Consider the following 72,089-nt stretch of genomic DNA (forward strand, 5'->3'; position numbering starts at 1 on the left):
TTTTATAGTAGTCTCAGTATTATAGTATTCTCAGATTTGGCGTTTTTAAATATATTCTCTAGGTCATTACAGTAGTCAAACCTTCATCATGTTCATCTACATGGATATCTGTCCATGACATGATTTGGACATTGGTTGTTTTATTTCGTTGGACACTTAAATTCGTGGATAAAGTCATCCACGAAGACCACGAAAATTGGTACCCCACGAATAAAAGTTCTTTCACAGTATGTGATTATATTTTGACAAAACATTTTTGATTTCACAGTCCACTCCCACTCCACTGAACATAGAAAATAATAGTGTGAGTAAGAGCATCTGTGGACTTTGGACAGATTCTTGTATTTGTTCTGTTAAATATTTGATAGACTTGACATATTGCAAAGACATCTTGTTAAAGTCTATATGCTGCTCTCTAGATGGTTTTATTTGCTGTTCAATTTGTTAAATCACCTTAGTTTGCTGTCTCATATGATGAATCACCACATGTTTTATGCATGCTAAGTAACCTTATTTAAATGGATATTTGAAAATAAACACCAAAAAAGTCAGTATATATATTTATGACATATCAAGGGGGAACAATTAGTGATTAAATTTTGGATATATAGTTTGTAAACAAAGTACTATATAAAATACATATTAATGGAACATCACAATGGGTGCGTCAGAAAGTGTTACAAACAATTGGTCAATTTTTAAAGTATAGTAAACAGAGTTGAAAGCAAATAGCTCCAACCACATTCATAAAGTGAGAAAATATAACATTTATGATAATGGCAGATACCAGATGAAGATAACATATTGCATATATATGTAGTAGTTACTAAGGCTTATAAAATCATCAATTATTTCATCCATGGAACCCAAGCTCCATTATTATTCCTTGGGTTCCCTGCAGGGTCCTGGTGTGTGTTAAGTGGAGGCACCATAGTAGAATTATAATGAGAAATGATATCCATCATTTTTTGTACAATAACAGGATGCTGATCTGCAATATTATGAAATTCACAAGGATCAGAGGGAATGTGATATAAACATGGTTTCCTTTCTGGATCACAGTTCGTGCTGGCATTGGCTGGTACAGGACCACAGTCAATCTTTAATGGAGAAAACATGGAAAATTCCTTTGAATTCTGATTAGACACTGAAAAATATTTTATAACTTCATCAATATTATGCGAATCCATTTTATCATAATGATAAGTTTCACTATCTGTATCCACCTGCCATGGTGGATACCAGCCACCCCAAGTCTTACTTATTTTTCCGTATAAAAGTTTAAAGTCTCCCTCTCTTAGTGCCCCTTTAGGTCCATAAGGGTCAATGTTATGCAACATTCCTGTTCTAATACTTTTTTCATTGTTCGATAACATATCCCAAAGGTCATATCCATCCAGATCTTTCATTTGTTTAGGGTCACCACCAGCAGCTCTATATAATGTTGGTAGCCAATCACAAACGTGAATCATCTGTTCTGCAGTATATCCTTGCTTCTGTAAGATTGGTGAATGCACAAAACCTGTTCCTCTAACTCCACCTTCCCACAATGTGGCCTTCACTCCCCTGAAGTTAAAAAAAACATAAATTTAATGAAGAAGATCCAAATAGGTCTAGGGTTCACTATAAACTCTGTTTCAAGCATTTTACGATGTATAAAATTTTGCATTTTAGGAACTCTATAGATATATGTAGACATCAAATATTGACAAACTTTGTGCAGGAGAATTATTATATTATTCAACTTAATATTATATAGTCGTTTGTATCTTTTTAATATAAATATAAGAATCTACTCATTTCTCTCTTAATTAGAGATCATCTTAAATTGACAGACAGACAGACAGACAGACAGACAGACAAACTCTATAGATATATGTAGACATCAAATATTGACAAACTTTGTGCAGGAGAATTATTATATTATTCAACTTAATATTATATAGTCGTTTGTATCTTTTTAATATAAATATAAGAATCTACTCATTTCTCTCTTAATAAGAGATCATCTTAAATCGAGACAGACAGACAGACAGACAGACAGACAGACAGACAGACAGACAGACAGACAGACAGACAGACAGACAGACAGACAGACAGACATGTTTAGAGCATTGCAAGAGAAAGAGTGTTGTTTGAAAAAGCGGTTGGCTTTCATATAAAAAAAAAGTCTAAAATAAAACATTAGGCCAGGATTTTTTAATTTGTTGGTTTACGTATCCGGCGACCCGATTTTGCCGATTTCCAAAATAAAAAGGCTTTTTTTTATTCTCGCCGACCCTAACAAATGCATTATCCCTGAAAAATAATTAAAATATCCTTTTTTATGAAATGAAATGCATTAATCACTAACAGAAGTGATGACACTTTCTGTTGTGAAAAATGAAACTTTCAGTTTACGTTTCTAAAAATAGACAAATCAATTATTAATGACCTTGAAATGTCGTTTGCGCAAATAATTTTGCGGAACGAAACCTGTGTTTAAAACCAATTACACAATAAGTTCGTTTCCCTTATTTGTCACCAGTCCGTAAGATGCATGTTCTCATATAAATAGACTTGTCCAAATGTGGACAGGTGGAAGTTCAAGACATCAAGTTAAAATACTGAATTTTAACAAATCATTTGATATTTTCTTGTTTTACAGATAATAAAAAAATATCGTCCATTTGGATAAAAAACGGGAATGCATGACAACAGATTATTTAACTGGATATTCTCGAGTCTATTACGTTTTTGACACGTGTGTTGAAACTTATTTTTGTACGACGTTTTTACTTTTTTTTCTTTATCAGTTTTCGAACTTATTATTTTTCACCAAGTTTTGATTAAAAGCCAAGTCAAATAACTGACGTGAATCTGTTTTTCTTGTTTGTGAAATGACGCTTTAATTTTGTCTTTGTCAGTGTACCCTCCTTTTTTTTACGGGAAATTATTAGACAATGTCATGCGATGTTTACAGCTGAGCAATAATATTTCATCAAACTAAAATTTAAGAACGATGAAAAAATAGTATGACAAACATATTATTAGAAAGGTGAAATATATTTTTATTTTGCATATGTTTTCTGTCTTGAAAGATCTTTTTTTTTCTTTTTTTTTCCGACCGACCGACCCGACTTTTTCATGGAGAAAATCCATAAACCAACAAATTAAAAAACCGTGGCCTTATCTTGAATAATGTTGTGTCTGATAGTAAAGTGTCTGGTTTTCTACAGGAATGACGACAGGCCATTAGTTTTCTCAGATAAATTTGTCATGTGTGGTTCCTTCTATATAGCTTGCTATGAGGTATGGATTTTGCTCATTGAAGGCCATACTGTGACCTATAGTTGCTAACTTCCAGGCGCGTAGCTCCCTATACGCTAACACGCAGTTGCGTGCACATCGATTCGGCAAGCAAAAAAAAATGCCTAAATAAAAATTTATAAATTAATTATTGTTAAAGGAAACACATATGTTGTCACTTTTTAATTGATGAACTGTCATTAAATAACGGCATTTCAAAATAAACGTTTTATTGGAGATCATGTAAAAATCGGACAGTATCTTGTATCTTTTACCAGATTTGAATTTATTATACGCAGTCTAAGACGTATAGTTTCGGAGCACATTTTACAGAATACGGCTTATTTGTTTGCGATGCGATGCGATGTACTAATCGACCATTAGATTTATCCAAACCCTTTGATATTATTGAAAATATGCCGAGGCGATGTATTCGACAGACTCCCATAGCCAATCACACTGAAAACACGCCAAAACAGCATTGGAAAGTCTCATTATATTTTGCGTTCACACACGTAGACCATATGATAATGGAATTGGAGAGATGAGGGTGTCTGGTATTATCAGAAAATAGCTTCTTTGTGTCGTATCTGTTTCCTTGTGTTGTAGGAAATATAACCAACGAATAATTCTCAACATTGTCTGAGACATACAAAATGACCTGGCATGTATTTGGCGGACAATTTCAATCGGGAGGTCGCTCGATGGAGAACACGTACGCTCGTTTATAACATCTCGCGAGTGCTACCATGCAGATCTATCAGTGTATTAAGTCTGTTGAAAACAAATGTACGATCAACAATGAACAACGACAAGTTATCATCGCTAGCATTACTGCAAATTGATCGGGATTTCAGTGTGAATGTTGACAAAGTAAAAGAGAAGTTCGTTACTGCTGAGACCCGAAGAGCAGATTTTGATCAATGTTAAGTAAATTCTGTAATTCAAAAATGTGTTGTCTATGTATTAAATTAACCATGATTTACTCTATTCAGAAGATTCAAGTATTAATAGTTTTACGTTCATATTGTTTATAATTCCTATCTACAAGTAGCTCTTCTTTAAACCATCCTATGACCGAAAACCGAAAAAAAAACATTTTTCTGCATTAAAGGGTCCCAAAAATTTTTCGCCTCGCTCCGCTCGGCAGTAGTTGCTTGCACATCGGTTTCTTCTAGCTATGCCCCTGACTTCTACATCATTAGATGATTGTGAGTAGGATCTCTGGTGAAGAGTTGTCTTAATAGCAATCATACACAGTCCTCAATATGTTTATAATAAATGTAAACAAATGCTTCTTACACAATTGACCTATCATTGAGACACATAATATCACAAATGACACCTAAAAAAATATTTGTTTTTTCTTTTTTTAAATGGGAAATCATTTCGGTTAAATGAAAATAAATTTATCCGACCAACCTGAGTGGAAAATTATTTGCTGCATTTCCATCAAATCCATTGGCTGGTCCTCCATTATCTGTTGTAAACAGGATTATAGAATTGTCATAGAGACCTTGTGACTTCAGAGCGTCAACAACAGTCCCTACAGCATCATCCAAGGCAGATACCATTCCTATAGATTATATGAGTCATTCACAAGATAGATAATTATTAGCAGTTAGTAAATTTTCCCTTTGATGGCCTTTAATGTTACTTACCTAATAATTTATCATGGATAGGACTTGATACTAAAAAATATTAAGGCAATGACGCCACACAACAGTGCATCAACTTCATATGTTTATGTCAATTTGCTTCAATTTATAAATAAAATGCATGATTTTATTAATACAACCAAACAACTATCCAAAAGTTTTCTACACATAAAAATTGTTTTAATTTTTATCTTATAATCTCAAACAAAAAATATATTGTTAAAGACATAATTTCCAATAAAAAGAGTAATTTCATTCTATTTTTTTTTATAATGACACCATCAGTTTGAATCTTGCTGATGAAGTCTGTATCAAAAACAAAAATGCATTTAATTCAGATATATCAACCAATAGTTTGCTTTGAAACATCCAACACTTGAATCTTTATATTAGTTGTTGAAATTAATAGTTCTCTGAATTTTTTTAAGAAATTGAAATAGTTCAACTGCAGACCACAATGAGGACCCAAAATTCTAATGCAATTATTTTGTGTCAATAGTTCTGATTGGATGACAGTTAGCGTAAAATTCTCTATCTCCTTGTCTGTAACTAAGGAAGCCGACATTTTGAATTGCTGAATGTATTGACATGTAAGGCCATAATAAATTATAGGTTTGTTTGCCCAAACGCTACCTACCCAGAAAAAAGCTGCCTACTCAAATTCTTTTATTGTCCTGATTTGAAGAAGTTTTTTTTTAATCAAATAGGCATGAAGACTAATAAACATCTGATATTACTTCAATTTCTTTTTTTGAAAAAAAAAAAAGAAAATGCCTACCTACCTACCCACTGTCTCAACCTTTGGGTAGGGTTTGGGCAAATCAAAATTTTTTTTAAGTGTGGCCTAATTTCTACAATAAAAATTTGTAAGGGTTCCGGGGAACCCAGTGTCTCGCCTATTTTTGCTGTAAATCGCAGGCTCAACAACAATGAGGAAAAAAATCAATAAAAATATTCCTCTTGTTACTATTTTATGATTGTAAGAAAATCTAAGTCCATTTAAAAGTAAATTACAGAAAAAACGGAGTAATCTTTTTACAAACTTTACTTCTGGATACAATCTTATGATCATAAATAAGCTTCTGTTCAAGTTTGGTACAAACCCAGGATAGTTTAAGAAAGTTATTAAAATTTTAAAAACTTCAACCACAGAGTGAATGTAATGGTTCCCCGCAGAAAAACTAAGTCCATTTAAAAGTAAAATATGAAAAAAAAGAATTTATTTATTTACAAAATTTACTTCTGGATACTATATTATGATCATAAACAAGCTCCTGTCCAAGTTTGGTACAAACCCAGGATAGTTTAAGAAAGTTATTAAAATTTTAAAAACTTTAACCACAGAGTGAATGTAATGTTTCCCTGCAGAAAAATCTAAGTCCATTTATAAGAAAAATACGGAAAAAATGAAATTTTATTTTTACAAAATTTACTTCTGAATATTATCTTATGATCATAAACAAGCTTCTGTCCAAGTTTGGTACAAACCCAGGATAGTTGGAGAAAGTTATTAAAATTCTAAAAACTTTAACCACAGAGTGAATGTTTTGTTTCCCCGCAGAAAAAACTAAGTCCATTTATAGTAAAATACGGAAAAAATGGAATTTTATTTTTACAAAATTTACTTCTGGATACTATCTTATGATCATAAACAAGCTTCTGTCAAAGTTTGGTAGAAATCCAGTATGGTTTAAGAAAGTTATTAAAATTTCAAAAACTTTAACCACAGAGTGAATATTTGTTGACGCCGCCGACGACGCCGACGGAATGTAGGATCGCTTAGTTTCGCTTTTCGACTAAAGTCGAAGGCTCGACAATAAGCCAAAAAACTCACATGTTGCACCTACAAATCTTCTTTTTATAAAATTCTTTTACATTCTGAAGCAGCACCGAATCCAGAAAAAGCCCAGTGTTTATGTTTGAAGCCTGGAGCATACCTATGACGTCACCTAGTGTAGGGACCAAAAAGGATAACATCTTTTCGCAGAATTTTCTTTAATGAAGATTTTACAATGAAATAATGATTGAAATTTAATTATTAACTTAAGCTTGCTTTGTAATAGAAAAGATATAACTGTATTGTATTTGAAGCTTTGCAGACGTCCATCAGTAGTTTTACTGTCGCAAATACCCGTTTAGCTGTCTCCGCTATGGGTCGCTAGGTAAACTAAATTTGCGACAGTAAAACTACCAATTGACATTCTTAAAGCTTCAAATACAATACAGTTATCTCTTAAATGGACTTATTTGCAAAAAAGAAATATTCACATTACCACTTGGTCAACATTGAAGCAGGATACAGGAGACATTATTTGTAAAAGTAAAAAGAAAAACCTTTTAGTAATCAGATGGCTGATTTCAAATTAAATCCCTTTAAAGTGTAATATGTACTAGAAAACCTGCAGCATTGCAGATTCATGGTTAAATTAAAGTACCTTCGCCTAATTTTAAGCATAGATTTTTAGTATTTGTATTGTCATCTTATAAAATTGTACTGATTATATCAAAAGGTGCATAGTTTTCACTGCTATCAAAATTTCCTTAAAATCTAGATGTTTAGTGTCTTCCTTGATCATGCTGTATGCCCATAGGGATATTACTGTAAATCAAAAGGAGGTGGTGATGCAGTTAGCTGCGGTATCGTAGCTCTTTAGGTCCTTTTGAAATTTTTTGACTATTTGCGGACCATAGAGCTACGGATTTTTCCTTTTTCAAATGTTCGGAATTGCGACCCAGGTTCAGGTCGCACTTATTTTCCTAAAATTTATTCTTTATAATCCATGCAAAGCTTGTCAATATATCTAGTTCGTTTCGTTAGATATTTTTCTAGGATATGACGTACCTATTTATGTTTGAATATTCATTTCCTTAACACTATTATCTAATTATTTCCATTTGTATACATTCTCCGCCTATTTTGTTCGGCCATATTGAATCTCGTGGTGACGTCACGAAAATCAAGAAAAGATAACTCAAATATCCTCGATCTCCTATGTTGGAGGTGAGGAACGCCTTCGAAAAACAAGAACAGATAACTCTTATAGAAAAACATGTGTTGGTTTGTTTACTTATTACTAAGCGAGAATAGAGTGTTTAAAAGACTTTAAAACATTTATTCATACTTAATATTTAAATTCAATGAAAGAATTATTATTTCCGTTAGTATCTAACCTTAATCAAACATACTTTCATTCAAAAAGTCATGAAAATAAAATAAAAGACAACGTAAACAAACTAACACGTGCTTTCCTATAAGAGTTATCTTTTCTTGATTTTCGTGACGTCACCACGAGATTCAATATGGCCGAACAAAATAGGCGGAGAATGTATACAAATGGAAATAATTAGATAATAGTGATAAGGAAATGAATATTCAAACATAAATAGGTACGTCATATCCTAGAAAAATATCTAACGAAACGAACTAGATATATTGACAAGCTTTGCATGGATTATAAAGAATAAATTTTAGGAAAATAAGTGCGACCTGAACCTGGGTCGCAATTCCGAACGTTTTGAAATAGGAAAAATCCGTAGCTCTATGGTCCGCAAATAGTCAAAAAATTTCAAAAGGACCTAAAGAGCTACGATACCGCAGCTAGTGATGCAGTATGCAAGGCCAAATAGTGCTACCAGACTTTCTGGCAGAATAACTACATAAGACATACAGCATTTTACACATGCCAACCCCACCCCCCTTGCCCTAAAGATCTTTTTCTGCAATTTTGATATTCTTGAATAAGTTTTCAATTTTGCAAACTCAGGGGCAAAATTATTGCTCTTATCATACATCCTCCTTTGTTAATTTGTTTTATTAACAGTTCATGCAACATTGAATTTTTTAACACTCAGAAGTGTGAATTCCTATCATACCTGCATATGTCCTCCGTTTTGTGTTCTTGATATGAGGAAACCTTTTGATGTATTTCTGTGGAGCCTGTAATGGGTTTCCATCTGGAAGGTTACCGCTGTGCACTGCTTGGTAAGGTAAATACAAGAACAGAGGCTAGAAAAAATATTCAGTCCTGTTATTCTTAGTTTATATGCTTTATGTTTGGTATCATAATTTATATATTTCTTTGATCTGACAGTCTTGCAATAAAATTATGATTTCATTGCTCTTCAATTTCATATTCAATTTGGCCCTTTAAACTGTTGTGCTTCAAGCACCACAGAAACATGCTTCAACAATAAACAAATTAAAAACCTTGTATCTTTTATGAGGTTTAAAATAATTTAAATAAATAACAACATTACAAAAAGTTTTTATAATTAATATACAGCTGTTTTTTTAATCAAATATTTAAACTCATGATACCTGATAAAAATGCATTTAGGGACAAATTGTGTCTGTGCTTACATAATTAGACTTCTACTTTTAATTATAAAATACAATGTACATGTAATTGTGTATAAAATAACATGTAAGGTGCATCTGATATGACAAAAGGGTGCAAGTGTAGTTGAGGATTTAACCAGCAAAACAAAGCAGGGTTTTCCAGGACTTTTCCCCAGGATTTTTGGATAACGCTGTGGTAAGCACGTAATTTTCAACAATTCTCAGTAACTTTGTCGCGGCGCAGATTGTTTGTAATTGATTTGTCATGTGTTTTTCTTATGATATGCTTATGTTTTATCTTGTAATGATGTCCTCATCTTTCTTGTGGAAGTTACCCCTTTATTTGTTAATGTTATTAAATAAAATTGAGAATGAAAATGGGGAATGTGTCAAAGAGACAGCAACCTGACCATAGTTATTATCTGGATATAGAAGAAGAGTCTTTTTTTTCTCGATTGTAAATTCATATAATCCTCATATTATCTGTGTATAAAACCCAAGGATAATTGTTTTTTCCATAATGGGTCTATACAAGAATGCCTATGTGAAGATTTCTAAGCACTAACACCAACAGGGGATGTTTCAGAACATAAAAGACCAACAATAAAGACATGAAAGACTAAAGTGAAAAATAAGCAAGAAATTTGAAAAAAATTATGAAAAAATATAGCGACACGCTTGCATTGGAAAGTGCTGCGGTCAGTGCAATAGCAGTGTAATTGGGATAGCGCTGATAATCGCAGTGCTAAAAAGGCCTGGGCAGAACACTGCAAAGCATATATGAATTGGCCTGGGAGAACACTGCAAAGCATATATGAATTAATTGGGAAATCAGTCATCTTGCTTGCTACTGTGGATTCGTTATTTCATGGGTACCAATTTTCGTGGATTGAGGAAATCTTGAATGTTCGTGGATATTTAATTTCGTGGTATTGGTTAAGTCTGTATAAATTTCTTTGGGAAGTTTGTAATTCGTTGAATATTTAAATTCGTGGTTTCTCAGTACCCACGAAATCCACAAAAATTGATATCCAACGAATAATAATGAATCCACAGTATTTCACAATGTGATAAATAGTTTTTGTGGTGTATCAACAAATATGTATTTTATTGATCTTAAATACAGTACCTCCGATGGATTATGATTGTTGATTATGTTGACAGCTTCTTTGGTAAATATATCTGTTGAGTATTGTCCTATTGATGTATAATCTATTGTATCATTCCTCCAGAAATCATATCCAAAATAGTCCTACAATTAAACCAGAGTTCAACTTTACATAGTAAAATCAGAATTGCTTACATAGTGTCCAATATGCTTAAAATTTTGTATGTTTAAACAACTGAGAAACATTTCCAACTTATTGGACACCATGATTTCATACATTGCATCGGAGTGTGTACTTGACATTTTTGTCATCAGTAATGGAAATGATAAAATAAAGCTAACCAGGAGTAAAAATTTAAATTTCTATGGGATTGTACATATAAACCACTTACAGAAACAAAAAGACAAAACTTTTGGGGGGTTTTGTTGACATTAGTGTTAAACGTCTGCAATAGATGTAATTCTATTTTTCATGAATTTATTGCAAATATAAAACAGTTGACCATAGCATTGGTCACCCTCAAGTTATACTATGTGTGCTTTAATGCAAATATGGTTTAAAATATCTGCTGGGAAGAGCAGATGTACCATATAAACATTTAAAATCTTTCCTGCCTTCAAGAAAATTAGAATAAAGGAGCAGCATATATTGACTACTGTTATTTTAATGTTATATGGATAGGAGCAAGAAGACGTTAAATGATTGAATATAAGAAAACAGATTAAAGATTAATCACTTATAAAAATTAAACACACGCCAAAAAAAGAAAAGATATAAATAAATGGTCAAAATACTACCTCACGGGTCAATATGCAGTGTTTAGGATGTTGTTTACGTATCATAACAGTATGGTCTATCATTTTCAATAAAATTTCAGAATTCATTAGATTCTAAAATAGTGAAATAAGATAACACTACATCATGAGCAAACACTGTTATAAACATAAGAGCTACACACCTGAAAGACCTGTAATGAGATGAAGTGTAACACTATTTCCTTCCATGTCATTTTATTGAGGATTGTACAATTTACTTACAGGCGTTGCTTCTGAGCTGTGATCATAGTAGTCACCACATCCAAGGTAATATCCATAGTGAGATTCAAATCCTCTATACAACGGAGTATATTCCTTACGGAAAAATCCTAAATGCCACTTTAAAAGTAAAATTTATAGTATTAATGCACAAAAAATTGAGGTTTTGTGAGTAAGAAATGATAGTGTTTGTTTTTTTAAGCATAAATAATTTATACCAAGTATATGTATACTTTTTTATGTTTTTTTCGAAATGATTTTTTTTAAGTCAAAATCAATAAAACTTGCAAGCTTGGAAAGTATTACATACTGTGGAGTCATTAATTTTCATATTGAGGAAAATAGTGTTTTGAACATTTGATAAGAGGTATGTATATTTAAACCAATAAATTAAAAACAAAATGATTTCCCAAAATAATCTAATGAATACACAGCATGTATAGCATATAACAATTTCAGTAACTTAAACAAGACTTTAAAGAATTATTTCTTTCTCTTTTGTTTCAAATATTTTGGAAAATGAAAATTTTAAGCATACATCTTCCTTTATCTATCTAAGCTGAATAAAAGAGTTTGCATAGTGACGTTAAGGTGGTACCTAACACTACAGGGAGATAACTCTGTAAAATCAGCTAAACGTTATAATTTCGTTCTGTTGTTAAGGGAATATTTAGCTTCTCAATGATCAAAATAAGTGTATGTCAAACTGCTATGTAACCAGTGTAATTTTTCTGATAAAACAGTTGGTTAAATTTTTTTTAATTTTTATATTTTTGTCAAAATTTCAAGAAAATTAAACGAGCCAAATTATTTTTAATTAAAGTGTTGGGTACCACCTTAAGTTTTTTATTCTGAAGCTATATTTATTATCTATTCACTAGCTAGAATTGGTTGTTTTTTCTGAACTGATTGTAAACAGTATCATAATATGCAGTATTTGCATTTTGTATAAATAAAAACAAAGGGTTTTCTACTTCCTATTATTATCTGAACATGCAAGACCCTGATAGGTAGACAAGGTCATTAAAAATAAAAGGGTTGTTAAAAAAGAGCACATACTCAAAAAATTAATATATACATTTATATCATATCTATTTTCAATTTCATATCATTTATACTGACAAATTTTACTCAAATTGCCATCACCGGTCTAAAAACAGTTCTACTAGAATGCTATAGAGGAAAAGTAGATTACATTAAAGGTTCTACCTTGCCCACCATATGGGTCCTATAACCAAGTTGTTTTAACCATTGAGGCATAATGGTCAAATTAAGAGGAAGACCATAAGGCTGTGAACCTATAATAACACCAGACTGAAGCCCTATAGAAAGTAAATTATACATGGGGTTAGAGGTTAGAAGTATCAAAATATATAGTTCTAATCAAAGCAAGTTCAAGCCTTAGTTTTAAAACAAGAAACATTCTGTTAAGTAAATAACTGCTACCTCCCCAACAACATAAATCATCAATGATGTTGATATTCATACAAACTCAATTTACCATACTGTGGATTCATTATTATTCGTTGGATACCAATTTTCGTGGATTTCGTGGGAACAGTTGCACCACTAAATTAAATGTTCAACGAATGACAAATTTTCAATAGGCTTGTATGCAGACTTAGGCAAAACCACGAAATCAAATATCCACGAACATGTAAGTTTTCCTCAATCCACGAAAATTGGTACCCATGAAAATAAATGTATCCACAGTAGTTGTATTTTCATAATTCAATACATGTAAATTCTCAAATATTTTTAAACACTGATTAAGGTGGTATATAATACTACAGGGAGATAACTCTGTAAATTTCAGCTGAATGCTTTAATCAAGTTCTACGGTTAAGGAAATATTAAGATTTCCAATGATCAAAGTTAGTTTTTTTGTCAAATTGCTATAGACACCATGAAATTTTACCAAGAAAAAGTGTGGTTCAAGTTTTTTGAAATTCTTATATTTTGTAAAAGGTTCATAGTTAGTGTTTGTGTCAAATTTTATGAAAATTAAAGGGGCACTAGCTACGAGACGTATAAAAAATCAATTTTTTTTTTTGTTGCTCAATCAATAATGAAATGCAAATAGTGAAATAATAATTAGCTTTTAGCAGCCAGTATGGTTCAATTTTGTCAAAATAAGCTTAAAACATTAATTATGATTATTCACTTGCAAGTGAATAATTCAACCTCTGATAATTGAATCCGTATTCATGTGAACTTCAATTTAACCCCTTAGCTTGAGATGGATAACACCTGAATTGTATGTGTAAAGTTATTTAAAGGAAAAGATGTCAACATAGAAAGTGAAACCAAGATAAATCATTTGATTGACTGATTCGATCCACAAAATATCATTCTTATACAGATTATAAAAACGATGATAAACATTTATTTTTCATCTATAATATGAAATCAAATAGACCTAGAATAATCCAACAGCACAAGTTTGCTTAATCTATTTATATCTATATTAATGTTTACATTGCTTATATGGTCATCACATGACTTTAAAGGTCAACTCGATAATTAATTAGATGGCATCTAAACTAAAATACACACAAAACAAAGCTACATATTTTCATGCTCATGCACTGTTTATTATTAATTTCAGACTTTTAATAGTTTGGATAAATGTTTTACATTGTTATAAATAAAATATGAGAACTTGATTAAAATCGTTGAACATGAATTTGACAACTAGTAATTACCCTTTATAAGAGGAAAATTTATTTTAGTCCTGGTGTTTGGTGACACATAAATATGTTTCCCCCTTCGAATATAATAATACTTTCACAATTGTTGCAAAGGTAGCAATTATTTGACAAGAATGTTGATTTGACGGGTTGAAAGTTCATGCTTTAAATGGCTACCTTTCCAACCATGTGTGTCCTATATCCTAGTTTCTGTAACCACTCTGGCATGATAGAAACATTTAATGGCAAACCATAAGGTTCTGACCCCAAAATAACACTATGTTGCAATCCTAAACACAAATAGAAAAGGCAACATCTTTAATTATTCATTAAAAATTTAGCTGCTCCAAATACAAATCATAGCAAACTTTTGATGTAAAATATTCTTCAATAAGAATTAATGATATCAGTAAAAAATATGTTAAAGGTATAAGACTTATCACAGCTGTATAAAACTGTACTGGTATATTATTTACTAATGTTAACGAGGCCTGGATAAGGTACGGGTACTTGATGTTTTTCAACTAACAAATGAACAGATTTCAATTAAATATGATAAATTACAACAAAAAAGACTACTCATTGCAATAACCAGAAAACAAACATGCTATGTTCAGCTTTATAATCAGTTTTATAAATTATAATGTCTATACGCTCAAGTCCTACTAGTTCTCAGGATAGTGGCTTACATTAGAAACTACAGAATCTGAATCAAATATTACAGGATGAGCTTTCATCACTGTTCATTGTTGTAAGATGAAAACCAGAAATGCCTTAAGGGACAGACAGACATACAGACCAGAAAACATAATGCCCATAAATGGGGAATAAAAATTCTTTCTGTTATTAAACTATCTGAAATTATAAAGGGAGGACTTGTTAATGTGAATCCACTAAGCCAAAAATCTCATGACTGTCTGTGTTTCCATTTTGAACAATTAAAGAGGTGTCTAAAAAATCTACATATCTTAAGCCTCGGTCACACCTTACCGGATAGCTCGAACGGACGCCTAACGGATAAAAGAAAAAGTTATCCGTTGACAAAATTTTTATCCGTTGGAAGTCCGTTGGTGTAATAACGGACATGTAACGAATGCCTAACGGACACACAACGGACATTGAACGTACGTGAAACGGATACGTATCGGACAGAACGGACGTAGAACGTACGTCCAACGGACGAGTACCGGATAAAACGGACACTTAACGGAAGCGTAACGGATAAAACGGATGAACAAAATAATCTGAAAGTTAAAGGCAATAAACCATACAAAAATTAAAGGCAATAAACCATGAGAAATTTCAATTGGCATTTGTCCGTTTTACATCCGGTAGGCATCCCTTTTATCCGTTACCCTTCCGTTAATGTCCGTTTCACATCCGTTAGGCGTCCGGTAGACGTCCGTTGGTGAATTGGTCTACCGGATCTCCAACGGATGCATAACGGACACGTAACGGGTACAAAACGGACGAGTACCGGACAAAACGGACGCCTAACGGACGCCTAACGGACGTTCAACGGACATTTTATCCGTTGGACGTCCGTTCAAAGTTTTGAACATGCTCAAAATTTTCCACCAGACAGAACGGACGTCAACGGATAAAACGGACGCTTAACGGACATGCAACGGATATGGACGGACGCCTAACGGATAAGAACGGACGTCTAACGGACATGAAAAAAATGAAAAAAAAGTTATCCGTTAGGCGTCCGTTCGAGCTATCCGGTAAGGTGTGACCGAGGCTTTATACTTTACCTAAGTATGTGGCCTATTCATGGGGGTTACTAACTTCCATATTTTTTGGTAGGGGTATGTTTTTTTTTAATAAAGACCATTAATAATTTGATTCCAAATAATATATGAATATTTGATATGTTAATCATAAACACCCCAAATCAATGTACCATGAATACATTTATCAAACATAAATGCATTGTAATATAAAAGTTATCAAAAGAAGTGTCATTTTTATATAAATTTCGCAAAATTATATATCATATTTTTTTGGCTCATCCCCATACACCTAATAATAGGAAGTAAACCATGTGGGGACCTATCTGACTTACATTATAACCTTTTTGCACACAACATTTATCTATTCAGATAGTTTTTTTCTGGTAATGGGAGATAATCCAATTTAAAAATAATTCTTTGCCCACAAAAAATACAGTATTAGTCTTAAAGGTTTTGTTTATTCAACACAAAAAATCCAGTATTAGTCTTAAATTATGTGGCTTTTCAAGATGTCTCTATTAAAATTTGGACATTGTTGCTTTATCAATGTCCACTTCATAGTGATTGTTAAAAGATATAAGAAGATGTGGCATGAGTGCCAATAAGACATCTCTCTATCCATAGTTTTATATATTTTAGATGTTTTTATTATTGTAGCAATGAAGGCTTCAAATGATTAACTCTTAACAACTCTGGATGAGCAGCCTGTAATATGAAACACAGCAGTATAGTGAATATTTAAATTTATCTCTATACATGTACCTGTATGGATGGGATGTCTGCCTGATATTAAAGCCCCTCTGGTTGGAGTACATATAGGAGATACATAATAGTTCTTTAACAGGACACCTTTATATCTCTTTACATGTACCTGTATGGATGGGGTGTCTGCCTGACATTAAAGCCCCTCTGGTTGGAGTACATATAGGAGATACATAATAGTTCTTTAACAGGACACCTTTATATCTCTTTACATGTACCTGTATGGATGGGGTGTATGCCTGACATTAAAGCCCCTCTGGTTGGAGTAAATATAGGAGATACATAATAGTTCTTTAACAAGACACCTTTATATCTCTATACATGTACCTGTATGGATGGGGTGTCTGCCTGACATCAAAGCCCCTCTGGTTGGAGTACATATAGGAGATACATAATAGTTCTTTAACATGACACCTTCATATCTCTATACATGTACCTGTATGGATGGGGTGTCTGCCTGACATCAAAGCCCCTCTGGTTGGAGTACATATAGGAGATACATAATAGTTCTTTAACATGACACCTTTATATCTCTATACATGTACCTGTATGGATGGGGTGTCTGCCTGACATCAAAGCCCCTCTGGTTGGAGTACATATAGGAGATACATAATAGTTCTTTAACAGGACACCTTTATATGCCAGTTCATCAAGGTGTGGTGTGGATATCTGATCGGATCCATGGAAACTGACATCATTCCATCCCTGTGAAAAAAACTTAAATGTATACTCTAAAGAAGAAAGTTTTAAAAAGAGGGCTTTTAATAGTAACATCAGTGAACATATTACAAGTTTAACAAGCATTTAGTATGGTTCCATATTTAATACTAACACACATTTATATAAATGCTAACAGATTTCTGACTAATACATTTGTACATCCCCATATTTAATACCAACACACGTCTATATGAATGCTAACAGATTTCTGACTAATACATCCGTCTAGAAACTATGCTAAGACATGTATATGCCTAACTTATACATCAGTCTAAATCTATGCTAGCACACGTCTAACTAAAAGTTTTATCTTTGACATTATAATAAGGTAGTTTCAGGCCCTTCTCACCCTCTGTGATCAATCTGGACAAAATGTCTGGGATTACTATCTATAAAATTGTAACCATAAGAACAGGTTCAACAAAATGACTGGAAATGTTAACTGTGAAAACTGTTTTCTGAACAAAATGACTGTCACTAGCTAGGAATCCTACCTATATAACTATAGCAACATAATTGACTTCTAATTTGACATTTCCTAAAATATATACACAAGCATGACAAGAGAAATATCAAATGACTGAAGATTTTTTTTTTTGTAATAATCAGATCGAAATTAAAAGGTCTTTCCACGGAAAGCAGATAAGACCTAACTACAACAGGTTTGACTGAGAGCATTCCATCGTGTGTATAATATTTGTAAGCGACAACATTACCAGATCATCTGCTACAATGACAACAATATTGGGTCTTGAAGCAGCTTCTACCAAAAACACCAGAAATGTGAAGAGGAAAGTATGAATCACTGGTTCAGTCATACTGTTGGAATTATCTTTTGCTGTTTACAGTACATACATTATCTGAAATTAGATTGAAAATACTATTTGATTGGTTCATTTAATACCAGTATCAACTCTCATATTACTCCTCCAAAGTGGGAAAAAAGGCTTCAAGTGTTGTATGTAGATACTGTAAATTCAGCAATTATTGCGATGTTTTTATTAATGCGACAAATGCGACAGGGTTATAATCGCAATAATTTAAACTCCCATTTTGAAATTTTGTATATGAATGATACAGGATTATTCTCAATATCGCAAAAATTAAAAACAAATTTTAGTATTAAATGACAAAATCACAATAATAAATGCACACAATAATTTCTGAATTTTCAGTAGTAAAATACAGATCATCTATATTGTCATGTCACTGTAACCAATCACAACTCTCATGTGCACACATTAGGTCATTTGCATAAAAAGAATCTCAATGTGATGGTTTGTCAAGTTTTAATTTAAGGTTCTTGCAAATTGAGTAATATATTGTATTCAGTAAAGAAAAATTGGAGCCTAATTTAGTGTGAGCAGATTCAAAATAAATGGACTTGCTTAACCAAAAACAATTTTGATCAGCCATTTTACACAAGTTTTAAAAAACAGAAAAGGTAAATTTCACAAGTTGTAAATACAATAAACAAACCATATGTTATATATATATATCATAAGGGAGTTCGCTTCTCAGTTTCAAAATAATAAGCTATTTGAAACACTAGTTTATATCGATAGTGGATTAATAAAGGAATCATAAGAGCAAAAAAAATATATATGCCATGTGCTTGTTTTCAAGATATTAGCATTGAAATTTTGGCGGGGAAATGTTCTCCCTTGACTTTTCATGACTTTATCATTTTAAAACAAGTTTTTAGTTCTCAAAAACTATTAAAAAATAATCAAAATTTTATAAGACTTTCACAGATGGCTTATTATTATTCATGTAAAAGATTTATAAAAAGAAAAATTTGTAAGGGTTCCGCGGAACCCAGTGTCTCGCCTACTTTTGCTGTAAATCGCAGGCTCAACAAAAATGAGGAAAAAATTCAATAAAAATATTCCTCTTGATAATATCTTATGATTGTATGAAGCTTCTGTCAAAGTTTGGTAAAAATCTAGGATAGTTAATGAATCTTAGAAATGTTTTGAAAACTGCAGACTGTATTTGTAATGTTAACTGGAAAAAAATCTGAGTCCATTTAAAAGTAAAATACAGAAAAAATGGAGTTATCTTTTTACAAGATTTTCTTCTAGATACTATCTTATGATCATAAATAAGCTTCTGTCCAAGTTTGGTAAAAACCCAGGATAGTTTAAGAAAGTTATTAAAATTTAAAAAACTTTAACCACAGAGTGAATGTAATGTTTCCCCACAGAGAAAAACAAAGTCCATTTAAAAGTAAAATACGGAAAAAATAGGTTTATTTTTTGACAAAATTTACTACTGGATACTATCTTGTGATCATAAACAAGTTTCTGTCCAAGTTTGGTACAAACCCAGGATAGTTTAAGAAAGTTATTAAAATTCTAAAAACTTTAACCACAGAGTGAATGTTATGTTTCCCTGCAGAAAAAACTAAGTCCATTTAAAAGTAAAATACGGAAAAAATGGAATTTTATTTTTACAAAATTTACTTCTGGATATTATCTTATGATCATAAACAAGCTTCTGTCCAAGTTTGGTAGAAATCCAGTATAGTTTAAGAAAGTTATTAAAATTTCAAAAACTTTAACCACAGAGTGAATATTTGTGGACGCCGCCGCCGCCGCCGACAGAATGTAGGATCGCTTAGTCTTGCTTTTTCGACTAAAGTCGAAGGCTCGACAAAAATGAGGGTCAATAGGCAAATTGTTTTAAGACATTCATATGGGTAAAACCAGAGGATTCCAAAATCTGACAAAAATTCCAAAACATCAAAAGCAAACATCCTTAAGTTCATAATTAAAATTATTTGTACATGTATACAATAAAATATATAACATGTATTTTACGTTGACTTTATATTTGAAAATCTTTTTTTTTTAGAAAATGCAATATGCCTGTATACATATCTATATTGAAATAACTTGATATTAACTTACTTTATGTTTATACGTATACAATGTGTCTAATGTTCTTGAAATATAAACCATAAGTTACTTTGTTTGTGTACATTAAGTGAATGACATGATATTTCTTTCAAGAAAAAAATCTATACCCTGTCACATGAACATAACTATACAGACCATTGTAATCACATGATTAATGACAAGCTTGCAGATGCTACAAGATCGCAATAATCAATAATTGTTTTATCTTATTTTTATTCTTAACTATATCATTTATATCATGTATACACAGATATACATGATATATATGTGTCAGGAATTATTTTTTTTAATTATTTTTTCTATATAATTACCATGATTACATTCAGCATAAGTCAACACATTAAATGAACTAAATATATTCAGGTCAGAATACTAAAATAACTGATATAAACTGATGCTTTATTCATTCCTTTTACTTCTGTGTTGCACATTATTCATTTTCATCTTATTTCCTATGTTGGATGTTAATAACATATGACCAGTCATTAAATAAACATATATAATGTCATTAATCTGGCATATATAATACACTTAAAAAATGTATGCATGTATTCCTGACCAATATGTGATTATATCTACACAGAACATGTACATGAATTTGTTAAAAAAAAGCTACCATATTATACAATTAAGACAGTAGGCTATAGGTCAAAAACACCAACTTGAATTTAAAGAATACAACAGTACAGCTCTGTGTCAGCATGCAACAAGTGTTGCAAGTATAATATAAAACATCATATTTGTATTTGTAACCCCTGTTTCATGGTTACTTTCAATTTAAAGCATCAGGTTAACTGTTTTTGTGTAATCCCTGTTTCATTGTTATTTTCAATTTAAAGCAAAAAAATTGTGTAACCCCTGTTTCATGGTTATTTTAAATTTAAATCTCAATTTTGTTGTAACTCTCACTTTATAAGTTTCTGTGACAATATCATTGAGAATATCAATGGACTTCTACAGGTTAATATCAACTATATCTCAGACAAGTTCTATAGAATATACAATGTATAGTCTGTCATATGTCCATTGTCCTTGACACTTTAATTCATTACAGTTAGGGTTGGCAAAAACCCAGGTTTTATGAGTATTGCCCAGCCCAGTGGGAAATACTGGGAAAACCCGGGTTTTACTGGGTTTTAGTGGGCAATACTGGGCAATACTGGGTAATATAAGATACTAGTCTGAATTTTACAGAGAGTCAATATTTTTCAAAATTAACCGTATTGTGTCAGTCAGAGTCTTATCAAGGATATCAGAAATAGAAACTCGTTTGTCAAATAAAGAATTGTTTTTTTGAACTACATGTATTTTTTGTTATATATTTTCACTGTCACCATTTTAGACCATCAAAACAAATGCAGCTCATTCTTTCTTCACAAGATCATTCATGACATATTTTGTGAAAATATAAGACTCAAACCCAAATACATGTAAAGGTATGAGAAAATGAAAATAATAAAACACATTCATATGTTGTCTATTTCCCTGATAAATCATTTAAAACAAATACATTAAATTTATTTAACTGTCAAGCACTCATTACTATATATCAATTTAAACTGATTAAAATTTCAAATTGACTGTCATGACTGTCATTTGAACAAAATTATTTATTTGACTATGAATCTTTATAATGAACTGGTCTTTTAAAGTTTTTGTATACATAGTACATGTACATAACTTCATTTTTATACTTTTTGTGGTTATGAATAAATTTTTGAAAGTCTTTGGAAGGACATCGTCAAGTTAATTACTTATTACTATTATTTATTACATTGGTTGCAATGAATTACATTGATTTCCCAGTTATATAAAAACCAATAATTTCACATGTGAAATAAACATGGTTATTTCACTCTCTGACGTCATACAATAGGCGTTGTCAAGACGTCGATAACGGCGGATTAAAACAAATTGTGAACACACAGTAATATTAAAAACGATAAAATAGATGAAATTGCACATTATTCCACATAATTTTATCAATTTTCAGATTTTTTTTACCATCAAACGGAAGAGGGTCTGAAAAGCAGGAGATTTTGACTCACGACGGAAGAATCACATGTATGCTTATCTTGTTAATTCGACCTGTTGATACTGTTTATAATGCTTTTTTGTTATTTTTGATTTATATGGATCTTGTCTGTACACCAGCTTTGATTGTTTGTAATATCTTCAATTTTTCACTTATTCTTACTACATTTGTATAAACTTCAAGATTATAATTATTCTTTTTAAAAACTGTTTTTTTTCTAAAGTGAATATTGATATATATTTTCGAAGGGTTAAATATTTCTCAGTGGTGTCCTGCCATGGCTTTGTTTGAATTTGTTTGTTAGCTTTTTGGTCATGAATGTTTGTCTCTGATATTTAATTAACTGCATGTGCATTTGTATTCAGATATCGCAGATCAAATTTATTCGTTCATTGTGTAATCATACGTTTTTTGATTGAGTTAAGTTTGCCAATTGATATTTTATCGTGTGTTTTTCTATGTTGTGATGTTCATGATGTTATGCTATTGTTTCAGAAAAAGAGAGAAGGTTTGGATCCATTAAAACGTTTAATCCCGCTGCAAATGTTTGCACCTGTCCTAAGTCAGGAATCTGATGTACAGTAGTTGTCGTTTGTTTATGTAATATATATATGTGTTTCTCGTTTCTCGTTTTATTTATATAGATTAGACCGTTGTTTTTCACGTTTGAATGGTTTTACACAAGTAATTTTGGGGCCCTTTATAGCTTGTTGTTCGGTGTGAGCCAAGGCTCCTTGTTGAAGGCCGTACTTTAACCTATAATGGTTTACTTTTTAAATTGTTATTTGGATGGAGAGTTGTCTCATTGGCACTCACACCACATCTTCCTATATCTATTATCTTACATGACTATTTATGCCGGCGTCATACATTGATGTATAGACCGGCGTACACGAAACGTACAGAGAAAATTGTCAGTCTGTATACATCAGTTGCACTAGTTGCACACCAGAGGTTCGCAAAGCACTCCTTAAATGCGCGTTGCATAAGTTTGAAGTCCGTTGAAATACAAAGGTATACGCTTGGTGAACACAACAACTCTAGAAATTTTTTTATAAAAATTTAATTTCCATCCAGCTTAAGCGTGTGTCGAGCGTAAACCTGTACACTACACGCACGTAATTCATACGCTACAAGTGCGTTGAAAACGCTGCAGATAAGTTTGAGACATGGTAAGGGCACATTGTATACGCTTAAAGATCATTCGACTTAAACTAAAACGTATGCGGGTTTGTTTATAACAAACACCCCATAATAGAACGTCCAAGACCAGGACACGTCTCAAATACGTTCAAGAGACCTTTTTCCTTCGTACTGCATTCCATCTACGTTAGACAAACGCCAGGCATAAGCCAACATACGTTACTTGAACTCTCGAAAAATGCTTCGCTACGCTTCTCGTACGCCCAATATACGCTTAAAGCTAAATGTTATGCACACGATACAGATATGATTGACAGGTTGCATGCATCAAAAATTACTAGCCAGTGATATTGTTGCCTTTTTTCAATACTACCTCTACCCTTTTTTATTGGGAAAATATACGTAATTTTCAACAAATTGAGAAATTTAGAATAAACCATGAATTTGACTGACACTTCAATGTACAGACCCCTTTTCAAGAGTCAAACCCTGCTTTGAAAGAAGACCCCTTTTTGTCAGTGATGATACATAAATAGACCCTCAAATCTGCACATATAGTCATTTTAGGCATGAAAATGTATAATGAGTGTTTTTCAAATTGTAGCCTAATCATGCACAATTACTACTGAGACTGCACTGTTTGGAAAAAAAGTTGTCTTTTTTGGAATAAGTTTAAGCCATTTTATTCTTAAATTTTTATTCTTCATCAGGGGGAAAAGCCTTTATTCTCCACTAATTTAAGGCAAACAATATCACTGCTACATGTGCTAACTTATCAGCAGCGTACATGATTTTTTACCACGCCTGGTGTACGTCGTAGCTATAAGCTGATGTGTGTGGTATTAATGGTATATCTGTTTATCTATTTGTTCCACAGGTACTTGTGGACAGGATACTCTTTGGGTGCCCTTAGTGGGAATAAACCCTGAATGACCCCCCATGTAGTATAATTTTGATTTATTTTTTATTTAACATTTATTTAAATTGTTTTCACTGGGAATATATGTCGAAGTTACTGACAAACAGCATTTGATATTTAACATATCAGTTGACTGGCAAAAATCTCAAATGCTATTTGTCAGTAACTTCGACGTATATTCCCAGTGAAAACAATTTAAATAAACGTTTAATAAAAAATATATCAAAATTAAACTACATGTGGGGTCATTCTGGATATTCCCACTCATGGGCACCAAAGGGTATCCTGTCCACAAGTACCTGTGGTTTGTTCTACCAGAGACATATACTACAATTGTATTATATGTCTCTGGTTCTACATTGTTCAGTTGTACATGTTGTAATTTATACTAGTCATAATTTTAAAATATAATACCTACTACCTAAACATATTCATCTAAATATTTAAAATGTCCCTATCTAGTGCAAATACAGTTTTATCAGGGAATTGACGTTCACTAAAAATAACAACTTTTGTTTTTTAAGTTGACAGTTTCAGTGACAATTTATAAAGGGGAACGGAGCGACCGTATAAGGTGTGAATATCCATATCTGTATCAGTCCTCTATCAAAGGAGCACTCTAAATATATGATAACAGATCAGAAGTTATATTATGATAGCCATTCTATATATAGTATGTTACGAAAATGTAGAAGTATAGGATTATCTATTGTTTTGCCATTATAAATGTAGAAGTGAGAGGTTCGGCTAGCTATAAAAACAGATTTAATCCACCTTTTCTATATCTGATTTGCCTGTACAGTTAGTCAGGAATACTAAAGTTCTTCTCCTTCTTCTTCCTTTCTAGTACAGGCCTCCCCGGGGAGTATTATCGTACTGTTTTGTGTACATGTTCGATGTGAGAACAACCGAAATGTGCGGTAAGTGCGGATTATCTAATGAGTGAAATGCTTTATGACAGTTGTTATCCATTCCGACGGTTTGATGTGTTTCAGCTTTTGCTTTTGTAATTTGCTTATATTAGAGACTTTCTGTTGAGACCATTTATCGAAACTCGTACTTTTGTTATCATAGTTTACTTTTTAATAATTACATTAGATGTAAGTTTCATTACAATACGTTATTCTGATTGGCTAACATGTTATTCCGTAAACAATTGCATCAGACAATAACATTTATCATGCATGATGACACGAGGTCCCACAAAAAAGTGCACAGGTGAATTAAATAAAACTGGATAAAAATCGTGTTTTCATGATCCTAGCTAAAAAAATGTAATTATAAGTATTGAATGCTTCTTTTTGAAACTTTATAGGGTTGTAAAAGCGTTGACCGTGCGTACATTTTTAGAATGAAGCGCTTCCGCGCTTCATACAAAATGTACTTCGGTCAACGCTTTTACCACCCAATAAATTTACAAAAAGAAGCATTCAATTCTTAAATAAAGGATGGGTAGTAGCTGCTGCACTAATTTTCTAACCTCGTGATATCGAATGAGTTTATAAGATGCAGGTTATACATGTATATGCAGGCAAAGTTGGAATGTTGCTTCAAAGCCGGGTAAGGGGAAACTGATAATTTCAACAGTAAATTATCTCGTCACAAGTTGTCATAGATTCTGGTTCTGGAATTACCGCTTGTGTAAAATTCGAGGTAATAGTCTAAAAAGTGGCTGACCATACAGTGTCTGTTGTTTCTTTAATTTGAGTTTGGATTGCTATTGGAAAGAACGACACATGAAGTAGCTGAATTATTTAATAATTTTTTTATAAATGTTGCCAAAGATATCGGCTCAAAAGATACTGTAATAGATGAACATCATCCAAGTATTAAAATTATTAAAGAAAATAAACCAGAAAAAGAAGAACTAAATTTTAGCCCAGTAGATCCAGAGTTTGTTAAAAAACAAATCAATAAAATTAACATAAAAAAGGCAACAGGAAAAGATGGAATATCTTCAAAAATACTAAAATTATCCGAATCTGAAATATCCAATCCAATTTCTAAAATAATAAATAAATCATTTGAATCAGCTGTTTTCCCAGATAAATTAAAAGAAGCACAAGTAATACCCCTGCATAAAAAATCAAACACTCTTGATAAAGGAAACTATAGACCTGTAAGTATATTGCCCATGATTTCAAAAATTTTTGAGAGGTCTATAGAAAATCAACTTGTTGAATATTTTAATTCATTTTTCCACATTTTTCTGTCAGCTTTTCGAAAAGGATATGGATGCCAAACCGCTTTATTAAAAATAATTGAAGATTGGAAAAAGGCTTTAGATCAGAATAAATATGTAGCAGCTATATTAATGGACTTGTCCAAGGCTTTTGACTGCCTACCCCATGACCTCCTCCTACTAAAATTAAAATCTTATGGTGTGTCCGCCTCATCTCTTAAACTTTTGGAAAGCTATTTAACTAATAGAAAACAGTGTGTTAAAGTAGGTACTAATTCAAGCTATTGGCAAACAATGTTTAAAGGGGTGCCACAAGGGTCAATATTAGGGCCAACATTATTTAATATTTTTTTAAATGACATTTTCTATTTTATTCATAAAAGTGAACTCTATAATTATGCAGATGACAACACCCTTTCATACGCAGATAACGATTTAGATAAATTAATTAAAACTTTAGAAGAAGAAAGTAAAATTTTGATAAACTGGTTCTCAATAAATAAAATGAAAGCAAATCCAGAAAAATTTCAGGCAATAGCTGTAGGTAAAAAAACTAAAGACAAAAACCTAAAATTTAAATTAGAAGGTAATGAAATAGAGTGTGAAGATAACGTTAAACTGCTAGGTGTAACAATAGATTTTAAACTAAATTTCAATGAACATGTCTCTATAATATGTAAAAAAGCATCCAAACAATTAAATGTATTAAAAAGAATAGGTAAACACCTGACTAAACTCGGAAAATTAACAATTTATTATTCTTTCATAATGTCCAACTTTAATTACTGCCCACTAGTTTGGCACTTTTGTGGGGAGGTAAATACAAAAAAGATAGAGAAAATTCAAGAGAGAGCACTAAGGTTTATCTACGAAGACCATTCAGCAAGTTATGAAGATCTACTCTGCAAATCAAAATTACCATCTTTAAAAGTAAGAAGAATGCGATCTTTGGCGATTGAAGTTTTCAAAATTATAAATAAAGATTGTCCTGTTTATCTTCATGATTTGATTCACTTAAAAGAAAAAACTTACTCTTTCAGATACCAGAATACAGCAGATCTACCACATGTAAGAACAACTGCATATGGCCTTCAATCTTTCAGGTATGCAGGTGCAAGGCTTTGGAATGAGCTGCCAGATGAGCTTCGTAAGCAATCATCTTTAAATCAATTCAAGAACTTGATAAATTCTTGGTCTGGCAGCTCATGCCAATGCTTTGCCTGCAAAACCAGTTAATCTCTGCTTATTATTTTTTGTTTTGTTGCTTTATTTTCAGCATGGCAAATTTATTCCCACTTTTTTACTATAGTGCTTCTGCTGCTTTTGTGCTAATTTTAGAAACTTAATGTGCTTTTATGCTTTTTATGTGCAAACCATTTCATTTGTGCTTTTGTGTTTTTATCTCATAATTGCATGTACCAGTATGTATTAAACTTGTAAGATGCTTAAAGAACTTTTGTGCTGCATGTTTATATACTGATTGAACTCTTGCTTTATATGTTTAATGTTGTGTACATGACTCGATATGTATGTTTTGTTTTATTTGTTGTTATGTCGGTTTTAAAAGCTCTTCAGAGCTTATGTTTGTAATTGCTTGCTTATACCGAATCTAAATAAAGCTTTATGTCTTATGTCTTATGTCTTATTTATGTGACGTATAAAATTTTCTGACGTCAGACACTGAAATCAATCAATGTGTTCGTAGATAGTAGATGCTTTTGTGTTCTGTTAAATTGTTCCTTTTAAAATTGTTATACGATGATGACTGATGTACCCATATTTTGACTATTTTATTTATTGTGTCTATTTATTTAAAGCATCAATTTAAATATAACAGAATTTGATGAGACTGTCATTAAAGTGAGAGGGTTAGCGCTATAGAACCAGGTTTAATCCACCATTTTCTACATTTGAAAATGCCTGTACCAAGTCAGGGAAATGAGAGTTCTTGTCCATTCGTTTTTGATGCGTTTTGATATTTGATTTTGCCATGTGATTATGGACTTTTCGAAATGACTTTTCCTCTAAGTTCAGTAATTTTGTGATTTTACTTTTTTTTTCAACAATTCAGTAACACCTGAATCTGAAAAAAAATATCATAGTTTAATTTTGTTAAAAAAAAATTGGGTTATCTCGCTTGAAAATGTCCAATAATCTTGATTTGAACATGTATCTTACTAGTACTGCAACCAGGGTTCATTTTTTAAAACTTTAATGGTCCGGAAGAACACACACCTAAATTATATATCGATGGAAAGAGGAAAACGTGTACAATAAGAAAAGTTGGGTCGTAAAAATCCAGAGTGGTCACAATTTTGTGAAATTGAGGTCAAAGGTCAGACCTAAAAATATCAATATTTCAACCACAGAGACAAAAAGGAGAAATATTCTGATATTTATTCAATAGAATGCTACAAAAACGATTAAATTATAAGCATATGATATAAACAATGTTGAAACGACAAATTTGACTACAGACTAACTTATAAGAAGAGCTGCCATAACAAAATAGCGTTGATTTGGAACCTTCTGATTTTTTTTCCATTTAAGACATAGCAAAAGAAGAAGTGGCCTTGACCTTTTCACATCCATAAACTTTCATATTGTGTATAGTGTTTCACTATAGTATATTACAGAATTATTTTCTAAACTATAAAACACCAGTTTATCAAATTATTTCATTTTTTTTTCTATCTTTGAAAAAAACAAAATTCAAGCGCTGAAACAGTGTTTTTTAATTTGCATCGTAAAGTTTGTGTATTTTGTGAAAATTAGTATCTAGTTAAAGATAAATACACATTGTGTTTTTGCAAAGCCTGGACAGAGCAGTTATAACACAAAATATACTATAGTCACCCGAGGCGAATACGAGGTTAAAAAAAATGAGTGTAAAACAAAGTCAGTTAAGTGCATGAACACTTTTTTAGTGGGATAATCCTGGTAAAAAAGTTAACTCAATATTTTTTTAAGGGGAGGATGAAAAATTATACAATGCAATGCCAATTTTCTAATGTTGTAATTCAAAATCCGAGTCATGATCCTTATATAACTTTTAAAAGCGACACACAGTAGCTCAAGTATTCATTAAATAGGGACGCGTATTAACATTACAAGATACTTCCCTTTTTTATAAGAACAATTCGGCGCAGGACAGAGTTTGTTCAAAGCAAACACAGCAAACACAGTTTTTGAGTACAAATGCTATCTGGAGTGTAATTACCGTCATGATTCGGTCAAACTCGTCATATAGATATACATTCTTACCTTTACATAGGAAACACAAAAGCGATGTGAGTACAAAGTTTCGATCAATGTTCGTGACACATATTCCCATATGCATATGTATGATATAGCTGCACTGCCAATCCCAAATGTAATGGGGAGAATGTTGCTACAGAAACGATTGATTTTGTAATAGCCATACATTTACGAATGTTTGGTTATCTTTAGGGACAGTATACGGTTCAGAAGCGCCTTTGTGTTATTTTTTCATCAATTAACTAACAAATGAACTTTTGAGTCTAGGCTCTGTGTTGAAGACCGGACCGTGATCTATAATGCTTTACTTTTATAAATTGTGACTTGAATGGTGTGTTGTATAATTGGCACTCATACCACATCCATCTTCCTATATATATAAAGAAGCTATGCGGGCATCATTTCCATTAAAATACCAAAACGAGGACATAGCTCATAAGAACACTGGTGGCCGGGTGAAGTAATTGTTCTCCTTTTAATGTATCCTTGTTTTTTTCAGACACACCTTGGCGTAATTCTGAAAATGGCATCCCCTATATTGAATTCAGAGCTAAACTCTGTATTTTCAGTTTGGTAAGCATCAGAGACAATCTTGGGTAAAAGTGATCGGTATATGTAGAGTGTGTGCTACATGAGAAAGGCTTTTTCTAATGGGAGAACAAATCACATCACTAACAATCTTTATTATTGAACTGACAGCAAGTTCAAATTCTAACTTTTCAGTAACTATTTTACTTAATTGCACAGGTGTTGACTTCAATAAGTACTTGGTTATGCATGGATAAATGATTACTCACATTAATAAGCACAACTTAAAAGACTGTCAACACGTTTAGAGGACTCAGTTTTGTGTAGTTTTCTGTTTTTTTGTAAAAGTTTTTCTTCTACACAAAAACCCTGTTTTCATATCCAAACTACAAGGAAGAAACTGAGCGCGAGCTCGTATAAAAGTGTCAGGATGTGAAGATGCATGTCGATCAGCTTGATCACATATATGGATTTCTGTTGTTTCTAATTTAAAGTTCCCCATGGGTGACTGGGGAAACGAAATCTGGTCACTTGGTCTTCTCCAGACAGGCAGTAAAAAGACGTGTGGCGTCCATTTTGCTGTGCGGGATGTATCAAGTTCGCAGTCACGTCCGGTCACAATGGGGACGTTAAATCCGATGCTTCGTGTAAAGGGAGGGCCACGTTCTTTGCACGTTTAAAACCCTTGCAACAATTCTTTGAGGGGTCGAAAGGTGGTCTGTTGTAATGGAAAAATTTTGTCCCAATCCTATATACCATCATTTTCCAGTGGCAGTCTAAATATTCCCGACCATCAACCCGAATGGCCTCTATTATGACAAAACCTAACTATTGTTTTTATTGTTAACTTGTTCTCGTCCTGAAAATGCATGAAATATTTGCCACTGGACGTTAACAACCAACAATCAATCAATCAATCTAATTTAAGGACGCACCAATTGTGTCTTCTGGTGCAAGTCTAATAGCATCACCAGAGACATATAATACAAGAGATTGGCAACTCGTAGTAGAGTCTATATAACGGCCAATGAAATCACTTGGCCACCGGAAGTGCTTGGGATTATGATGTGACCTGGGATGAAGGAGGATCGCGATGAGAAAATTTCGCCATTGTTGTAAAGAGGGACGATACGCTTACAGATTTGTTTTCTCGTTTATGTCAATTGCTTTCACAGCTAAAGCATGTAAGTATATTCAAAAGATACATCTAACTAGTTCCACCGATTTGTTTATACTATAATGTCCTGAGATGATAATAATCCAATGCAGACCTATTTAAATTCGGTCCATTCAGCTTCCCCTGTTTCAATGCTGTAGAACCGGTGTGGCCCACCATTTTATTTTCATAAAACTTAGAAATTTACGATAATATATGCAATTTTATAGTGTTATTCTACTCCCGATTGTTACCCGTTAAAATGATACTATTTTTGTTTATTTTGATCAAATAGTGTTTTCATAAAATACCTTCAAAGGTGATTTATTTATTTTTCACATTAATACTCAAATCCAGCTATGCGAGATTTACCTTTTTTTCATAAAACTTAGAAATTTACGATTATACATGCAATTCCATAGTGTTACTCTATTCCCGATTGTTATCTTGTTAAAATGATACTATTTTCGTATACTTTGATTCTCAGATCTGCAGTGACATCACAACATGTAACTGACCAATCAATGATTAGCATTTTTGTTATGTAAACAATGTTGATAGGTGATGCGGATAAGATTCCTCTAGATTTTCCATAGACTTATTGCAAATTAATTTAATTGATATATATCATAACCAGTTGAATATAGTAATTTTACTCTTTTAATACTGTTAAAGACACTATATACTATCTCCATTTTGATTTTTAACATTCTATAACCTCTGGTTAAAAAATAATCGGCAATATAAATAATCAGTTATCCCCTTCAAATAAATGAAAAATCTAGAGGATTCCGGATTTCATCACCTCCTGACAAATGTAAATGCCAGGATGTCCGGATCTGAGAATTAAATAGTGTTTTTATAAAATACCATCAAAGGTGATTTATTTTGTTCACATTGATACTCAAACCCAGCTATGCGGGACTTACCTTTTTTCATAAAACTTAGAAATTATAGAATAAATATGCATTTTAATGAGCCTGTATTTATCCCAAATGTTTTCTTGTTAAAATAAGATCAGCGGGGCATATATTTGTATTACCATGGACATGTAGACATTCCCAATTTATTTCTCTTTTCTTTGTAAATTTTCCCCATCATTCTCTATTCTTTATTTATTTTAGCACCCCATCATTCTCCAATCTTGATATTTTGATAAGATGTTTCCTCTTGTCCTTACTTCTCTGATTTCAAATATGCAGTTATTCCGATACTCTTTTGTATGAATGAAGGACAGTGCCAGAAAGCAAAAGGACAAAATGTCACAATTATTTTTTTTTTATTATTTTCCTTGAACAAAAAACACTTATTTCTATTCTTGAACTATTGTATACAAACCAACTTTGTATACAAAAATTATCACAAGATATCAAAAATGATCAAATAATTGTTACCAAAAACAAAATGTCAAACTGGTTTGGCACTTAAATGGCTTCATGGTGCCAATAAGTCTTTCTTTTGTATCATTTTTCAAATATAATAACACATTTCGTAACTTTAATATGAATATATGTTTTAAAGATATTTCTCTTATATATACAAACAATTATCAAGATTATTTGGGATTTTTTTGTCTTGTGACTTTTTGTTCTACTAAATTTGTGACTTTATGTCCTGCAACTTTCAGTCCGTTATGCTTTTGTAAACCCCTTCTAGACCCTCATGAGACCTACAAAATATGTAGAAGCAGACTTAATAAAGTTGACGTTGATGTCAGCAACTTACATTGTATGTTCACGGTACCACGTTTAACAATTGACAAACATGATCAAAATGTATACCTATAGCAAGCTTGAAAGGTCTATACATGACAAAATGAAATTTAAAATAGATTTAGCCAGAGACATATAATACAATATATGTCTCTGATTTAGCATAATAAAAACCGGCAGAATGTTGTATGACATACATGTAGGAAGTAATGTTTACAAGTAAGACAAATAGTCTATTCAACTCTATCTTTTTTTTTTAATTTAGAATGCCAAAGAGGAAAAGATGTAGAAATTAACAAATGGAGTTAAAAAGAGAGTAATCCTCGACCATGAACAGCTGTTGGTACCAGTATGGAGGAGACATCTGTTCCAGTTGCAATCCACACTGAAGATGGAAAGAGAATGAAAAAATATGAACGCTTAAATTTGATTGTCATGCTGTTTCTTTTTCTAGCACCAGTGAAAGGCACAGAGCAACTGATTGCATAAGAAATTGAGATATTTGCAGTGAATGAGACACACAATAAAGATGAAGAATCTTGCCATTTCCCTTTCACTGTATGCAATTTATTACAAGTTACCATCACTGATACATGTATATATCCTTAGCTGTACAGATACCGAAATTTGCATAGTTGAACTGTACCAGATCAGTTGCAGGGAAATGATCATAAAACTCTCAGTTATCATTGACAGTAACATTATGAATAAATGTTTGATAATAAAAATATTATTTATACCTGGAATAGTTTTTGTTCTCTCACATTTTGGTTTAGTTATTGAAAAAAGGATGGAATAATGTGTAGTGATATTCTAGATATATTGTATACATAAATACATGTACATGTTCTGATTCTCAGTCTGACTGGTCCTTTTCATTTCAGAATACTGGGATGTATGTAGGTGTTTTTTTTATACAGATGTAATTTGGTTTATTCAAACACCACACCACATTAATTGGTTTATAGGTTTTATTAATATGATTACTGTGGGGAAAAACAACAAACAAGAACATAAAATTGTACGGCTTGTGATTATGGTTAATAATAATTGTATTATATGTCTCTGTCATAAGTGATAACCATGCAAGAAATTGTGGATGAACTTCCAATTCAAAAATCTGTAGATATTTTCAATTTAGATGACGATGACCTTCTTGAAGTTACTATTAGGAGCTATGACCTAATGTCCTTCATGAAGTACTATACGGAGACTATTCCAGAACCATAGTATAGAACAGGCTCAACTACCGACCTATATAGTTTCGTAAACACATCATAAGTCATTCCACCACACGAAATAAATTTAGCATATAAGGCTGAAAGTGCTCTGCTTGCTGATTTAGTAATTTCTCGTACTGTATGTTTATAATCCAGAAATTCATTCAAATGTAGTCCCAAATATCTGTAGGATGAAATATAAGTAACTAAAATATCTCCGCATTTAAATTCAACGGCAGATCTAGCAATGTTTTTATTACGGTAATGAATAACTTTCGTTTTTTCTGTATTTAGAGTCATTCTCCATTTCCTACACCAGGTGTTTAAACAGTCCAACATCTTTTGTAAATTCTGCTCATTTGGAGCTATCAACGCAACATCGTCAGCGTAAAGAAGAATAGATACATTTAAGTCACCAATATCTACACCAGCATTAAGCGAGCGAATATCCTCCGCAAGATCGTTAACATATATAGAATATTTTGTTCATAAATAAGACAGTGAGTTTTCTTGTTTGATGTGTTAAACCTTTTTCTTAAATAGACCTTGTATAGTTGACAGTGCAATATGAATTTTATGCATTGCTTAGAGCCTTTTGGTCACCTTAAAATGTTGATGTCTGTATCATTTGGTTTCTTGTGGAGAGTCAGGCATTATATTGCATATACTGTACAGAAAAAAATGAATGTCATACACTCGCACATCAATATGTAAAAAAGAATATGAAATAGTTGCCACTGGACGTTAAGCAACCATCAATTAAATCAACCTGATCAACAACAAAAATGAAATATTTGCAACTGGACTGTATTATATGTCTCTGGCATCACTAATGATTCGCCAAAGGAAAGCAGAATATCAAGAGAAGTTGGTTTTAGCATTACCTTGTCACACACCAACTCTCTGCGAAACTTAAAGTACTTTTCCCCCGACCACTTGCATGCATATTAATTGCTCTGAGGTTAAACATTAACATACAATGTATTTTCACACAATATCGACTAGTCATTATCCGGAAAAACCTCATTTCCGAAGGATTTGAATAAGTTTTATCAAAAGTCAAAATTTTATTAACAAAAATATAACTTATTTTCAGAAAATACACGAAAGAACTACTATATATATTCTAATCACACAAAAATGAATTAACTTCTCCTACAAAATCTACATAATCACATCGAAACTATCAACTTGATTGTGAAGGAAAAAATAAATGCTGGAGTTGATTGACGGATAGGAAATTTCCGTAATTAAAAAAGGTACAAATGATGTTTTTATTTTTGAGTTTTTGACCAAATTGTTTGGATTTTGCCCAACAAAAGTTGCTTCCAGTATCTCAATAATATGTTTTGTCCTCTCAAATGTCAAATACTGTTTTTGAATCATACGTTTTCTCGTTTTCAAAGAAAAAAGCGTTAAATTTCTATCTAAAAAAACATCCAACTTTAAGTTTGAAAGTTTTACTTGGAGATGGTATTATATTTATGTCTTCATCATTCCGATGATCCTTGATGATATGTGCATAGAAAATATTTACGAAAATAGAAGGAAATTTAACCAAAAAATATATTTTTGGATTTTAAGGTAACTACCCAAAACCGTAAATTGAGGGGCACCCCCATTTAAGAAATAAAATACAAAAATGTGACCATAGAAACTTTTTACGACCCGACGGAAATTAAAATATAGATATTATTCTATCATTTAAAACAATTTGCAGCCGTGTGTTATTCCGGACCATTAAACTCGTTAGCTATAAGTGTCTTTTTCGATGTCAGTTGCAGTACTATACAGTCATGCAAGATTCATCAGCGCTTAGAAATAAGATATGGCACTCATAAATACCACTCAAAGAAAAGCTCTATGGTTAGTGGATTCCCTACAGAAATCACCAGATTTGTTAAGGCCTAGAAGACTGGTATTCCATGTAAAGGCGAACGATAAGAAGACAAATTCATCGCATACACGTCTTTATTAGTTAATTACCGACCCCTCACGAATACATAGGTGGTCACTACGTGACTTAGGGAACCCAATCACAACGTCATAATTTATCAGAGGTGCGATAACCAAAGTTTTTGGGCAAAATATCAGTTTTTTAGCTCACCTTCTCCGAAGGGCCAAGTGAGCTTTTCTCATCACTTTGCGTCCGTCCTCTGTCGTCGTTGTCGTTAACTTTTACAGAAATCTTCTCCTCTGAAACTACTGGGTTAAATTAAACCAGACTTTGCCACAATCATCATTGGGGTATCTAGTTTAGAATGCGTGTCCGGTGACCCGGCTAACCAACCAAGATGGCCACCATGGCTAAAATTAGAACATAGGGGTAAAATAAAGATTTTGGCTTATATCTCTGAAACCAAAGCATTTAGAGCAAATCTGAGAAGGATTGAAAATGTTTATCAGGATAAGATCTATCTACCTTAAATTTTTAGATGAATCCGACAGCCCGTTGTTGGCTTGCTGCCCCTAAATTGGTAATTTTAAGGAAATTTTGCCGTTTCTGGTTATTATCTAGTATATTATTATAGATAGAGCTAAACTGTAAACAGCAATAATGTTCAGCAAAGTAAGATCTACAAATAAGTCAACTTGATAAAATGAATAATTGACCCCTTAAGGAGTTATTGCTCTTTGTAGTCAATTTTTAACATTTTTTCTTACATTTTTGTTATCTTTTGCAAAAATCTTCTCCTCTGAAACTACTAAGGTAAATTTAACCAAACTTGTCCACACTCATCATAAGAGTATCTAGTTTAAACAAATGTGTCCGATGACCCTGCATGTGAACCAAGATGGCAGATATTGCTAAAATATTACATAGGGTAAAATGCAGTTTTTGGTTTATATCTCTGAAACTGGAAAATTTAGAGCAAATCTGACTGGTGGCAAAAATTTCATCAGATTTAGATATATCTGCCCTGATTTTTTCAGACAAATCCGACAACCAGTTAATTGGTCGCTGCCCCTGAGTTATTGATTTTATTGAAATTTGCAGTTTTTTGCTACTATCTTAGATATTATTGTAATATCTAATGATATCTTATACAATAAATTATGATTTTAACCTTATTTTACATGATTTCCAAAGCAACAGTAAATACAGGTGAGCGGCACAGGCTCTTTAGACCCTCTAGTTTTTATGGTATTCCCTTGTATTAAAAGAATCACTGTCACACTTCAAAATAAATAAATGTCCTTATGGAACATTATTTTCCATTGATTTCTGTCAAATATTGGAAGTTCCGGTATAATAATGATATGCCCGGCGCTGTTATAAACAATGATACAACTGTAAAGTATAATATATATACACATATTATAGTCTTTACTAGCACAACTACACGTAAGGAAGGTTTTCTGATTTAAACCGAATTGTTTACTCAAAAATACATGAATGTTAAAAACTATCGCATAATTAACAACGCAAAGGGACAGGAATCCACAAAATACAGAACTCAAACCAGAAACCTAACCCATCATCTAACCAAACCCACTAAAATTATAAAAGTTGGATATATAAATCACACGTCGTAAAGCAATGCAAATTCATATTCGGAAATAGGTCACGTTCGGTACTTAATACTTAATGGTTGTTAAACCACTGGTAAAAAATGTCGTATAGCTATAATAATAGACAAAGACACATCGTATAGATCAAACAAATCGTGATGGTGTCTTTAAATGGAGTAGGTCCGGTAAGGACCGATTTTGGCCTCAAATTTCAGTTTCATCTGACGAAAGATTTTGACCACTTTTTAAACACTTAAGTGTCCATTTCATTTGATTAAATTATTGTTTTGTGAAAGATTTTAACTCATTTATAGTCATTAAAAACGATCCGATTCAATCTTAAATATAAAAATCTACCAAATATGCGAAAAAAATGTCACTTTTCAGATGGTTTTTGTCAAAAATGAAAGTGGCCGCATCCGTGTTCATCCTCAATCTTTATACTAGTATATGTTTTGAATTATCATCAAATACAACTTCCATTTCAATATTTTGGGTGAACACGAATGCGGCCACTTTCGTTTTACACGGAAACCGTCTAAAATTTAACTAAAATGCTGGAATTGTGAATATTTCAGTAATTTAGCATGACTAAATGGTGCTAGTACTCAATATATGTGCATTGTATTGTCAAAAACAGCCATTATTTATGTAGCCGAACCATTCTACTATCCAATAAATAACTAAAAGTTTACATTTTAACAATTTTGTAAAACTGCCAATATTAATTGGTAACTGTTGATTGTTATTATCAGTTTGTGGAATAAAGGTGGCTCCTACATAGAGCAGATCGTCGTTACATTGGTCACAGTGATATTCTAGTTGTTGATAGGAGTTGATGTGGTCCTCTGTTAGGCCAACACATTTGTAGTGGAACCAGTTATTGCAAGAATCACAAGCGATCCCTTCTGTCTGGACAGTTTGTTCACAGTTTGGGCATATTTCACCATCCTCGCTTTCAGCTAGTTGTAGTCCGCTGGTATTCAGGTCTACTGTTGAGAGTTGATCTTCTGTTGTTTTTAATGCTTCCATCTGGTTTCTCTTTAGGTCCTTCTGTATGAAGTTGGATAAAGAGTCTTTAATGATACTTAATTGAGAGTGTATGGTTTTGTTGCAGATGTTCAATTCTGTATAGTGATTCTGAATCTCTGCACATATTTTGTCAAAAATGTCGTTGATGAAAATATCAACCCTGCCGCCATTAACGGTCATCTTGTTTGTAGTATGATAAAGATTCATGGTAAATTTGAGAAGATTGCCTGGTTGATTGTTTGCTTTGCGATTGAAAATTTTGTAGCAGGAGTCAATGTTCAGGTTAGAGAGTTCAACGCCGTGCTGTTCTACTACTACAAAACTAAGGTTGAACTCTGGAAATTTAATTAATTGCAGAATTTTTTCTTTAATAAGCTCATAGGCCCCAGTGCTGAAGTCAATAACAAAATTTTTTCCAGCTTTCATTTCATAGTGTAAATGTTCCTGTTTACATTTTAAAGTTTTTGTTTCTAAGGCCTTTGGTCTGTTTAACGTGTAGTTTCTATTGTTGCCACGTATAGTTAAAATTTCTTTAGAGAGTAGGTTTCCTGTAGACTGAGATTTCTTAGACGTTCGATCTGGTTTCCATCTTTCGCAACATACTGTCGTGACTCTCCAATGTGATCGTGCAACCAAACCAGAAAAAAGGATTTCAGCTGAGGAGGTGAGATGAAATATGAATGTCCACCAGGTCGGTCTAGCGCGGAAAAACCACACTTACCAATCCTAGATGGATGGAACTTGAAACCCCTGTTTCGGTATAGCGCGGGAAAACCACACTGACCAAGACAGAGGTTTATACTTAAATAAAAACGGTTAGGTATAGCGCGGAAAAACCACACTGACCCAATTAAACTGTAAGCGAGTTTGAGGATAGATTACACAACCACACTGGAAAGCGGACAGCTGCTGAAAAAAACCAACGAAAAGCAAAAAGATAAGAACAAAACAAAATAACAAGAACCTACTTGTAAATGGTCTATCTTGTAAAAAACAGTTAACCCGTCAGATTATAAAACTATAGAATATATAGTCGCACAATTAAAAGTAAAAAAAAAAAAGGTATGACAGTCACAAAAATTAATCTATAGAACTTTTTGAATTATTTCTGGTTTATGGAATGAAAGTAAGGATAGTAATATGGAAGTGTCAAAGATCACCCCTTTATTTTAAACCATGAAACAAAAGAGCCTGGTAAGCTTTGTGTAACTAGATAAATCTAAATAAGAATTATAAGATGTAGTGGATATAAAATAAAATAAATATTATTAAAAAAAAAAAAAAGGAATTTAAAAGGAGAATTTATCAATAAAAAATGCGTCTCGACCTACTCTAAAAATAAAATGAGGGTTATATAATTTCTAAGAAAATACAGCAAAAAATGAAACACAAAATGCCAATGACATATAGACAATAAATATTAGTACCATTTAGATCACCCCAGACAACTACTTGGTGAGTTGATTGATATTTCTCTATAACTGAGTGAATTATATCCAGACAGACTCCATACTCATACTGTGAATCGGTTTCCCTTGTTGGCATGTAAGTGTTAATTAAGCAGATATTCCAGTTTGAGGTAAATAAAATAGCGACAATTCTTTCGTTTCCATCTGGGAGTTTTTTAATCTGATTGTTCCAAGATTTTGGCCAGAGGATGGAAACTCCTGCTTGACCTCTAGGAAGTTTGAAACCATCTAGTGGTTCGTTAGAGTCATGACATCTGGTATGGTTTTTCCAGTCAGGTAAGAGCTTATTGAGGAAGTTCGACTGACACTCCCAGAGGAAGTGTTCTTGAAGACATATGATATGGGAATTGTCGAGAAGAGAGTGCAGAAAGGATGTGTTTGATTTTATCCCTTCAATATTACATGTAGTTAGTCTGATGTTCTCGGTTCTACTAGAGATTCCAGATTTTCCTTTTGTTCTGGAGGTTTCTCCTGGAGGCAGTTGTGTCGAAAAGGGGAATTTGACTTGATGATTCCTGTTCTATTTGGGGATTGAATATTGTCTGTGGCAGAGATTTGGTAAGATGTTTGATGGCTAGCCACTTGAGTTTTTTTGTGAGTGTTCTATTGGCTGCTGATGAGTTTCAGCTGTGGTAATGACTTGGTTGCTATGAGAAGGATCCAAAAGGATGTCAGCCTGTTCTTTGTGCATTTCTAGATCTAAGTAGTTGACTATTTCTGAGTCAATTGGAGGTGAAGAGAAGCTAGTAGTGATAGTCTCATTTTGTGGCTTTGACATTCTTCCTATGTTTGTGTTTGCGGAAGGTTGAGAAGGTAGCTGGTTCTTTTGTTGGTATCTCCTGTTTGTCCAGCCTCTTTGACCAGTTTCCATTGTTACCGACTGTGGTGTGATTTTAGCCATTCTTGCTTGAAGGTTCGAGTTATGAGCAGGTCTCGTTGAGTTCTGGTTGAAAGCCTTGTAGTTGAGGTTGTACCGACCTGAGCTTTGTTGAAGATGAGGAGCCGTATGTTGAAAACCTAGATCAGTTCTAAATGCATTATTGTGGTATATATGTGGCTGAGGAGTAAAAGGTGTTGGTATGTGAGGTGCCCTGTTCCCGTGAAAGTCCGGTACTTGCTGGGATGAGTAGGCATAAGTTGGTGCCAAATTTTGTTGAGAGATACCTGGGTATCCAGTTGCTAGATGAGCGTTGGTTTGAAATTGAGGTTGAGGTTGATGTTGCATAGAGCCTGGATGGTTGGTGAACTGAGTTTGGCTGTAAGCTGGATGCAAGTTCCACTGAGGTATGAAAGGTACTGGTTGCTGAGGAGGATAATGCGATTGGAGCAGATTGTGCTGACAAGGAGGATGGTAGTGGCTCATAGGTCTGTTCTGAAGAGATAGCTGAGTAATTAGAGCAGTGTTGATGCTCATATTTTGAGCTGTTTGATTCTCCAAAATGCGTAGTCTGTTTTCCATTAGCTCTTGCTTGTAATAGGTATCTAGGTGCTGATGTGACAATGGAGAATTTGTATCATTCCTATGCCTCGGGTTGATATGAGGATTAGCATCAGTCCTATAACTGTGGTGGGAGTTTTGACGTGAGGGATCAATTTCAGCCGGATCACTTTGGTGTTTAATGTGATCTTTAAATGTCTGAAGAACGGTGCGAAGTTGATTTACTTCGTTTTCTAAATCAAGAATTCTTGTTCTCTGTGTTATCAGTGTTTGGTCATGCTCTAAAACAGAAGACTTAACCTTTGGTTTTCGTTGATAGGTTGATGACCTAGAAGTAGGTGAGTTGTTTCTCTTTGCTGGTTTGCCCCTATCTGTAATGGGGTTTCTAGTTGAAGAAGTTGAGTCGCTAGAAGTACTAGTCAGGACAGACTTTACCATGGTGTCATCTTTTTCCAAGTTGTTTGCTGTCTGATTGTGGCAGCTAGTGATACAGGGATTTAAGTAAGTGTCTGTGGGGAATTCCAGAGATGATTTCTGAGCTGGTGAGTCCATATGTGTGTCCGTAGTATGATCCTGTGTTTCGTGAGAGCTTATAGTAGGTTCAGAACTGGAGGTATTAATTGGTAATCCCTCTCATTAAGTCCATCAGGTTCAAGAGTACGTAGCTGATGCATCCAGAACCTTTCTCTCTTTTTTCTCATTTCGGAGTCCCAATTTTGGTTTACCTCAATTATTTGAAAGGTGATATTTTCAAAAGTATGTCCTGTTCTTAAGAGGTGTCTCGTAATTGGACAGTTTCTTCCTTTTGTATAAAACGACCGATGATTGTTTAGTCTGATGTTGAATGTGGTTTCTGTTTCACCAACATACTGCAGCTTGCAAGTTCCACAAGTAAGAATGTAAATACTATTTTCCGTTTTGCAATTAGATGTAACATAGATGTTGTATCGCTGCTTTGTTACTGTGCTGCTGAAAGAGTGGTCAGTGTTGGCGGCTTTACAGCACTTACAGTTGCGTCTACCGCATTGTTTGTAACACCCAAATTTTGAAGTTTCGTGTTTCTTTACTTTAGATGTCACAAGTATGTCTTTGAGATTCTTGGGTCTGCGATAGGCAATAAGAGGAGGTGATGGAAAAATTTCTTTTAAGGAAGAGTCATTTTCGATTAGACGCCAGTGCTTTCGGATAGAAGATGAAATATTTGTCAAATCGGGATGGAAGGTTACAACAAACGGAATTCTATCTGCACGGGTCGCCTTATTTTTGTATTCCATGAGGCTAGCTCGATCTTTTTCTTTGGCTTTATCAAAAGCGTCTGTGATATTTTTGGTTTTATATCCTCTTGATTTCAGCTGTGTTTTTAGTTGTTCCAAACGATAGATAAGTTTGGATTCAGAGGAGCAAATTCGCTTTAGTCTGATGGCTTGACTGTAAGGTATACTCCTGGAGCAGTGTTTCGGATGACAACTTTTTGGAGAAAGGAACTGGTGTTTATCAGTTTTCGTTGTGTGGAGGTCAGTTGTCATGACCCCGTTTTTTACAAATGTGGTGGTGTCGAGAAAAGCAATTTTCTCGCTTGAAAATTCAGATGTAAATTTAATTGAGTGATGGAACTGATTACAATGATCTAAGAAATCTTGCAAATGTTCTTCAGTATCGTTCCATTTCATGTCAATATCATCAATAAAACGGAGCCATGACAAAGGTTTGTATGGCACACTCAAAAGGATGCGTTCTTCGAGATCCCCCATTAAAATGTTGGCAAAAGAAGGTGCCATTTTTGTTCCCATACTAGTTCCGTCAATCTGTAAAAAGTGCTAGTCGTTGAAAATAAATTTGTTATTTTCAAGAACTAGCTTGAGCAATTGAACTAGACAGTCAGTTTGGGGATGTTTATCCTTTCGAGTATTCCATACTTTTTCACACGCGGCTATTCCTTCATCTTTCGGAATATTTGTGTATAAAGAACACACATCCATTTAAACCAAAATTGTGTTGTTGGGTAAAGGACTTAAGGAATTCATTTTCTTCAAATAGTCAGTCGTATCTTGAATATGAGATGGTAGTTGTTGAACATGTGGTCTGAGATGGTAATCAACAAATTCAGAAATTTTTTCGGTGGGATGGCCATTAGCTGATACTTTAGGTCTCCTGGAATCCCTTCTTTGTGAAGTTTTGGAAGTAAGTAAAATCGACCGGCTGTGCACGTTTCGTCTGGGCGTAGATAATCGTACGTATCGTCATCAATTTGTTTATCTTTATTCATTTCTGAGAGGGCGTCATTAATTTTTTTTGCTGATTTCTTTTGTTGGATCACATGTTAGTTCTTTATAAAATTTAGCGTTTGAGAGTTGACGATTTCCTTCTTCGATGCAGTCTGCCTTGTTCATCACTACAACGGCACTTCCTTTGTCAGCTTGTTTGATAACAATTTCGTCACGGTCTTTTAAATTAATCATGGCTTGACTTTCTGACTTTGAAATATTTCTGACTTGTTTACCACTGATTGAAGATCTGACCTCAGCTTTGACTGATGTAATGAATGATTCCAAATTGTCGTTTTTGCTTTTAGGGGGATTCCATGTACTTTTCTTTTTAAATTTTGGGATGCATATGTCTCCTTCATCACTCTCATAATCAGATTCATTCATTCCGGCTTCTTTTAAATTTTTCTTCTGTTGTCTATTGAAATGTTCTTTCAACCGGAGACGCCTGGCAAATGCTTCTAAATCTGTCTCAAGTTGTAAATTGTTGACGGTTGCTGGAGCTGGACAAAAATTAAGGCCTTTACTCAATAATTTTTCCTCAGAGGTAGTTAGCTCCTCTTATTGCCTAACTACCTCTGAAGAAAAATTATTGAGTAAAGGCCTTAATTTTTTTACAGATCTATTTACGGAACTAGTATGGGAACAAAAATGGCACCTTCTTTTGCCAACATTTTTATGGGGGATCTCGAAGAACGCATCCTTTTGAGTGTGCCATACAAACCTTTGTCATGGCTCCGTTTTATTGATGATATTGACATGAAATGGAACGATACTGAAGAACATTTGCAAGATTTCTTAGATCATTGTAATCAGTTCCATCACTCAATTAAATTTACATCTGAATTTTCAAGCGAGAAAATTGCTTTTCTCGACACCACCATATTTGTAAAAAACGGGGTCATGACAACTGACCTCCATACAACGAAAACTGATAAACACCAGTTCCTTTTCTCCAAAAAGTTGTCATCCGAAACACTGCTCCAGGAGTATACCTTACAGTCAAGCCATCAGACTAAAGCGAATTTGCTCCTCTGAATCCAAACTTAACTATCGTTTGGGACAACTAAAAACACAGCTGAAATCAAGAGGATATAAAACCAAAAATATCACAGACGCTTTTGATAAAGCCAAAGAAAAAGATCGAGCTAGCCTCATGGAATACAAAAATAAGGCGACCCGTGCAGATAGAATTCCGTTTGTTGTAACATTCCATCCCGATTTGACAAATATTTCATCTTCTATCCGAAAGCACTGGCGTCTAATCGAAAATGACTCTTCCTTAAAAGAAATTTTTCCATCACCTCCTCTTATTGCCTATCGCAGACCCAAGAATCTCAAAGACATACTTGTGACATCTAAAGTAAAGAAACACGAAACTTCAAAATTTGGGTGTTACAAACAATGCGGTAGACGCAACTGTAAGTGCTGTAAAGCCGCCAACACTGACCACTCTTTCAGCAGCACAGTAACAAAGCAGCGATACAACATCTATGTTACATCTAATTGCAAAACGGAAAATAGTATTTATATTCTTACTTGTGGAACTTGCAAGCTGCAGTATGTTGGTGAAACAGAAACCACATTCAACATCAGACTAAACAATCACCGGTCGTTTTATACAAAAGGAAGAAACTGTCCAATTACGAGACACCTCTTAAGAACAGGACATACTTTTGAAAATATCACCTTTCAAATAATTGAGGTAAACCAAAATTGGGACTCCGAAATGAGAAAAAAGAGAGAAAGGTTCTGGATGCATCAGCTACGTACTCTTGAACCTGATGGACTTAATGAGAGGGATGAAAAACAGTTCTACCCGAAACCAAAGGAATAAATCATCAATTTTACTTCTATTTAACTAAAACAACTATTTGTTTTAATTTTTGAAAAAAATATTTATGTACAATAAACGGCAAAAATTTGTTTTATACAGATCGTCAATCAATATGTTAAACTTTTGTGTAGCTCAAGCTACAAAGATATTTTTGTCATGCATCCGATTTCACCTTGATAGATGCACACGCCCGATGAAGCTAATTTGTTTAGCGAAATATTGCGTGAATAATATATAAAATATAACACCTAATTTTATAACACTCATTAGTGTGTTAAAGTTACATTCTTAGACACTTATATATATATATATATATATATATGTATATAAGTTTGATCTGAATTCTGTCTTTAATAATGAAAAAAGTTTCTTTTCAAGTTAAATATCAAAGTTTCATGTCACCAAGCTTTATAGTTGAAATCCCTTGAGCAGTATTTCAGATCCAAGCTATATATAAAAAGATTATGTGGTATGATAGTCAATGAGACAACTCTCTACAAGAGACAAAAGGACACAGAAATTAACATACATAGGTAAAAGTAGCATGTTTGTGTTTAAATAAGCTAACGTGTGCGTTTGAAGAAGGTGTACACGTTTTTTTTTCTTCGTTTTTTATTATTATTATCATTTTTTACAGTTCCTTTAAGTTGGAACTTACTATTTAATTGTGTGCACATTAAACCTTTTATCTTACTATGTGATAATTGGTGTTATTATAAATCAGCAAACCAGTAATAAAACAATTGGATACAAAGTAATATTTGCGCCATAGCAGTATTTTTTTTAAATTTCTCTTTAAAAAACAAGAAACAGCGTTAATAAAATAACCATGAGGAAAATATTGAATTACTAAAATCTATGATTCGGTGTTGTTTATTAATCTATAATTGGAAATGTAATTACAACTTTCTGAAAATATATGTTGTTGCTCGGTACCTAAATTGACAACGCAGAAATGGCAATCCTCTTCCTGTTTATCTATTTTCGTAATATTATTTGTTTCTGTGTTTTCTCTTTTGACATGAAAATAATCGTAAAAAATAGAACTAAAACAATGCACTAAAATGCTGACAGGAAGAAAATACTTGACCGATGTTTATATATAATTTAAGTATTATAAATGGGTAAATACAGTTTTCATCATCATTTATAAACATATATACCAACAGTATCATTATGGTGTTCATAGAAATCTATCGTGATCTGATGTATCTGTCAATTTTTCTTTGCATTGATGGTAATAACTTTTTATCTTGTATATAATAATTTAAAAAATGCTGCTTGCATTAAATATTTTGTATATGTATTTGTCTAAAGTACAAGAATGTATATTTGTGCTTTTCTTTAATATTAAAAAAATCAGTTGTAAATCAAATTACTGTTATTTATTGTTTACACGTTGATAATTCGCATTTCTTCTGTTTATAGGTTCACCAGTGTCAGTAATATTGTCTGCACCACAACATACACCGGAAGGTCAACCATTTCAGCTGAATTGTTCGTCAACCATTGCCCCAGTTGGGCAGTCTGCTGAATTTTTGGTAAATGGCGAAACACTTACTTATATCAGACGTCACAAAATTATGTGTTTTAACACAGATTTAGGAACTAAATGTCGAACTGGGATGTGTCGATGTTCCTCAGATGGTCGATCTTTCGCTATATATCACAAACTCAGCATTGTTAAAACTGCTAACGATAATTTTACATGCAAAATGACTTTTCCAAATGAGATGGTAATTGTTTCAAACGCTGTCAGTGTTTCAATAACAGGTATGTAATAATTATGTTAATAGGAAACATTTACAAAAAGCTTCCGTCATGAAGCTTTTATGGGGACAAAATGATATTCAAAGAGTTTGTATGCCTCATTTATGGGCATTATGTTTACTGGCCTGTGCGTCCATTCGTTCTTCTGTCCGATCGTTCGTTCGTTCGTCCGGGAGTCCCGCTCCAGGCGCTCCAGGTTAAAGTTTTTGGTCAAGGTGGTTTTTGATGAAGTTGAAGTCCAATCAACTTGAAACTTAGTTACACATGTTCCTTATGATATGATATTTCTCATATCAAATAAGAGATTTTACCCCATTTTCACGGTCCACTGACCATAGAAAATGATAGTGCGGATGAGGCATCCTTGCACTTAGAACACATTCTTGATTTAATATGTTATTATTTGTATTTCAGACACTCATGCAGTTCAAATAAGTTTGTTTCCTCTTCGATATCGTCGATACTATCGTTATAAACAATGTGTATCAGAAATGATCCTTTAAAGTAAAACATTTATGATCTCAAATCAACATGGAATAAGGGGTATGTTTAAGGTTTCAAAAAAATAAGACTAATCAAAGATACCAGGCTAATAATTTGTGTACGCCAGACGCGCTTTTTATCTACAAAAGACGCACCATTGACACTAAAATAAGACAAAGAAAAATAAAAAGACAAAAAGCAATGAGGGCAAACAATTTCGAAAGGTTTTCCAAATTCAGCTTAGGCTATCTATTCCTAGTTTAGAAAATCCATAGTATTTTGAACAATTCAAATTTTTATTAACAGTTAATTTATAGATATCATAATATCCTGTATAATTCGTGTCAACAGGAAGTACTGACTACTGCACTGGTGATAACATTGAGAAGGAAACAAGCAGTGAAATTCTCCAAGTTTTAAAAAAAACCATGAAAGATACCAGGTTTGTTTTCTTGTTCGCCAGACACTCACTATCCTCGTTTTACTTTGCATTGTAACATCTCTTTTATATTCAATGAGTAACTATTAACTGTTTATTCAATAACTTGACCTTCATCTAATGCAGGTTTTCCAACGTTGGTTATGAATAGCAGTTTCCTTTGTAAAGGACCAGAAAGTGTTACATTAGTTTGCTCTCTTGAAGGAACACTTGCAGAATTTGAATTTATTGGTTGGAAACACTCTTTTAATGGTACTTTCATCCGCCAATTGAAAGGAATCAAAGAGGGAAAATTCTTTTTTCTTTTGTTGAATCCGTGCAGTTTCCAAGATGCTGGTGAATATGTTTGCTCTGTATGGTATAAAGTACTAAAAGAAACCTTTACGGTACATAAAAGTACGACGTTATCGGTTTTAGGTAATGCAGCCTCAGTTGTTCAATTTCATTTGACTAATAAAAAGTAAAATCACAAAAATTCTAAACTTAGAGGAAAATCTAATCGTAAAGTCCATAATTACATGAAAAAAAAATCCAATAACAAAACGCATCAAAACAAATGGACAAGAACGGTAATTTTCCTGACTTGGTACAGGCATTTTCAAATGTACAAAAGGGTGGATTAAATCTGGTTTTATAGCGCTAAACCTCTCCCTTTGATGACAGTCTCTTCAAATTCCGTTATATATACATTGATGTGTGAACTAAACAGACATGGTAAATAAAGTAGTCAAAATATGGGAAAAGCAGTCATCATTCGTGAAACAATTTTAAAAGGAACAATTTAACAAAACACACACACATTCATTGATTCGCGTGTCCGACGTCAGAAAATTTTATACGTCACATATATTTGTCGTTCAATGTATATACAAACAATTAAAAAAAATCACATGGGCAATGTTAGCATACAGGGTTAAAAAAAATCAAAAATATGTAATACAATTTATAAGAATCCACAGATAGTTCATTCCACTACGCGATTGAAAAAATTTGACGTTTATGTTTCAGCGTATTTTATAATTCATAATAGTCTTTTTATCTGATAAACGTCTTTTGATCAATTGATGACATACAATTTTAACTGTTTTATTCTGGTCTGATTGTCTTCACATTAAATATCCTCAATCTAGTAATAAATGTATATGCAAAAAACTAAGGATAAAACTATGCTACTGTATCAATACGTCAAACAATGTAAAATGGTATTGTAGGATTAATATTTATATATAACATTATATCTACAATTGTAAGAAATTTAATTCAAAGAGACATACATTTGAAACTAGTGAATAATTTAAGTTTTCTATTACAAGTATAGCTGTTCATTCCGATTTAAAAGTATAAAAAAAAACCAGAAACTGTTGAAGAAGACAACAGAGAAAGAGTCAGTAGGCAACTACAAACATGTTTAAGAAGTTTACAATATCGAGTGTTTTAAATATAAAAATAAAATACAATACCATTATAAAAGAAAGACACTTGTGGAACATCAGCACAATAGACTAACCCATGCAAAATATTCTATCACTGGTTATTTTAGTCTGTTATTTGTCCATGAATTTATGAGTTTTGAACAGCGGTATACTACTGTTGCTTTTATCAAAACCCCAAAAGAACATGTCATAAAGTTTGTAGCGTAGAAGTTCTAACATAGTCTTACATTATTGTAGTATCAATACTTTTTCAGATAAAGCAGTTATAACAGAAAAATCTGCACTTCGACAAGGGTCAAATCTTGATCATGTTGTGTTTTCAGTGCTGTTTTATTCATCGTCAACAATTCAGTCCGTTGAGTGGTTTCTGGAAAACATCACAATGTCTTTCCCATCAAACGATCACAATATAAGCCAGATGTCTGTTTACATAAACATGTATGGAAAAACAGTTGAAATTAATGGATTTAAAAGTGAGATGGTGACTAAACTTGCTTACAACCTCCAAAACAAATATGCTATTTGCATAACAAACACATATGGAAAAACGTGCGAAGAAATATCGTACAGTGGAAGTATGTTGAGGTTCATTATTTCTTTCTGGTAAAATATATCTTCCAAGCTAAACCAAGTTTCTTAACGTGCATTTATTTTCAACTGTTAGCGAACAATGATTTTAAATTAATGATTTAAGTCGCTAGGACGCAATGCATGTCTACCCTTAACTGGTATTTAGTATCAGGAGGTGTTTTGAAAAATGTCAATAAAGAATTGAATTTCACAACCAGTACAGATTGATTTGCTCAGATATAAAGTTTCAATAAATGCACCAAGGGAAAAGATAAAATAAATGTTACTTCTGGTAACTCGATAGGAAAACGGTTTCATCAAATCGTATCTTTAAGTTTTACATTACTCTGTAGATTTCAAAACGTCAATTAAAGCATTTTAATGAATTAACAGATTGCTTAAGAAAACAAAAAAAGTTAATTAACAAAAACTTTGCAGGAACGATAGCATTGACACTATATTGCAAATTAACGGTGTTATGAGGATTATATGATTCAATAGACAACTTTCGAGTTCGATTTCGATGCATTTCCGTCCTAAACTTTGGTTGAAGTGAACATCATTTGTGTGTTTAGGGGCGTCGTCACTTCCGTTCCATTGTTGAGCGAATGGTTGGAAAACTAGCAAGCTATATTGCACGAATTATTCGGCAAATTGAATTCCCATAATTGTCTTTCATCACTGCTGTCATTAGGGAATTGTGATTAAGTACCTAGAGAACAAGTGTTATTTCTAGTTTATCCTGCACAATGACTCTCACTAAGACGCTTGATGATGAAATTTATAATGCAGAGATACAGGCGATCCCCTCTATCTGGTAAATGACGTCATAAAGGCGCGCGTATTTGACGATTTTTTTCCGGTGACGGACAACTCGAAAGTGGTCTATTGAAGGGCATTTAGATGAACAAGCAAGATACATCTATAAATAGTAAATACAATGGTTTTGAATTACTTCTCCTGTTTTCTGTGTTTTTTTAACTATCATGTGGCATTTGATAAATAATGTTTAGTTTAAAGTAATTAAACTGTTCAAAATTTTAAAAGGATTTGTTCTTGCAGATTGTGTTATTGTAATTTATATAAAATAATCAAAGGTAATAGTTGATAATGCAAAACTACGTATTTTTGTATCACATTGAAATATATCTATCGCCCTGAATATGCATAATTATGCAGTTTGCCGCTGCACGCTTAGCATTCATAAATATAACCCATCTTACTTGATTTTTTTTGTGATAATATATTTTTCTTACAGAAATCCTCGACAAGGATAGTAGCTTGAATGTCTTTTGGATAATGTTAGGAGTTGTTATTGTTGTACTTGTATCAGGACTGATAACAGTGACGGCTATTCTATCGTTAAAAAGGAAGAAACAAACCGGAAGATGTAGGTGTCGTTTTTCAATACGTAAACTGTATCAAATTTTTGCATATTATATAACATGACTTTGTAAATTAAAAAAACCAGACTGTTTGTTTACAAACATTTTCTTATATATTTGTTTTGTAAATTTTATTGAGTTAGTGAAATATTAAGATTATGCATGGCATTGACAATTTGGTGCAGTTACTTTATAATCCTGCTAAATTATAATCGTAGTACCTTTGATAGCTATATACACTTGTACTTTTTTTTAACCACATTCAAAAATAAGAAAATTAAGGTACATATATATGTAATGTAGATCATTTTTTTAAATTATCTATTTGTAGTAATATATAGAATAGAAAGTTCTAATGTAAGCACTGTTGTATCAGGAAACGAGAATCAGTAAGTTTCGAAAACGAGACATTTTAACATATTTATATTTTAAATTATTCGTAAAGTATTGTTTAAAGTCATACGAAACGAGTGACTGGTGAAAAATAATGTTCATCTAATTCTTGAACCAACGCATGTATATATCATAAACTTAGTATTCTGTGCACGATTTTATCATTTTTACACAAATATATCGTATAATCGTTATTTTTTTAATTATCTGTCTGTTATGATTTAACATATATGGCAGCTCATTAAATGCCGTGTTTTGACTCCGAAATTTACCGATTGTCACCTTATAGTCAACAATCAACAACAAAGCATGGATATTGAACACATGTTTAACATGTACAATGTACGAGAAGGTTTACGCTAAGGTCACTTTGCATACGGAAATTTTTTCGGCGAATTGCTTCCGGGAAGCAAGTAATTAAAAAAGTAAGCTTATTCTAAATGTGGACAAATTGAAGAATTTTCTTCAGAAAAAAATATATTATCATAAGTTTAATAATGAAAACTATCCATTTTGTTATAAAAACATATACATCATTTTTTTTAATTTGAGGTTTCATATGACTTTGAGATAACTAACTGAAAATTGTACTTGGTATTTGTTCATTGCTTATAGTTGCAAACATATCCATAGTAAGTAAAATACAGAGACTTATTGATTGCAACAAATTAAGAACCAATATACCATAAATACGAAATTACTTTTTTCGATACAGAGTCAAAGTTATAAGAACTAATAAGAATAATAAATCTTCTTCAAATCAGTTAAGTATTTTATTAGTTGTTTGTGTTTTGTTTTTATTGTCCGGTAGGTTTTTTTTACTAGAATTTATGGAATCTTTTATAAATAGAAATTGTGTTTTCAGTTTGAATATTTTGGTTCCCGATTCAAAACTCATACAACAGGATCTTTTTACGATTCATCTTTCTCTTATAGCTTTTTCAATTTCGTTCTGGTACGATTTATAAGTTAGTATTGACAGAAACTCAAAATTAATACATTATTTATTCTTATATCGTCTAATCTTCAAGTCCCTTATGGCAAATTTTACCTGAGTTTAACCATTCCCTTTATGTCAACATTTATCTGGTTTTAACCATGGTTTAGCTTTAGCTCTAATGTTTTATTGTATCTCCAGGCCTGAAAAATTTACGTGACCTGATTATTGTTGCAGGTACATGGAACCAAATGCCGAACATGATGTCCATCTCTATGAAGCTGGTAACCGACCATACAGTGAACTTGTACCTTACCAAACAACTAGAGTATATGAGACATCTCACGGGTACCTGGAAATACAGGATGGTATGAATATGGATACTTCAACACGAAGTAGTGACAATTATGAAAAAGTAGAATAACTGTCGTTTGATGTTGATGATCGTTGTAATTCGCAACTTTATTTTTATAATTCTGTTATAGTGTAAGGTAAAAATTATAGGTAAACTTAGGCATTTCAATCTGATGAAACACATATTATGTGCAAAAATTACTGCAAACTAGTTTAAATGTTAATATGTAAATTGTGCACTGAGATTATTGTCACTTTTTACAATAAAACTAACAGAATCACTTAGAATATTTTTCAATTGATACATCATTCTAAAAGAGGGACAGTCAAACTCATAGATTTAAAATAAAATGACAACGCCATTGTTGAAAATAAAAACACAAACATACAAATAATAGTACAGAAGACCCAACATAGAACTAAAGACTAAGAAACACGAACCCCCCCCCCCCAAAAAAAATGGGAGTGATCTCAGGTGCTCTGGAAGGGTATGCAGATCCTGATCCACATATGGCATCAAAGTTGAAGTCATTGTATGCTTCTTTGGTGTTAAGAAAAAATAAACTAACTCTATATAAACTGTATGTGATCGACGCGCTTTTTTCGACGTAGTCGGTATAGTTTCGGTTTGTGCCCTTTGAACTTAAGGACGCTTAACTATGACAACAGAATACGCATGCTCGAAAATTCTTTCTGTGATTGGACAAAATGCTGTCATGGTGGGTGATTTGGTTGTGTTTGAAAAAATGTCTCAATAATTATATCGTGATGGAAAGCAAGAGAAAAAATACAAATATTTAAACTAGATTTTAAAGATTTATATTTTTATTAAAATAATTGTTTCTCCAATAGCTCTTTGCATCCATGACAGCTGTTAATTATTTGGGACAATTATATTATTTTTAATGTAAACTTTGTTGTACGAACGTACATGACCTTTAGAACGCACCTACTCATGTGAGATTTCCGCGGGGTTTTGGTGAATGTAAACAGAAAGATACGAGGACTGAGAATACTGAACACAAACAGAGAAAAGTTATTTAAATGGTAAATCACTTATTTTAATATAATTGGAATATTCACAAAACAATTTGTAACGTTTTTTTGTTGGTAATTCATTGATTTTTAGATAGTTAGAGCATTGTCACAGTGTTCACAAGATGAAGGTAGTGAACAGGCGTTGCCACCAAGGACAAGTTGTGTCAAACTATGCAGGTTTTCAGTGCACTGCAGGTTATCGAAATGATAGTTTTAAACATATACTCAAATTTAAATACGTCGGATTTTTTTTTAAAAGATAGTTCTTGTTTGTGTTAACCTTCATCAGAAATCCCCAAGACGTAATACTTTGAAAACAAAGGATTTATATGAAGCGAAACCGTTGAAATACATACTTAACGAAATTGCAAAAAGGTATAGCAAAAATAAAATACATAACTCCAACGTAAATTTAGAAATGAAAATTCTTTAAAAGATGACGAATAATACGATACCAATCAGCGGAACGAGAGACAAACAACTGTCATATTTCTGCCTTGGTACAGACATTTTCCGACGAAAATTGTTGATACAATTCTAGTATTAGACATTTTAACCTCCTATTTGTACGCAGTGGTTCACAGTTCCACTATACTGATAAAATGTGGTAAGCAACCCAAACAGACATAATCATGATAATAGCAAGCAGCCAAAATTGTGTAAACTCGAGCAAACCGAGAACAATTTAATAGTCTATCAAATGTATTAAACATTAAACAAAAATTAAACACAGAATTCTGAAATAGAGCAAACAACTATTTTGATTCTTTCGAAGCACATGCGATCACAATATCAAAAACAAAGGACAAAGACAGACAACAGTTCATTAAACACAATAGAGAAAAAAGAGTAACATAAACCATACAAAAAATAAGAGTGAACACTATGACAGTTCAGGCCATAAATTGTTATCAGGTTGAAGAAAGTCAATCTATGTACAAAAATAAATGAGGCTATACAAAACTAAGCTAATTTTCCGAAAATAAGAACTCAAAGAAAATTATGTAACGTCAAAAGCTACCAAACGGACAATCAAACTCATAATTCCAAAATAAACTGACAACGTCATTTCTTAAAAAGAAAAAGTTCAATATAAAAGACAAACAACAGTACATAAAACACAACATAGAAAACCAAAGACGGAGGAACACGAACACCAGCGGTGATCTCGGGTGCCTCGGTAGAATAAACAGAACCTACTCAACATGTGACAGCTGTCTTCCTGCTCGTGTAAATACAAACCCAGTAATAAGTCTTACTCGGTGTATCGAATACGGGGTGAAATAGGACCGGGTTGTGGTAACAACAATTGGTACACATTCATCGTCATCTGTGAATAAAGGCAAGAGTAGTATATCGCTGTTCAAACAGATATTCCAACGTTCGACCAACTCGTGATGACGTCCATAAAGTTTACTAACAGGTCATTTCAACTTCACAACTTGAAACTCTTTGTTTAATAGCTACCTTGTTATCAGCAATTCTCTATCAAGCTAATAGATAACAGGAAATTCAAACACTGGAGTATAATATTGACTAAAAAAACAGGGGTTGTTAGGATGTTGCAACATAGAAATATAACGTTTACAATTGGAAAGCTAAACTCATCTCTTTCGTCGTTAAGTTTTGTTTTTAATCCACCCTCATTGTCAATTTCAAGGTCTAATTCAAGATGCTATTAGGCAAAGTCAACTGTATCTATTGTATTCTTTATCTAAAGTTAAATGGAATAGATGTGTTCAACAAAGTCACATAGTATTGATTATTTAGTGAAAAGAAATTATCTGTTTAGGCGGAAAGTGAATTTCATTTATACTGCTTACTTCTTTTCAATTCTCCCAACCAGTGCTCTACGGAACAGATTCAAGTGGAAACCAATGATAGAAATAAGACCATGAAATTATTGTTAATTCTAGAAAGATATTAAAACAAATTGAGTAGGTGAAATATATATTCATAAAAATAAATATAAAAATATTCCAATTTCCTATTGCATTATTAGATTAAATTACTACCGTCCTGTAAATGTCGCTTATAGCGAGTCAAACTGAAACTTAAATAGGAATTCTTTTGGAAAAAGATCGATTTTGGACTGTTCTTTTTTAAGAACATGAATATACTTAAAAGGAACAGTCTAAAATCGAATATACAAGTTCTATTACTAGTACTTGTAAAAGTGTACTTGTAATTGGTTTTAATTTAAAAGTTTTTCGGTTTTGATTGTCATTATATTGCAATAGTTTCGTGTAAATAAAAATTTACTTTGCATCTGCATATAATTATGAATATGTTTAAAATATTGGTAGTGGCAAGTGTATTATAAAATCAATATTAAGGTGATCGGGTATGTTTACAATTTAAATTACGTCTTATGATTGTCTGCCAAGGTCGTATAAGATATCAAAATGGAGTTAAAATCAACATTCTTATTGTTGTTTATACCAATGATTTTAGGTAAGATTAATTGAAATTAAAATCGTGTCGTTTTTAGCATGTCTAAGTCTATAAGTTGACTTGTCGTTAGCCTACTACAAACATTTGATATGCCACTGATGATTTTGTTTACATCACGCTCCTGTAATTACATATAGTACCAATTAATTGAGGGTAGATCGACATTTATTCTTTATTGGTTAAATCCATCTTATGCATAACACATGCTGTGCTTGATTGTCAGTTACATAACCCATAGTATTGAAATTTAAAAAAATGTATATATCAACCCCAAATATATACGATATGTCTACAAAATAAATATGCCATCCATATCTCATTATGTACGGCATCATGTATTGCATATAAAAATAACAAATAATAAGTGTCATGCCTGCGAAGCACTCCTCTGGATAAAAAAGTCCTTGATTAAGTCATCGAAGAAATACATCACAACTAACGAAAACTTTATTATAAATTGTATGCTACTCAACCACGTGTCTTATGGACTTTGATGCAATGCAGGCGAAATAACCATACCGTCATATAAGCACGGGATTAAATTCCGCTTTAAGAATGACATAGCAGATCCACATTGAAAATTCCAAAGTATGGACTTACACATTGATCTCTTTCCTATATGGCATTGCTTTTATTAGTGTTAGTAGTGTATTTATCTTGCTAGAATATTTTACTCGAAACCTGAGTGGGTCATCGTCATCAAACATATTAAAAACAATTGGAACGAAAAACTAACTATCGAAATTATTAGTGCATGAATATGGATTAAACATCTCCAAGTTGATGCGATATTCGAGAGTTGAGTTTACTATAAATCATGCTGTCATTGACAGAGGGTTCCTGCTGACAATGTAAATTTTGAACAAAACACCCTCTTGAAATATTTCAAAAGTTTTTTGACGCCAACATTATTAGACTTTTGATGACCGATATGAAATATGTGTGTAATGGTTGACCCCAATAGTATTTATTGACCGAATTTAAAATAAATACCAGCGTTATAATGAATAACGAACTTCTAACTATTTCTATATACCTGAGCTTTCTCCTGGTTTTAGGTAAGGTTCATAATGTTGCTAAATCATTACGATTCTGATGTATATTGTTTAAAGACAATCGTGTTGTCTGTTTTGTCTTGAACGGCTGATATTCCATTGTCCTGTTTGTATCCTCTTTTCAGTATCAGAAGAAGCTTCTGACAAATTCTAAATTAACGCAGTAAACAAATACATTAGATATTATTTTTTAAGGCATTGTTTTTTTTTCAATTATATGAGCATACCGTATTTAAATCACCCAATCATATTTAAAGTATTTGAAAAACAGGAACACATAGTATCCTACTGTCTGTCGATACATGTATTTGTGGCATTGCACAAGTCGTTTCTTCTTTTACTGTTCATGAAGTTGAAATACTAAAACCCTGGGATGTTTTTTTAGTTGATTTGAGTCTCTGGTGCATGATTTTTTAATATCAATTGTTTTGGCTTTTAGCTAGCTGTCAGTAACTGCAAGTACTCTTAAATCGTACTTTCTTGTAAAAAAACCAAGATTAATCTTTTAAATAAATGCCATAGTTTTGATATGCAATCATTATATAATCAATTATTATGCAATTAATGACAACATCTTTGTCAGTTCACTTGAATGAATTTAGGTCTGACATCTCTATAATTACACAAGAAATTCTAACGTTATCTTAATCAACACAGTAGGAGCTACAAAAGAGTGTCTCACATTATTGCTATCATATGCCATTATCTGTAATAAGTGTTAACATCCTTACCACAAAAATGAAGAGATTGTTTGATTAGGTGTAAAATTTGATTTATACCTTCTATTTAAAATCTGAGACACCCTTTTGTAGATAATGGCTCTAGCAACAACATATAATCAATTCTCTCGGGTATCCATCGAGAAGCTAGTTTCAGTTGAAAGTAGAAATTTCTTGTAAAATTTTGTAGACACAATTAAAATTATAATTGATTACAAAATGGATTGTACAATACTAACATTGCATTAACTTGAACGAGTAAACTGTTAGCTATCCATGAATATCACTTTTGTAAATTTTCAAGCATTAAATAGAAAGTTACAGGGTTTAAAAACTGGGGAATTGGAGGTATAAAAACTTTATATTGTGCTACCTGAATCCATCAAACACTGTGTACACCATACGTTTGTTCCATCTACAAAAGACTCGTCAATGACGATTGATTCCAAACAGTGAAAAGGTCGTATAGCAAAGGTAGTTAATGAGCTTGAAGACCAAAAATACCAAAATGTATTGCCATATACAGCTGAGGTAATTAGTAATCTATTGACAGGGTTTTAAAATCTTAGTATTTCGAACAATTTTTTGTTTTGTAAACAGTTAATTTATGACTTTGACAATATCAATGTTAACAGAAATGCCAGTCTTATAATTTTGTACCCGAGTCGTGCGTTTCGGCTACAAAAGATTAAAATGTAATGACCGAATGAAACTGCTCGTCTGATAATTGTTTTCAGTATGGCAAATCTCTTTAAAAAAACACATACATACTGGAAAATGCTAAAAATTTAAAAGTCGACATATATGACAAACGGAATGATCTCAATTTATGAATTATGACAACTTTCTATCAGTCCAGCGGTAACAAGCATATTTCAGACGAATTTTGCACATCCTACTTCAAGCATGAAATTTGGCATAGACCTTCCTCAACTCTTATTTCAGATAGGGAGGCATTTGAAAAAATGTCTCACTTCCGGTAAAATCCAAAATGGCGGATATCATACTTATGGCCCAAGACCACAATTAATTACCCCGCTTTTCGTTGTTCACGAATATAGTTCCCTTTAATTATAGTGTATTTTTTCTTTATTTTTTTTCTTTCCCTTTCTCATTCATTTCTTAGCTTTTCTGGGGTGGAAATGAAAGAAGAGAGCTGAAATAAACTTTTGGATGTTTTATTTTTACTGATTTTAATAAGGAAAGAGTGATTAAGCCAGGTTCAAAAAGGTTATATTTACACTTTTCGGAACATCTCTTGACTTGCCTATAGGGGTATGGATGTGTATTGGCTAAATTTGTATGATGTAATCATGCAATTTTGCTGAAAATTGCATATATTTTTGGACTTGTACTGTACATTACACACACAAAAAATTAGACAAAAAGAATAGGCAATTTTTTTTTAATGCTACAAAACGTTATAAAGAAATGATAGAGGAATTAATTGTGGTCTCGGGCCTATATCAGTCCAATATCAGAGGCTAGTGTGTGAAAAGGTGTTTTTATCATGCTGATATAATAATATTTGGTACAAACCTTTGTTACGTAATACTTTTGGATATATTATATAGATTAGATGTCTTTAAAAACCCTACTTCCGGTAAAATTCAACATGACGGACTTTGTACTAAAATAAGCTTATTTGTGTTTTAGGTAACGTATCGCTACTATCATTTAATTGTGCCGGAATCTTTCTTTGATGCTTCTAAGGGATACAATGTATAAGACATATGTCTTAAAACCCCTTACTACCGGTAATATTCAAAATGGCGGACATAGAAATATCACTATTTAATTTTGATAGTCCACCTCTTTTCAACATGTGAAGATAAAGAAAGTGGTTTTTTTTTGTGGTGGTCATAAAATTTTGGGCTTTTAGTTATCCTGTAAACCATATTATGTAGTTGATATTTCAATACAAAGTAAACACTTCCGGTAAATAAAAACAATATGGCGTAAATGTCAAAGATGAGTCCTCGGTCCATATCTTCGATGTAGAGTTTTGGATAGATAGATTAAACAAAATACAATCACTTAAGTACTAAAACATTTTAAAAATTACCACAATTTGGCCAGAAAACATGTTAATTCCCAGTCACCTCCACATGCACACGACGCAAGGCATGGAAGACTTGATTTTCCACATAAACAACAACCGCGGAAACCTTTCTTAAATCCACAATGTGCAAACTTCTGACAAAATTATGAGGCATCTGCAAGATTTTTTAAAAGTGATCTTCTTTGTCCCTTCGTCATCGATTAGCGCCTGGACTGGGTAGCATAAGAGCTTATTTCAAGCTCGTCCCTTAAACACGTGTCTTAGTATATTGTACGTTTTGCATGTTGGAAAAAACTAGACTAAGTTGAGGGAATAGCCTCAATCAGCCTTCCCTTTTGCGAAAATAATTATGTCTTGCTTTGTTAACCATGCTTACCCCATCTGATAAGTTTGTGCGATCTTACAGTAAACACCGGTGATTTAGGCGGATCAAATATAATTCTTTATTTAAAAGTCACATCTTCAAATGCCATCAATGTCACCACGCAGTCTTTTTCCCCCTTTTCAAGCAACCAAAGAACCGTATCACAACCGGTAAATACATGGATCATAATGTGTGTGTGTGTGATTTCTCTTCGGTAGTGCATTTGACAGGTCATTGATAGATATTTATCCACAGCTTTCCCCATTCCTAAACACAATCCATAGTTCGTCTACCCTTATGTCACGGAATAGCGAAACAGTAATGACAGCATCAACGGTAACGACTGTTCAATGATAATGATTCGTTTAACGTGTTTCACTGCATCAGACACATGCAGCATGATTCTAGTGTCAGCCTTTTATTGTGAATATGGTGCTTAACTTGAAATACATCACGTGGTGGTTAAGATAGAATATCCTGAACATGTGTTGCTACAACTACCATATGCATCCAAGACTTCATCCACTCTTGAAACAGTTTAATGGTTTTTTTAAGGTAACGGCATACTTGTTATGAAACACCTTGAAGAAACTGTAACAAAAGTGAATGTAGTCTCGGATGCGTACATAGACAATACCGGTAGTTTGAAGGCTGCTAAAAGAAATAAGAGCTACATGTAGGGGAAAAGGAGATTGCTCTATTGATTTTGAGAAAAAAGATAGTTGTAGTTACAAATGCGCAAGATGTTCTGTGTTATCCACCACATGATGGTGTTTCAAGTTTAGCCCCATGTTAACATAAGAAGCTTATACTAGAATCAAGATACATGTGTCTGATGCAGTGATACACAGACTTAACTGAGTAATGACTCGAACAGTCGATACTCATGTTGCTGAACTTTGACTTGCATTTGGAAGTCGGATAAGCTTTAGATATAAATATATCCATGACCTTTAAATGCACGTTTACTTGAAATAGAACTTCGTTATTGATATGGATGGCGTTTGAAGATGTGACCGAATGATTTAGAATGATGATTGATCAGCCAACATCACCAATTATTGATTTGATAATGTCATTGATAAAACGATACGTGGTTTTGTAGTAAGATCGAACAAACTTATCAAATGGGTTTTACAAAGGAAGAAAACATGTTTTTGGAAGAGAAAAGACTTATTGATGCTATTTGAACGACTCGGTCTAGTGTTTTCCAGCATGTTAAACGTGCTATATACCATGGCGGGTGTGGATGAGTAACACGCTTTGATTTTTTTCCCTATGCTAACTAGTCCAGACGCTAATGAGGCTATTTGAACGACTCGGTCTAGATTTTTCAGCATACAAAACGTGCAATATACCATGGCAGGTGTGGACGAGTAACAAGCTTGTAATTGGCTCCTATGCTTACTAGTCCAGACGCTTAAGAATGGCTAAGGGAAAATATGATCCATTGGAACCCTTTTGGACAACTCTTTATGAGGCCTCTTCACCTTATCAGTAGCTTGTAAATTATTGATGTAAGAAACAATACCACGGTCTTGTTAAATGTGGAAAATCAGCTCTCCGATTGTGAATAAACATGTTTTTGTGGCCATAAAGTAGTAATTTTAAAGATGTTTTAGCACTTATTAAATGATTTTATTTTAATTTATTCAATCTATCCAAAACTCTACATTGAAGATATGAACTAAGGACTCATCTTTGAAATTTACGCCATATTGGTTTTATTTACCGGAAGTGTTAACTTTGTTTTAAACATTAACAATAGAATAGAAAAAAGTGGTTAAGAGGATAACGTAAAGCCAAAAGTTTTAATGACTAGCACAAAAAAAAATTCTTTACATTTTGAAAAAAAGTTGAATATCAAAATAAAATAATGATATTTCTTTGTCCGCCATTTGATTATTACCGGAAGTAACAGTTTTAAATACATATGTCTTATACATTGTATTCGTAAGCAGCATCAAAGAAAGGTTCCTGTACAATTTAATGATAGTAGCAATACATCAAAACACATTTCAATCACCCTCCCTAAAACATAAGCTTACTTTAGTACAATGTCCGCCATGTTGGATTTTATCAGAAGTAGGATTTTTAAAGACATATTATCTATATAATATATCCAAAAGTAGTGCATAACAAAGGTTTGTACCAAATATTATTATAGCAGCATTATAAAAACACCTTTTCACACACTAACCTCTGATATTGCACTGATTTAAGTATGATGTCCGCCATTTTAGATTTTACCGGAAGTGAGATCTTTTTTTCAAATGTCTCTCTATCTGAAATAAAAGAGTAATAATTTAGGAAGGTCTATGCCAAATTTCATGCTTCTAGCAGGATGTGCACATTTTTTTCACAAAGCTGCCGTACTGTATCTTTATATATGACAAACGGGATGATTTCAACTTTACAATTTTGTAAGCTTCCAATCTTACATTAAGACAATCGGATTATTTCAACTTTCCAATTATGTCAACTTCTCATTTTCACACATATATATATATATGCCAAACGGAATGCTTTAACCTGTTCATTTATGTCAACTTCCATTTTTTATATACGGTATGACAAACGGTAGTATTTCACATCTCCAATTATGTCATCTTCCCACCACTGTCAGCAGTAATATACCCTCTGATCCATCGTATTGCATTAATATCTTTTTATCAACATATAATTAGTCTTAACAGAATTATCCATTGGACCGCCATCAAGGATGGTGATACGTGGCTGTGTACATAATGTATATACAACTCGTCTAAACAGCAACCCAACAATGTTAGATATGTAAATTTGCTTTCGCAAATTTTTAGTTCCTCCTTAGCCGGGATTCGAACCCATGCTACTGTGATATCGTGACACCAAATCGCCTGCACTGCAGCCGTCTCGCTAGACCAAACGGCCACCTGGGCTCTACTATAATAAAGCTTTCAGTGGGCGTGTGCTATCTTTCCTCGTCAGTTTTAATCTAGCGGCGTACTACAGTACATGATATATAAGGCATGGAGATGTTATTGTTACAGATCAGCTCAATAACTATAGTAAAGGATCCTACAAATTAATGTAAGATACAGTCACAGAAAATAATTCTATTTATAAGTACGTCTGAGTCAGTGACAACTTTACAACATAATTATCCATTGGATCGCCATCAATGGTGGTGATACATGGCTGTGTACATAATGTATATACAACTCGTCTAAACACCAACCCAACAATGTTAGATCTGTAAATTTGCTTTCGCAAATTTTTAGTTCTTCCCTCGCCGGGATTCGAACCTAATCTACTGTGATATCGTGACACCAAATCGCCTGCACTGCAGCCGTCCCGCTAGACCACACGAACACCTGGGCTCTACTATAATAAAGCTTTCAGTGGGCGTGTGTTACCTTTCCTCGTCAGTTTTAATCTAGTGGCGTACTAAAGTATATGATGTATAAGGCATGGAGATGTTATTGTTACAGATCAACTCAATTATCTATAGTATATATATATATATATATACTATACAGACTTTTTTAACAGGTTGACCTCCTGTCATAGTAACTATTTAAATCGAGATATGAGGAAAATCGACTGAAATTGACCCTTCTTAAGTCTTACGATCACGATCACAACTTGGTTGACCGATACAAATTATTTGTGTTTCAACTCTCTAGAGACATTGGTATTTATTTCTTTGGAGTCTATCTGTGTCTAAACCAACCAACAAAAATGAACAAACTATGAATGACAATTGGATGACTAAGAGGAACGACCACTGCTTCATACAATCTCATTTTTATTGATGTAAAACTTGTACAAACATTATGTTTCTATTAATTAGGTTTTACCTTTAGCAAGATACATGTGTGCCTGAAAGGAGTATATATTAACAACACGTTAGTTATTTCATGCTATGTTTCGGAGCTAAAATTTGATGTTGAAATAACTGATCCATCAGACAAATTGGTAGCAAAATGTTTCGGACCAGTCAGGACAGAACTCAAGGGGATTTGCACAAACAAGAGAACGTCCCAAGATTTATCAACCAATATAACGACGTTAACTGTCGATAAAATAGAGCAAAATAACATTACTGGTACATGGAAATGCAGTCATGGCACGAATCATGATTTCGATTTACTTGACGTCCACAATAATTGCGATGTCACTACATATATTAAATCAGCAGGTATGATGGGCTCTATGTGTTTGACACTATGTGATATCTTAAATGCTGTATTGACCCTTTATGTAATACATCTTACTTTATTTCAAAGTTTCAACTGTTGCATGTCTTTTTTTTCTTTCTTTTTTACAAGTCGTCATAAGAAATTTTAATACGCTAGGTGGTTTTTTTCCCGAAAATAGATGTACTTTGAATATTTTTTTTTTTAGATTGGTAATTGACATTTTCATTTTGTATATAACAAAAAAAAACAATTGGCAATTAAAAGAGAAAATACGAAAATAAATACAAATTAAAAACATAATTTAAAAAAATCTTAAATATTTTGTAGACACACGTTGTACCAAATTTATAGGCATTACAGTTTCGTCAACAATTATTGTATCTATAATTGTTACTGTCATCACTTTAAAGATTTGTCAGAAACTGAAAGAGCACACTAATATGAGAAGAAACTGGAGAACAGGTAAGGGGGAATGTTATCCAAATGTATTTATTTTGTTTACCATGCAAGTTTATTATAAAGGAAGTCTATACGAGCTATTGTTTTCAAATATTCTCATTTAGTCTTAGATGCATGATTTATTATTAGTTGTTAGAGGCTTTGAACTAGTGTATGTTAGTTGCGAGTACTCTTAGATCTGTACTTAGTGTCTTTTTGTTTTTAGGATGTACAAGTACCCATCCACGTCCACTTGTAGTTTTGTCGATCGGATGAGTTAAGCATTTTTCAACTGATTTTTATAGTTCGTTCTAATGTTGTACTGTTATACCACTGTCCCAGATTAGGGGAGGGTTGGGATCCCCCTTATATTTTTAACCCCGCCACATTCTGTATGTATGTGTCTGTGTTCCTAATCAGGAGCCTGTAATCAGTGGTTGTCGTTTGTTTTAATTTTTGTACATACATAAGGCCGTTAGTTTTCTCGTTTGAATTGTTTTACATTGTCAGTGCCTTGTATACTGACTATGATGTATGGGCTTTGCTCATTGTTGAAGGCCGTACGGTGACATTAAATTGTCAATGTGTGTGTAATGTTGGTCTCTTGTGGAGAGTTGACTCATTGACAATAATACCACATCTTCTTTTTTTTTATACTCATCGAATATCTAAAGGATAATAGCTAATATCAGCTAGCGAAAAAAGACCAAAATTAAGATGCACTAGGTACTTTCAAATCTATTAGCTCGAAAACAAAAATGAAAATAAAATGAAAAAAACCTATAAAAAACAAAAGACAAAACAAAAACAACAGTACACAAAACACAACACTGAAAGCTAAAGACTGAGCACACCAATCACATCAAAGACCGAGAAGATAGCATGTGCTACATAACAACAAGCAGACCATTGAAAATCAAAATATTAAAATCAAGACTAGTGTTAAAGGGGAATTAGTTATGAGTCATAACAACGTTTGATTATGTTTTGTTAAAAAAGTAATGAAAGTGAAATGGTGAAATAACTTTTCGCTTTTAGTAGCCAGTTGGCTTCAGTTTTGTCACAATATGCTAAGATAAATCAATGATGAATATTTCACTTGCGTGTGAATAATTTGACATCAATTAATTCGTATGCATTTGACCTTCAATCTAACCCACTAAGATAGAGATGGATTACGCATGAATGAGGCTTTTGCAGTTATTGAATGAAAGAGAATGTCAATATTGAAAGATAAACATTTGTAAACTATTTGATTGACTGACGTGATCTGCCAAAACTCTTTTTTTTATAAGTAAAACATATTTTAACTTTTAATTTTAAATTGGATAATATGACCGTCGGCAGTCTTCGGTGGTCATCTTGATAGTAAATTAGATTGCGTCTAGACACACAAAATACCGATAAATTTCATCGTGCATATGGCTTGCAAATTATTTAGTTTATATTTTTATAATTAAGATATACGTTTTATTAAAAAAAAAAAAAAAGGTTCAACCCACCATTTTTTTCTTAAAATGTCATGTTCCAAGTCAGGAATATGGCAGTAGTTATCAAATAGTCCGTTCCTATGTATGTTGTCGTTTGATTTAGTTGCACTTTGTTGTTTCTGTCATAATTATGTTTTTCACTCGGTGTTAGTTTGTAACCTTGTTTTCTCTCAATCGATTTATGACTTTTGAACAGTAGCATACTACTGTTGCCTTTGTTTAGTAAGTTAATATCGATAGGCGTCCTTCAGCTGGCCCCTAAACAAATATATACTAGTTCAGTGATAATGAACGCCATGCTAATTTCCAAATTGTACACAAGAAACTAAAATTAAAATAATACAAGATTAACAAAGGCCAGAGGCTCCTGACTTGGGACAGGCGCAAAAATGCGGCGGGGTTAAACATGTTTGTGAGATCTCAACCCTCCCCCTATACCTCTAACCAATGTAGAAAAGTAAACGCATAACAATACGCACATTAAAATTCAGTTCAAGAGAAGTCCGAGTCTGATGTCAGAAGATGTAACCAAAGAAAATAAACAAAATGACAATAATACATAAATAACAACAGACTACTAGCAGTTAACTGACATGCCAGCTCCAGACTTCAATTAAACTGACTGAAAGTTCATTACTGATACATTACAAGTGATAATATTTTCAACCATGTGTAGACAAGTGAGAAGGTCCAGTAAGACCCCTTTTTGGCCCCAAAATATAGCAGATTTACCAAATTGTTAAAATGTAAACTTTTAATTATATTTTGGAAAGTAGAATGCTTCTGCTACATAAATATGGGCTGTTTTTGACAAGACAATGCATGTATATCAGGTAAGATTAAGTCATTGAGTCATGCTAAATTACTGTAATCTTCACAATTTTAGCATTACAGTTAAATTTTAACCGGTATCCGTCTTAAAGGAAAGTGGCCGCATTTGGTTTCATTCTTAATATTGAAGTGTAAGTTGCATTTGATGATAATACATAACATACTTGTATATAAATGTTGAGGATGAACACGGATGCGGCCAATTTAATTTTTTGACAATAAAAGACATTTTGGGCATATTTGATAGATTTTTCATATTTAATCTTAAATCAGAACGTTTTTAATAAGTAACTCAGTTAAAATTGTTCACATAAACTAATTGAATCAACTGAAATAGACACTTAAGTGTTTAAAAAGAGTCCAAAATCTTTCGTCAGATGAACCTGAAATTTAGGGCAAAAATCGGCCCTTACCGGACCTACTCCTTTCATTGTAGAAGATAAAGGATTACTCTAATTTGAACGGTTTAATTCTTTTAATGGCTTTATCTTCTGCTGTAGGTGTTTCGTTTATTTTTCGAACGGTAAATTTTGTTGCACAGAACTGGATTCAAACGGTAAGCTGTGCAGCATGTAATGTCGTTATGGGTTTTAGATTAAATCATCGGAAAAAAAACACAAGAAACTAATGGAAAGAATAACACAACATACAGTAAATAGAGGACTTATTATTGCTTTTAAAATATTTTTCAGATGTTACTAAAATGAGATCTCGAAAAAATGATGATGGAGAACCCTTACTCCCAGGTGTGTAAGTTTAAATGTAGTAGACCGATTCATTTTAAAAAAGAGACTGATATATTGAAATACAATATTATTATATTTTAAATCATCTCTGAACATGTAAAATATATGCTTTAATTTGCAAATGAATTATGAAAACATTCGTCATGATTCCAGATAGTTTCTAATAAAAATAAAATGTAAATACATGGGATATGATAGAATAAACAAATGCATCATTAGACATTCAAATACATTCTCGAGATAAACCATGACTGAATTGACAGCATTTAAACTAATAACAACCTTAATGCTAATAAAGATGACACTCAGCAGAAGAGGCTCGTGACTTGGGACAGGCGCCAAAAAATGCGGCGGAGTTCAACATATTTGTGAGATCTCAACCCTCCCCCTATACCTCCAGTCAATGCAGAAAAGTAAACGCATAACAATACGCACAATAAAATTCAGTTTAAGAGAAGTCCGAGTCTGATGTCAGAAGATGTAACGAAAAAAATAAACAAAATGACAATAATACATAAATAACATCAGACTACTAGCAGTTAACTGACATGCCAGCTCCAGACTTCAATTAAACTGATTGAAAATTTATGTCTTCATCATATGAATATCAGGCACAATCCTCCCCGTGAGGGGTTTAGTATCATACCATCATAACATATATGAGAAGAACATAACCCGTGTCATGCCAACAACTGGTTTTTTTAAATAAATGTGTTTAGTTCCGATGCAAAGACCCTAAAGTGAATCAATATTAACGCCAAAATATGCAATCTTTAATTACCTGACAACAGTAGTATAACTATATCCCGTCTTAATAAGTCTATTTGAAGGTTTTGTTAGCTTATGCGGTGAATATCATCTTCTAAATTCTTCTTAGCCTCTCAAATCACGTTGAGTAACAAATATTTGACAACATAAAAATCTAATTTTGACACTTTTCGGTTTTATTTTCAGACTTATTAATATACCTTTGTACACTTTAGATTTGAATGATGAAACCCTGAACCAGAAGAGTTGTTGTTGTAAAACATGTGATCAAATGACAGCCTTTTCATTTTGTTTTGAGTGTAAAGATGTTTATTGCGAATCCTGTTGCGAGCACCATGTCAAGGAAGCACCGTCTCATACAATTTTTCAAGTAAAACATATCGAGACAGACAGCCAAAGTGTTAAGTTTATGACATGCAGTACTGGTAATCCTATCAAAGTTTGTTTTCAGTGCAAAAGACTACTGTGTACACAATGTTTATGCGAACATGTACATAAACCTTTATTGATAGATAGTGAAGCTATAAATAAAAAAGATTGCGAACACTGCATTATTAAAATGGATGAGGATATAGAGCAGAGTTTTACAATACCGATACCAGTAGACAAGTTACATGTTCCAACTAGGATTTGTGGTTTTGTCATCCTAGATGAAGAAAGGATAGTTATAGCTGATTACAGTAATAGAGTATTAGAATATTGTCAGTGGTAAAAACCAGAAAGACCTTTGCTCCGATCATTTTGGCTGGTGAACCAAGAGGAATAGCTAGGATGTTTGATAGTAGGTTTGCTGTCACATTTCCACATGATAGGAAAATTCAAATTTTCGATGTCAAATCTGAAGACCTCTCGAGTTCAATGAAATACAAACTTGATATGCATTCTTATGGAAAACCTTTCAGTATCACTTATAATCAAAACACATTTGCAGTAGAAATAGATGAACGCGAAGATGGCTACATACTAATCATAACGATAGACGGTGTCTGCCTTCATAAAATACACGAAGCTAAACAATATGCCTATTTTACTGGACATACTATTAGACTTGCGTTGGACAAAGCAAACCAGCGTTTATACATTTCTGCAATGAGTAAAAGGGCTGTCACGTGTATAGATTTTAAGGGAGAGAAAAAATGGTCTGAACAGTTTACAAGTCCGAGAGGTTTATTTTTTCTTCCAGATCTTGACAAATTGATACTTGCAAGTAAACGGCGGAATGCTATTTATCAACTAAACACTCTCAATGGAAACGGTAGGATCTTGGCGTCATGTGGTGACATTATATCACCTCGATATATTGCTTATGATCAAAGAACAAAACTTCTGTTTGTACAAGTGTATGGTGATGACGATGAAGATAGGATTGTTGTGATGAAATATAAGTAAACAATGTGTCATTCAAATGTGACGTCATTTGCGTTGTGTGCTGTTTCAGAATTTCAAATGTGACGTATTTTTTGTGCCTTTTCACCACTTCGTATGTGACGTCACTTTTTTCACTTTTTGCGCTGAGGCTTTGACTTAGTCGGGTGTGTTTATTTTTTGTGTTGGTTTATGTAATGTATTCGGGTTTTGCTTCTGTAATTAGTTAATACTTCAGTTTTATCATGTATATCTTTTATATTCATTTGATAAAATTTACTGTTTGCAATAGCATAAATTGTTCTAAATAATTATGATGTTCTTAACCCAAACAGAAAACCCTAGCCGTATTTGGCACAAACTTTTTGAACTTTTGATCCTCAGTGCTGTACAACTTTGTACTTGTTTTGACTTTCGAGTTTTTATATCTGGGCGTCACTGGTTAGTCTTGTGTGGAGGAGGCGCGTTTCTGGCATATTGAATTTTAAACCTGATGCCTTTTGTTAGCTATTATTCGTGTGTTTCTTTGTTTAATATGTTCTCATATTTATTTGTATTGTAGTCCTGTATTATTATGTTTGTCATTTTAATGTTATATCTGCGAGGTTAAAGTGCGAGGTTTGGCATGCCACAAAACCAGGTTCGGTCCACCATCTTTTTTTTTTTTAAAATGCCCTGTACCAAGTCAGGAATATGGCCATTGTTATATTATAGTTCGTTTCTGTGTGTGTTACATTTTAACGTGTTTCCGTTGTGTCATTTGTTTTCTCTTATACTTGAGTGTGAATTCACATTACTATAAGACGTCTCACGGTACTTTTCTATCCCAAATTCAGGTATTTGGTTTTGAT

At 32.8% G+C, this 72,089-nt stretch overlaps 3 protein-coding genes and 1 long non-coding RNA gene across 9 annotated transcripts; 3 read left to right on the forward strand and 1 right to left on the reverse strand.

Moving 5' to 3' along the window:
* Positions 1-544: 544 nt before the first annotated feature.
* On the reverse strand, positions 545-24,906 carry LOC134707610 (arylsulfatase B-like). 5 transcript variants are annotated; one of them, XM_063567550.1, is made up of 9 exons: positions 24,773-24,906; positions 18,053-18,196; positions 17,162-17,321; positions 14,296-14,408; positions 11,432-11,548; positions 10,415-10,537; positions 8,820-8,952; positions 4,711-4,864; positions 545-1,566 (listed from the first exon to the last, which is right to left on the reverse strand). In XM_063567550.1, exons 2-9 carry the CDS (start codon positions 18,152-18,154, stop codon positions 849-851), a joined length of 1,620 nt encoding a protein of 539 aa, XP_063423620.1. In that variant the 5' UTR covers positions 18,155-18,196; positions 24,773-24,906; the 3' UTR covers positions 545-848. The 5 variants fall into 5 exon arrangements, with proteins under 5 accessions (XP_063423620.1, XP_063423616.1, XP_063423617.1 ...); XM_063567546.1 differs by lacking the exons at positions 14,296-14,408; positions 17,162-17,321; positions 18,053-18,196; positions 24,773-24,906 and adding exons at positions 12,638-12,750; positions 16,944-17,032; XM_063567547.1 differs by lacking the exons at positions 17,162-17,321; positions 18,053-18,196; positions 24,773-24,906 and adding an exon at positions 16,944-17,032.
* A 6,390-nt stretch (positions 24,907-31,296) lies between these two features.
* On the forward strand, positions 31,297-33,929 carry LOC134705249 (uncharacterized). Its single transcript, XR_010105507.1, has 2 exons — positions 31,297-31,506; positions 33,456-33,929. It is a non-coding gene; the product is annotated as an uncharacterized LOC134705249 (long non-coding RNA).
* Positions 33,930-47,117: 13,188 nt separating this feature from the next.
* On the forward strand, positions 47,118-53,959 carry LOC134705250 (uncharacterized). The gene is made up of 7 exons (XM_063564010.1): positions 47,118-47,200; positions 47,392-47,736; positions 48,782-49,072; positions 50,343-50,663; positions 51,917-52,048; positions 52,375-52,432; positions 53,611-53,959. The coding sequence occupies exons 1-7, from the start codon at positions 47,140-47,142 to the stop codon at positions 53,795-53,797; spliced, it is 1,395 nt and encodes a 464-aa protein (XP_063420080.1). The 5' UTR covers positions 47,118-47,139; the 3' UTR covers positions 53,798-53,959.
* A 3,143-nt stretch (positions 53,960-57,102) lies between these two features.
* Positions 57,103-71,549, forward strand: LOC134707611 (uncharacterized). Of its 2 annotated transcripts, none has more exons than XM_063567552.1 (5): positions 57,103-57,219; positions 65,252-65,599; positions 65,928-66,062; positions 69,052-69,105; positions 70,060-71,549. In XM_063567552.1, the coding sequence occupies exons 1-5, from the start codon at positions 57,171-57,173 to the stop codon at positions 70,086-70,088; spliced, it is 615 nt and encodes a 204-aa protein (XP_063423622.1). In that variant the 5' UTR covers positions 57,103-57,170; the 3' UTR covers positions 70,089-71,549. The 2 variants fall into 2 exon arrangements, with proteins under 2 accessions (XP_063423622.1, XP_063423621.1); XM_063567551.1 differs by having other exon boundaries at positions 70,089-71,549.
* Positions 71,550-72,089: the final 540 nt, after the last annotated feature.

This window comes from Mytilus trossulus, chromosome 2, assembly GCF_036588685.1.
Source record: "Mytilus trossulus isolate FHL-02 chromosome 2, PNRI_Mtr1.1.1.hap1, whole genome shotgun sequence".
NCBI classification, from domain to species: Eukaryota; Metazoa; Mollusca; class Bivalvia; order Mytilida; family Mytilidae; genus Mytilus; species Mytilus trossulus.

Excerpts from the sequence above, each read along its gene's own strand:
- LOC134707610 (XM_063567550.1), bottom strand. The coding sequence starts at position 18,154 with ATGACTGAACCAGTGATTCATACTTTCCTCTTCACATTTCTGGTGTTT. Across the intron at positions 14,409-17,161 it reads CAGACACCCCATCCATACAG|GATTGCAACATAGTGTTATT; the intron begins GTACATGTATAG and ends ATTTGTGTTTAG. Across the intron at positions 11,549-14,295 it reads GGACACACATGGTTGGAAAG|TGGCATTTAGGATTTTTCCG; the intron begins GTAGCCATTTAA and ends TTACTTTTAAAG.
- LOC134705250 (XM_063564010.1), top strand. The coding sequence starts at position 47,140 with ATGGTGTTCATAGAAATCTATCGTGATCTGATGTATCTGTCAATTTTT. Across the intron at positions 50,664-51,916 it reads AGAAATATCGTACAGTGGAA|AAATCCTCGACAAGGATAGT; the intron begins GTATGTTGAGGT and ends TTTTTCTTACAG. Across the intron at positions 52,049-52,374 it reads GAAGAAACAAACCGGAAGAT|TAATATATAGAATAGAAAGT; the intron begins GTAGGTGTCGTT and ends ATCTATTTGTAG.
- LOC134707611 (XM_063567551.1), top strand. The coding sequence starts at position 57,171 with ATGGAGTTAAAATCAACATTCTTATTGTTGTTTATACCAATGATTTTA. Across the intron at positions 57,220-65,251 it reads GTTTATACCAATGATTTTAG|GTTTTACCTTTAGCAAGATA; the intron begins GTAAGATTAATT and ends TCTATTAATTAG. Across the intron at positions 69,106-70,088 it reads TGGAGAACCCTTACTCCCAG|ATTTGAATGATGAAACCCTG; the intron begins GTGTGTAAGTTT and ends TGTACACTTTAG.